Genomic DNA, 71,846 nt, shown 5'->3' on the forward strand with positions numbered 1-71,846 from the left:
ACGAGTAGCACTGCTGTTTCACAGCATCTGGGTGGTGTGAGGGGGCATGGGATTGATACCTGGTCAGTCAGTGTGGCGTTTGCATAGACTCCCTGTGTCTGTGTGTGTTTCCTCTGGGTGATCTGGTTTCCTCCCACAGTCCAAAGACATGCTGGTCAGATTCACCCATAGTGTGTGAGTGACAGAAAGAGTGTGTTCCACTGATGTATGGATGAGTGACCCATTGTAAGTAATGTATCTAGCAGTGTAAGTCACCTTGGTGAATGAGGTATGTGGGCTGATAACACTACACAGAGTTCATTGGAAGTTGCTTTGGAGAAAAGTGTCTGCTAAATAAATAAATGTAAAATAGAACTGCTAAATAACTCAAGTAGACTTCTAAAGAACTGCTAAAAAAATATTAACAGAAATATATTTTCTTCAAAATAAGACTAGTACAGGAGTGATGTCTTTGCACTTATAACTTGGTGAAAGTATTTAATCTTTTGAATATTTACTGAATAATGTGAATATAATGTGGATATTTAAACTTTAATCAGTAAGACTCTCCTACTTTGAAATTTTTCCCCCTATACACCCTCTGTCCTGGATCAGTAGAGAAGAACATGGACTGACATGACTTATTTATGTATGAGCTGATGGGATTTTGTCTCACACCCCTTCCTCAGGTAAGGGAAAAAAACAGACATCCTCAAAGATTAAGACAGAGGATGCAGAGTCTACCTATCAGGTACAGCACACCGACCCGCACATGACCACTCAACTCTGATTGCTCAGTCTACAAGTGTTCATCATCATGTTGTAGGTCTGCCTCTAATTGCACCACAGACAGTGAATCAGTGTCTTTTATCTCTGTTACCACCTACAGTGTGGAACTCAGAAAGACAGAGAGGGGGCAGTGTGATGTGTTTTTAAATCATGAATTTAAACATGCTTTTAAGCCGGCTTCATTTCATGAAGTTGAACAATTCGTTTTCTTATGTTTGTTTTTTTACATATTGTATATTCTTCCTCTTATTGGTGCTCTTCTTGTTATTATTTAGTTAATGTAAAATACATTTCATGTGACAAGATTGGGGAACTCAAGTTCCTGAGTACAGAAGAAAACTTGTACATTGTTCACATTTACAGGTTTCAGTTACATTCTGATAGTTTTCTGCATCACTAGTCTTCCCCTTTTCACTTTCTAAACTCTTCTCTGTCTTTTGTTCTCGTGTGTCCCTGTGTCTGTGTCTCTGTAGGAGCTGCAGGGGGTACAAAGCGACATCTACAATGATCTCACAAATTTCCGGAAATGAGGCCCACGATGTGAAGTTTGTTCTTTATCGAGATGTCTTGGACCCACAATTTATCTGTGTAGGACACATACTCTTTCTCTGCTGGCACCTGACCAGACCAGCAGTACTGACAGACTCAAGGGAAATATGACTGTAGCTGATAGTAGCAGCTGGAATAAGGAGCGTATTAAGCTCTGAAAGAAATAACCGTGACTTTACGCTACATCTTTCATGAAGAAAAAAATCAAACTATTAATTACAAGAACTATTATCTTGACGTATACATGTGTTTGTGATGTTTGCGTGTTTTATTTCTATACGTGTATATTGTGTTTGTGATTGTGCTGTACAGATTTATGTAAATTCATTAATGATTTATTTATTTTTGAATCTGATTTAATTTCTTTTAAGATATTTTCTGAAGCCTATTTGTAATGTTAGCTGTAATTTAAAATAGCTTTCAAGGTCAGAGCTCCTCCAAAAACAGATGTAAATTAATTGTGTATTAATAATGCAGTATTACTGTAATTTTCACTTTGGCCCACAGTGAATAAAAGGTTAATTAAAATGAATTTATGAATATAAATGAAACTGATCAAGTGTATCATTTTAACATAAAGAAATAAATGTTAACAGCTCTCACAGCTAAAGCGATATAAGTCACCTTGGTGAATAAGGTGTGTGGGCTGGTAACACTACATAGTATCCATTGTAAGTTGCTTTGGAGAAAAGCATCTGCTAAGTGAATAAATGTAAATTTAACTAGTTAATTTTTCCTTTAAACTACAAAATGCTTATATATATAGACACACACACACGCATTGAAGAACACATGTCTCATGCACCATTTCAGGACATTTTGGTCTTCAATATCTTGTGAGGGGATGTGAGTCACTGTTTGTCACAGATTGTCTCACTTTTTATGAGATGTTTGTCACTGATTAATATGTCACGTTTTGCACATTTATGCTATAATGTATGAACCAAGTTAAATTTATACTACAGCAGTTTTGGGACAAATCATTGCTTGAATGAACGTATGTATTTCTTTATTCTGAACTTAAAAGTGAATACTCAGCTAGATGCCCACGGAAGTACTAGTGCTCCCTGTTAGGTTTAAAGTAGTGGCATATGCCTACATAACAGCTGTGTGTTCATGTATTATATTGGTGTGCTTCTTTTCTCTTTCCTGTTTCAGCTGCTGAGCATAATAGAATTCCACCAGTGACAAACAACGTCTTCAAAAAAACAGCCAGACTACCTTGAAACCATGATGTTTAAATGACAGCTTCCTGTTTTTGCCGACAGGCTTTCTTTCATCAGTTCTTATACATTAATCCAGCAGTTTAAGTGAGAACTCTACATTGACACAGAGCATCTAAATAGGAGTATCTTAATCCAGCAGCTAAACTAATAATGGTATACAGTAGAAAAAAATGTAATTCATTTGATATGAATATTATAGTGAGCCCTCTTGTCTTTTTGGACTAGATAATATTGTGTGTTTAAAGTGTTTTTTTGTCATCAGTTCAATCAACAATTATTTGTGGTGGTAGAATGAGTCTTTATGTTAAGACAGATGCTTATATGTATTTCTTGTAAATTATTTAACTGAAATTCCTATCAATTCTAAGCAGTTATCCCTTCAATGCAGCTACACCTGTAATGTATGCTGGCAAAAAAACTATGTTATTGGCCTGTGCTTGTCCCCTCCCCCTCCGGCCTTACGCCGTGAGTTGCTGGGTTAGGCTCCGGTTCCCCACGACCCCATATGGGACAAGCGGTTCAAAAAATTTGTGTGTGTGTGTGTGTGTGTGTGTGTGTATTTAACTGAAATATTTGAGATTATATGCATGTTACAGTTCAAGCTTTAAATAAATAAATAAATAAATCACATAAGGTCTTTATGTTTACCAGATATGATTTGTAACTATATGTATTTTCATTGTATGTATTGTTGCTGAAATTAACATAATAACTGATATGTGATAAAATAACAAATGACTAGTGCTGCCACCTGGAGGTTTTACATGTCGATTTATACCACTGGTTATATCTTTATTAAGTGTCAGATAGTGTTTGATTGCCTTTTCATTAATATGATTGACATCATTCATTCATCCATTCACTGAAATGTGGAGCCACATTAATTACTGCTCTGAACAGGTGTTATTTTAATGGTCTGGTAAATTTGGTGGCTGGTTGCTATCAGTGGAAGGCAGCTTGTGCAGTATACACCAATCAGCCAACACATTAAAATCACCTGTCTAATATTATGTTGGTCCCAATCGTGCTGCCAAAACAGCTCTGACCTGTTGAGGCATGAACTCCACAAGACTGCCAAAGATGTCCTGTGGTATCTGGCACCAGGACATTAGCAGCAGATCCTTTAAGTCCTGTAAGTTGCAAGGTGGGGGTTTTGCGGATTGGACATGTTTTTCTAGCACGTCCCACAGATGCTCGATTGGTTTGAGTTTGTGGAACTGGGATGTTTGATGTGGGTGGAGAGCATCCATTATCCAGTTAATTTAGCCAGTTCTCCAAGTTACATTGATATATAAATTCATAGTTTACCCAAACTCTCTGAAACCACTTGTCCCGAGCAGGGCTGCAGTGAGCCAGACCCTAACCCGGCAACAGAGGGCGCAAGGTTGGAGGGGGAGAGGACACACCCAGGACGGGACACTAATCTGTCACAGGGCACCCCAAGCGGGACTTGAACCCCAAACCCACCCAAACCTGCTTCGCCACCATGCCCCGTCATCATAGTTTACCCTTAATGCTTAAATATTAGAAGTTGCTTTGGAAAAATAAAGAAATGAAAAGTAAATGTAGTTGCTTGCTGCTATTAATATTGATCAAATGTTTAAATTAGGGCAAGAGGGTGCGGTGGCGCAGTGGGTTGGACCACAGTCCTGCTCTCTGGCGGGTCTGGGGTTCAAGTCCCGCTTGGGGTGCCTTGCGACGGACTGGCGTCCCGTCCTGGGTGTGTCCCCTCCCCCTCCGGCCTTACGCCCTGTGTTACCGGGTAGGCTCCGGTTCCCCGTGACCCTGTATGGGACAAGCGGTTCTGAAAATGTGTGTGTGTGTGTGTGTGTTTAAATTAGTCATTTAGTACTACACATTGATTAATATGATATATAACGATGATAACAATTTATCAGATTGTGATAAACTTTTTTCTTTTAATGTTTGTTTCAAGGTTGCCCAAAACATTTGTCTAACCACAGACCTGTGGTTAGCCATGGACGCTTATATTTCTCTAAATGGAGAGTCACTGTCCAACGACTTCCTTGATATCCTAAGAAATGGACAATTTACAGATTTCTTGCAGTTACAGTATTACTGCACACTATTGATATGAACAGACCATAATTTCAACATCTAACTTGTACAACATTAGCTTCCATTGTAGGTGTTTAAGTCACCTGGTTTGTTGGCCAAGGTCCTCTTATGGACAGTATGCTGCACATTTCATACATACAGATCAGTTGAAAAATTCTGCATTATCACTTTAAATATTCTTTATTAAACTACACATGTCTACAGTGAAATGATCTAAAGGGTATATGCTTCCAGCAGTTAAAAAAGTTAATTTTATTTATTGAAAGGTGTCAAGATCCCTTGCAATTCACAATAGACTGAACTGCTTGTTTTACAAAATTGCTTTTCCTTTCATTTTTAAGTTTTTGGAATCGACTCCATTGATTCCCAACACTTGGAATCAGAATTGGAGTCGACTCCAAAATTTTTGGAATCAAACAGGGGGTGGAACCCTAGAGACACTGTTCAAAGCACAAAAGAGGATATGCAGCTGTTGGACGTGGTTGGTCACATGCAGAGTGGGAAGCCAGGGTTTTGCTCGGGCCAATTGCGGCAGTTGCGGAGTGTTGGGGAAGGGCCAAGATGGAACTTTAGAAGATGATAATTTGATGATCTGAGAAATTTGGTTTGCTTAACTAAGTTATGTATGTAATTCTTTACTCCTAGAACTTCTATATTGAAATTAAATAACTCCCTATTAGAACTATCACAGGTCAAACTGGAAATTCATATGTTAATTGACACTTATTGAACAAGAGGTTTGAAAAAGAGGTCCTATTGCCATAATTGGGTGGTCTTTAAATTTGAAGTTGGGAAGTTTTTGAGAAAGGTTGGTAGTGATCTCACCAAAAAGAGGCGGGAGAAGGAAGATGAGGTAATCTCCATTGCACTTCTCTTTCCTGCTAAGAAAACCTATCTGACAACCTATCTGGAAAGAAAGAGTACATGGATTTACGGGAATAACTGGGTGATATTCACTGTTCTAAAGCTGAAGGGGATTTTGTTAGGTCATCCAGTTGGATGGAAGAGGGAGAGCAAAATTGAGCTTTACTTCTTCAGGTTAGAAAAATGTAATTCTAGAAGCTCTGCCACTGAACATCTGAACATTGATGGAAAAAAGCTGACAACCCTGCAGAGATATTTTTGTTCTGTGCTGACTTCTGAATTCTACAGTGATCTTTACAGCTCTAGATACTCTGAAGATTCAGCAACTCTATTCTTGTATTCAGTTATTGTCGCAAAGTTATTTTGGAAGATGACAAGAAGGCTTGTGATGATGTTGTTACTCTAGAGGAGGCAACCAAATGTATTATGAGCTTGAAAAACAGAAAGTCTTTTGGTAATGATGGAATTACAGCTGAATGTTCTCTGAATAGGAAGAGGGTGCGGTGGCACAGTGGGTTGGACCACAGTCCTGCTCTCCGGTGGGTCTGGGGTTTGAGCCCTGCTTGGGGTGCCTTGCGACAGACGGACTGGCGTCCTGTCCTGGGTGTGTCCCCTCCCCCTCCGGCCTTACGCCCTGTGTTACCGGGTTGGCTCCGGTTCCCCGCGACCCCGTATGGGACGAGCGGTTCTGAAAATGTGTATGTGTGTGTTCTCTGAATAACTCACACCCTTCTTGGTCAAAATTTTCCTTGAAAGTGTAAATAACAAGGCACTCTCACCAACTATGGCTCAGAGAGTTATTACATTAATCCCTGAAACTAAGAAGGATTTGGATTCATTAGAAAATTGTCACCCAATAAGTTTGCTCAATAATTATTGGGGGAGGATGATGACCAACTGCCATGTTGAACGAGATGTTCCATGCTGAGCTGGGGATCAAGATACCATTTAGCAACAACATTATTATTACTTGTTAAACTGGTTTACAATTGTTACTAAATCTAGAATGCCCAGAAGGGGTGGGCAACCACTGGCCCGTGGACCCCCAGAGGTTTTTCTCCCTTAGCTTTCAGTTGGGAGTTTTTGTTCCTTTCCCCGGTGGCCAGTAGGCATACTTATAGCTCTATAAAAGTACTTTATTATGGTAGCCATTAGTAGACTGTCTTCTTTGTTTGTATCGATTTTTCTTGCGTTATGCCTGTGTTAAAGTGCTCTGTGTCACTGCATGAGAAAAGTGCTCTATAGAAATAAATTGAATTGAATTGAATTGATTATAAAATATTTGCCACCAAAGATCAAAAATGTATTGGATAGTATTATAGACAAAATACACTGAGGCTTAATGAAAAAGCGACATTTGCTACTTATATTCACTTACTATTAGATTTATTTGACTATAATGAATATATGGATACAAAGTCTGGAGATCTGCCTGGGAAGTGGATAAACGACAGTTGGTTGTTGAGCATCTTTGGGAGCAGGAAGAGGAGGCGAGGTGGGGGGGTGGGATGGGGTGGGGTGAGGCAAGACAAGATGAGGCGAGGCGGGGAAAACAGGATCAAGGGCATTATGAGAAGCAGAGACCACGCTGACAACATGTGTGGACTATGGAGGTAAATCAGATTAAATTCTTCACTGGAGCAACATATGACATTCTATTGATACCGCAGAATGTTAAGCAGTGGTGGTGATGGTTGTTGTAAACTGAGTAGCGGTGTGGCAACACTGAGGCACATTTTGTCGGGTTGCAAGGTTAGTTTGGCAGAGAGTGCTATAGTTGTTACATATAAATAGTATATAATATATATACTTGTTATAAATGTTAAGAGTTTTTTTTAGTACCCTACGAGCATCTCTGGTAAATGTTTTCATGCTTGCAATTTTGTCCATGCTATGGGCCTATAGCCACGGGATTATTTCCGATGTGAAATCCAGTTAATATTTCATGGGAAACAGTGAACAATTGGGTCATACCAAAAATGTTCTGTTTTGTTTCAAATAACAGCTGTAATGGAACATAGCTGGGTTGCAGGATGTAGGACTCAATTGCAAGATCATTTATTGAACACTAAAGGGGTGAAGCAGGGCTCGTAGTCGGGGGTAGATGAAGGTCCAAGTAGATCAGCGAACGTCGTAACAAGGAGGACATGGAGATGTGGTCAGAAGGATGAAGCGAAAGGTGGAAGCTATGGGAGACGAAGAATTTGGCAGGGGAATGAGGAGGAAAAAGGCAAGGAACGAACATAGGTAAGGCTGCAAGGAGGATTTGAAAATGCAGAAAGGACGGTTGTCTCTTACTAAATTTCGCAACCTAGGATCATTGGTGAGGTGTTCTTTACACTCCACTGTGCGTATTACTGCCAGGTGCTCACGTCTGGGGTGCAGTCATGGGTGTGACACCAACAGTGCAGCCTGGTTAGCTTGTAAAAGCTTATTCATTGATGTTCTTCCTGAACAAAACAAGACATTTGCCACACCCATGATACAGAGCCAACGTGTAACAGCTGGGGCGCGGCACAGACTGATGCATATAAGGCAGCATCAAGGCATGAACTGACGTGGAACTTTGTTCAGCCTTATGACTTGCGACCTCCTTGCTGTACCTCAACTCCTTCCTGATCCCTTAGTCCTTTCCCGGTCCCTTTACCCTGCTTCCTAGTCTTCGTGCCTCTTTATGATTATCGACTTCTTGCCTGTGTACTTACCGACCTTGCCTTTTGGATTGTCCCTTCAACAACGTTTACACATCGGAGACCTATTGCCTGTTCTGTGACAAAGATTCTCAGATTTCCCTGAATAAAGCTCTCTGCACTTGAGTCCGCCACTTCCTTCCGGAACCAGCCATGACAATATTGTTCACATTAATCTCATTATCAATCTCATTTATCAGAATCAGAACGAGCTTTATTGCCAAGTGTGTTCACACGTACAAGGAATTTGTCTTGGTGACAGAAACTTCCACAGCACAGACAGAATGACAGTGACAAGACACAGATGAGAAGATAGAATATGTGAATAAAGAATAAAAAATATATTTAAAAAAATATAGAAAAATATAAAGTACACAATATACAAAAAAAAAAGTCACTAGACATTGTATGTATGTACAGGTATGTTCTATACAAATGCAAGGGAATGTGAGTAAGACATATGATGTGATAAATAGATATAATTATAAAAATAAATATTGTTGTGTATTGCCCTGGTTTACTCTCTAGGGGGGATTTAGCTGTTCATGAGGTAGATGGCCTGAGGAAAGAAACTTTTCTTGTGCCTGGCTGTCCTGGTGCTCAGTGCTCTGTAGTGCCGGCCAGATGGCAAAGGTTTGAAGAGGAAGTGGCCTGGATGTGAGAGGTCTAGAATGATTTTGCTAGCCCTTTTACTGACTCTGGACGAGTGCAGTTCTTGGAGAGCTGGGGGGGATGTGCCGATGATTCTTCCAGCAGTCCGAACTATCCGCTGCAGTCTTCTGATGTCAGACTTCGTAGCTGAGCCGAACCAGACAGTTATAGAAGTGCAGAGGACAGACTCGATGACTGCAGAGTAGAATTGCATCAGTAGCTTCTGTGGCAGGTTGAACTTCCTCAGCTGGCAAAGGAAGTGCAACATCTGCTGGGCCTTCTTCACAATGGAGTCTATGTGGAACTCCCACTTCAGGTCCTGTGAGATGGTAGTGCCCAGGAACCTGAATGACTCCACTGTTGCCACAGTGCTCTTCATGATGGCGAGTGGGGATAATGCTGAGGTGTTTCTCTTAAAGTCCACAATCATCTCCACTGTTTTGAGCGTGTTCAGCTCCAGGTTGTTATGACTGCACCAGACAGTCAGCTCTTTGACCTCCTGTCTGTAAGCAGACTCGTCACCATCCCGGATGAGGCCGATGAGTGTGGTGTTGTCTGTGAACTTCAGGAGTTTGACAGAGCTTTGTTCAGAAGAAAACCCACAATAGTTATACAGCACAACCTTTTTTTTAATTTTTCAAATAAAATGAAGATGCTGGATAGGGTGCCAGGGGTATTGCATTTTGCATACTTTATTAATAGTTAAGGGCATCAGCTGTGAATATGTTACAATTCATTCATAGTTTTTATTTACATTTTAAGAATTATTGTGCTAAAAAGAAAACTGTTCCAGTTCCTAACTGTAGTTGTTAGAGCTGTGTTTTTCATATGGCACTATATATTAATAAATATTCTTGGTACATTTATCTGCAGTGCTTTACGGTGCAGTCAGTTCCACTAGAATGTGGGTGGGGGGATCCCTGGGTACCCTAATTTTTTTTGCCATGTCACTGGAACCTCAGCATTTATTTTATATAGAGCATTATTACGAATTATTAGAATTGTGATAAACATTTTCCAGGGAATTCAATAACTGCAAAATTAGCTGTTAGTGCTAAAAAACCTGCTGTTACAGGGAACATGAAAGGCATCCCATCATTAAATTAATTACTAATGATATACAGAGAAAATCAAATAAAAATTCCTTGGAGAATTTTAATCTGATGCACTGTAACTAGGCGGACAGGAAAATAAATCTGTGATATGTTCACAGAATAACTTACAAATTAGTTAAGTGCCATGACTCGGATTCGAGTCAATGTTTGGTGCTAGTTTGGCGAGCTCTTCCAGTGTCATCCCCATTGTTGTTGTCAACGTATCGAGCCATCTCATTCTGGGTCTTCCTCTTCTCCTTGTTCCTTCAGCCTTTCCAATCATGAAGTCCACTTGCAAATTTGCAAATTACTCAACTTTAATTCCAATTTCAGCTGTAAATATTCTTTTGTATATATTGTAGTTTTGTTATAATTCTGCAGTACAATAAGAAGTAAAAAATCCAAAATGTGAACAAATTTGATTGACTTTATGACATTCTAAAATCTATGACAAGCCGGTACTATAAGGGTCAGAAGTTGTCATGTTTCCGTCCGGAAAGTGGGTTATCAGACCCAAGGGCAGCGCAGAGGTGCACAAGATGGTGGGAGGATCCGTAGGTCATAGTCAGAAAACAAGCAATGTTCACCGAGGAGCAGACATTGTTACAAGGAGAATCCGAAAACCGTGAAATGAAGATCAGGCAATGGGTCGAAGGAAAACGAGGAAGACGAGGAGAGTCAGGAGGAAGAGGGTCGAGGAACGGGGGCTAGGGGAGGGAAGTCAGGAAAGGTAAACAGGACGATGCGAAAAACGCTGGTCAGTAGTAAGTCTGAATGTGGTTCTGCAACGTTCTGAGCTCCGGGCTGTCTTCTTACGCCTCTGGACCCTGACTTTGTTTTAGTCAAACCAAAAAACTATATGGGAATTCTGAATTTCATCAGCAACAAGTAATGAGTGAAATACATATTTGATTTTTCAGTTACTTTTTTGAAAATTGCATCCAATTTGCAAGTCATTAGCTGAATGTATTTTCAAAAGTATCTGCACTGATGGCCGAAGCTGATGTTCCTTAAAGTACTAATTTGTAACAGTGTTGAGTTCCTCACATTAGTGACCCTGATTATTCAGAATTTCCCAGTTGTACACACATAAATAACAGACCCTTACAAAAAGGGAAGCTGAATGCTTCTTTGTTTCTAAATCAAATCACAAGTGTCAGCATGTTTAATTCCATTGAACAAGTTACAGGGCACAATAATAATAATAATAAAAACATTACTACAGAAAAATGTCTATAGTTTTGAAACAAATCTGTTAAAATATTTACATAGACATGCATGGAAGTGAGCGCTAATGTTGATTAAAATGTTGATTAAATTCATAGAGTGTGAAACACAATCAAAAACAGGATTATAGAAAGCAGATATTCCTTATTTGATCAGAAAAAAATGAGCACTCTTGAGATTCACTTCTTTATTTTCTCAATTTCTGTTGTACAAGCACTTTAGAAAGGGGAAATGGTAGTATTTAATTGATGTGAATGATATGACAGTGTTAAAGTGGTGGTACTGTGACGAAGTGTCATTTAAAAGGGATTCCTTTACACAGTAAGGTGAGCTTGAGGTTCTTACTGGTTTTTATTTTTTCAGAAAAAAGATTTTTATAAAACAAGGTAAAAATATATGTAGTGAAAAGAAGAAGAAGGTATTTTAAAAAATATTGCATGGTCTGTTTTAGCTTTTTATTGTATTTAGTATTTAGCTCATTTTATTATATATTCGGATAAAACAACATTTGTTTATTATTATTATTATTATTATTATTATTATTTTGCTTTCATCTGAGGAACACAATTTCAGACCAAAAAAGCTGTTGTTACATGTGTGCTTTTAAGAACGTGAAAGAGCATAAATATCATATCATGTATTACAATGAATTTCACAAACTTTGTCAGTTTTGCAGCTATGCTCCACAGGACTCCAGGAAACATAGTTCTGGCGATGCTGCTTACAGACCCAGGTAAGTAATACTGCATTTATTCTCACATTCTGAGTTTAAATTAGTTTTTGTCCTCGGGTCAGTCAATGAGATATAGCTAAAGCAAAATTACTGTCACTTACATTTTTGCATAAATGTAAGGGTCCAGTTATTTTGTTGTTTGTTTATGCTAAAACAGAACAAAAGATGTATAAAAAGACTGGTAATTGCTACTTGGAGAATAGTCAGCATTTTAATATTCACACTAATCAGAAGACGAACGAACATAATCAGATGATAAGGAATTCTGTAATCTAGGATCAGTTTGAAAATTAAAACAGATGACAGTTAAAGTAATTGTCAAGGAAACTGAAAAAAAACAATATAATACATTTGAAGAACTATTTCCCTTCTCACTGGTGTCATAGTATTGGAATGAATATAAATATGATTATTCAATTGACCCATTAATTTCCATCTACATTTGTTGCAAAAGAGCCATAAGATGGTAATATTGGATGGTAGATTTTTCTTTGTTCAAAAAAAAAATACAACCAGACATAACATTTGTATTTGTTTGTATATAATGATATTTTCATAATCATGTAGGCCTGTACATGTGTTTCTGATGAAATCTAAATTCAACCCATACCTCTTTTAGGTTTTTTGTTGTTTTGTGAATCTACAATAATCAACAGTAAGTAATTTCAATTGACATGATTCACACTGGCATTAATTAAATACTACAAACGGTGTATTTCTCTAATACAAATTAAATTGTAACAATTTTGTTTTAACATATAAAACTGTACTATTTATGACACATATGGTTACCTTATGCATTAAAAAAGAAATGATTTCACCAGGATTTCAGCAGATTGAAACCTTGATCTCTCACTAAACTTCTGCTAGTATCACTAAAATCCAGACCACATAGTATGTATTCTAGCTGTACTTTATATTTCTTAGGAACTCAATCCCTGAAGCTTTTATTATTATTATCTTTTAAGATGTCACCTCTGGTTTTGCTCTTTACAGATGGAACAGTACGCCTTGTCAATGGCAATGATCGTTGTTCAGGGACAGTGGAAGTTCATCTCTCAGGGCAGTGGGGGACCGTGTGTGATGATGACTGGGACACAAATGATGCCAGTGTTGTGTGCAGGATGTTGGGCTGTGAGGGAGTCAAAGAGGCTCCTGGATCAGCTAGATTTGGGAGCGGTGAAGGAACGATCTGGCTGGATAACATGCAGTGCTCTGGATCAGAAACTTCCCTACTAGACTGTCAACATGGAGGTCTGGGGACGCACAACTGTAACCATGGCGAGGATGCTGGAGTCATATGTTATGGTAGTGCACATACACACACACACACACACACACACACACACTATTCATTAATTAATTTATTGTTCAAGTTAACATTTGTCCAAAACATGTAACATTGTCCAAAACGTTAATATTTGGTTATTATCAATTATAACATTATTAATATCATTATTATTGAATGTCAGTAGTTTTACAAAAAAATAATTGCTTATTTATTTATTTGTTTGATTTCCTTTCATTATTTTTTTCATTTGTTTGATTCATGTGCATTTCTTCTTTAGATATACCAAGCAATGTAACAGTTTCAGTAAATTTGCCTGGTGAAATAATGGAGGGCAGTTCGGTCACTCTGATCTGCATCAGCGAAGCCAATCCACCAGTGTATAACTACACCTGGTTACAGACGAAAGGAGGGATAATCTCTGAGATAGCAACGCAGCAAAATTACACCATGAACCACGTTACTCTTGAAGATAGCGGCCACTACTTCTGTGTGGCACAGAACACACTTGGAAATCGAAATTCTTCAGGATTGTTTGTGGATGTTCAATGTGAGTAAATATTATGTACATATTTCACAATGCTGAAGTAAAATGAGTGTTCGCAGGGACCTGTATGTGGGAAGGAATAATACAGTTAATGTTATTTTATTTGATAGTGTTATTTTGTTTTCTTCTATGATAAAATTAGAAAAATCTTGTTTAGTATATTGTTTATTTTAACAAGCATTGTTTGATCTGTGGGGGCGCGGTGGCGCAGTGGGTTGGACTGGGTCCTGCTCTCTGGTGGGTCTGAGGTTCAAGTCCCGCTTGGGGTGCCTTGCGATGGAGTGGTGTCCTGTCCTGGGTGTGTGTCCCCTCCCCCTCCGGCCTTATGCCCTGAGTTGCTGGGTTAGGCTCCAGCTCCCCGCAACCCCATATGGGATGAGCGGTTCAGAAAATGTGTGTGTTTGATCTGTCACAAATCAGTAAAAGAAAATAGAAACATTTATGGGTATTGTACTGAAACTACCACTGGTTTTATTTACCTAGTTACTCTGGTGTTTCTAACACTTTTTCTAGGGTGATGCGAAAAATACACACAGTGTATTTGGTAATCTTGTAAAACATCATGTGCATTGACCACATAATGTTTTACAAGATTACCAAATACACTGTGTTTGCACCAACTACTCATTTGTTTTTAGTAAAGGAGTCAAACTGGAAGCAGGGGCAGATGATTTTCAGTTCCAGTACATGCAAAGTTCTTGATCCTGCAGTTTTTATTTTAAAAGTTTATGAGAGAAGTACTGTAATTTAACTGTAAGTGGAATACAGGAGGGTGCAGCGGTGCAGCAGGCTTGGCCTGTGCCTGCTCTCTGTTGGGTCTGGGGTTCAAGTCCCACTTGGGATGCCTTGCAATGGACTGGCATCCCATCCTGGGTGTGTCCTCTCCCCCTCCAGCCCTGCGCCTTGTGCTGCCGGGTTGGGCTCCGGCTCGCCGCAACCCCACTCAGGAGGACAAGCAGCTTCAGTCAATGTGTGTGTGTGAAATACAGGAAAATCAAGAGTAGTACATCATCAAGTTAGTCCAATATAAGTACAGACGTACCTATGATATGGTACTATATGCTTACATTTACACAAAAAATTAGCATATATTATGAAAAAAGTTCATTATAGAAAAACCCACTAAACTGTAAAAAAAATAGTTACATTGATATAAACTATGCATGAGAGAACATGCTTGAAGTGAGGAAGAGAGAAATACTGATTTGTTATCGTGGTATCATGAGTCACACATCAGAAGACTGGCGTAGGAACACTGGCGCAGCTGGCATGAAGGGTGTTCACATTATTTACGCTGAGAAATGCAGTCTCAGAAGCCTCGATAATCTGTCAGTATCTTTTGTGCTCATTGCATGTGTTGTTCTCTGTAAACTGGCATGTTCTGCTCATTGTGCTGCTTTCCCCTCATGTACTTGAGACCTAATGAAAGCACCGTAAAATTGTTGTGTTGCAATTTGAGTCCAAATGAGTATCAAAATCTATTGTTGTCTTTCACAGTTATTACAATTAGCTGAAAAATAATAAATTACTATTCCATTTCACTGTTAGTAAGTATGTAAAACTCTTTTACAGATCCTCCAAAGCACACTGTTGTGACAATTAACTCTCCTGGAGCAATAGTGGAGGGAGATTCAGTATCTTTAACCTGCAACAGCAATGCCAACCCCCCGGTTCACAATTACACCTGGTACAAGATCAGCGAAAGTGGTCCCATCCAGATGGAAAGGAGGCTAATGTTTAATTCAGTTGGTTTAAGGGACAGTGGACAGTACTACTGTTTAGTAAGAAATAAACATGGAGAGCATCGATCTTGCCCTGTAGCTCTCATTGTGCTTGGTATGTACTTTCTGTTGTCTGTTTATTTGTCACATTACTCACCTTGTCTGCATTGGTGTATAAAAGGTTGGTACTGGGACTTGACTGTATAAAAGGTTGGTATCATTTTCTGCTTCCAGCGAAATCTAAGATGGCTTTAGCCCTTGGTTTACTGGTGGTAGTGATGGCACTCCAAACTTTTGCACTTGTCTGTTATGTCAAGAGGTGAGTCCTGCTGTTTGTTTCCTTGGTATGCACTTAGTGTAAACTTTTAACAGAGAACTTAAAACTTTTCAAGGAAGGCTGCTAGGATAATAATATCTCATTTACCCCAGTTGCTGCGAAATTATTAATGATCTCCATCAATGTAGGAGAACAATGGGGATCCGTGATAAGATGGGGCTAACGAGAGGAGATAAAAGATACAGCCTCACAGGTAGGTGACAAGTTGCTGGACCATCTTTTGGTTCTCTTTTGGTTGCCCTTACTGGTGCTTCTACATTCCACCAGATGTTTGTCTGTTTTTATAATCAGTCACTGTTTCTCCACAGAGACTCAAGCCACAGACTCACTGTATTACACACCAGGCTCTTAATGTGACACTTTCTGTCCCTCTCTTTTGTCTTTGGTGAGTTTGGCTTAAAAAATACTATACCAAACATAGAATAAACTAATGGATTGAACAAGTGTATTTGTCAAGGCAGTAGGTGGTGTAGTGGTGAAGACCATGGACTTATAGCATGGAGGTTACTTGTTGCATGGGGCTACAGCAGGTGGCATGGAGGTCTCACACTATGTATGTGAGCATGTGAGCAGATGTATCTAATCCCAGTTCAGTCTGTGGGGTGTTTGCATGTTCTCTTGGTATTTCTGTGCCTTTCCTGTAGGTGGTCTAGTTTCCTCCAACAGTTTTAGAAATGGTAAAAAAATCAGCTGAAACACAGGCTCAAAATTGACCGTAGCATGTGAATGTATGTATGATTTTGTGTGTGTAGCTACCTGTCTAGGGTGTACATTGCTTAGCCAAGGAGCCTATGCTTCCAGACTGCCGCAACCCAGCACGACAAGCAGTTGTTCAATAGAATGAGTGAGTGGGTGTGTGTTAATGAGGTTACTAATTCATGCCTTTCTCAACACTACTGCTGTAATACATGTAACCACACTACTGCACCTATAAAAAATTGCAGAAGTATGAATCAAATTTTTTTTTGGAAAAGGTAAACTGTGCAAAAAATAAGAATTTACCAGCAAAATCACGTTTTCTTGTTACATTTCAGACTGTGAAAAAAGCAGACAGAGACCAGCATGAACCCCAAGACATGGATCGTTTTATGGAACATAAACATTTCAACAAAATATATTTTCTTGTCTTTTTAAAATTTTGTTAAAAATTCCTGATACAAATTAATAGCGGGTGTGGTAGCACAGGAGGCTTGCCTGGGTCCTGCTCTCTGGTGGATGTGGAGTTTGAGTCCCACTTGGGGTGCCTTGTGGCGGACTGGTGTCCCGCCCCGGGTGTGTCCCCTCTCCCTCCAGCCTTGAGCTCTGTGTTGCTGGATTAGATTCCAGTTCATTGCGACCCCACTTGAAACAAGTGGTTTCAGTCAATGTGTGTGTGTGTGATACAAATGAATTGCTGATTAAAATAAACTGCACTGTCAAAAATTACTCTACCTAGGCGTACTGCAAATCAATGAAATGACTATTACTTACATTTACATTTATTCATTTAGCAGACGCTTTTGTCCAAAGCAACGTACATCTCAGCAAAAGTACAATTTATGCATTACATTGAGAGAAGGAGACATAGCTGCAGACATGAAAGTCTCAGGCAAACCTAGTTTGTTCCCTACCACTTGCTACACCGAGGTTCATCGTTCAAGTAGGTGCATAAGACACAGAAAAATCCCGATACCCACACCAACTTATTTATGGGGGACACAACCCCGTATGGGACAAGCGGTTCTGAAAATGTGTGTGTGTGTGTGTTTTAGAAAAAATATAAAAACATAAGGTTTTTTTACAGAATGGTATCTGAAAATGATTTTTTTAGATGAGAAGTAAATAAGCAGGGCTCTGAAATCGGTGGGAGCAGAAACGTAAATGCCAGTGACAAAGGGTGTGGAGGACTGGTAAAGGTCCAGATTCAAATAGGACCAGCTATAAGTGAAATGGGAACACTGTCTCTAAATGTGCTTTTACCTTCAATATATATATATATATATATACCCACACCAATTTATTTTTTATTTTTTATTAAATATTATAAGATAGACAAATGAGCAGAACAATACCAGAGTAAAGGCTAAGTGAAGGTTGTATCTGGGGATGCTTCTGGCGTTACGATGTGTGAACACTTACACCATAGATGATCTGAAGAGATCTTGGGCAAAGTGGATCTGGAAAAGGCGGGTTTTCAGACCCTTCTTGAAAACAGACAGAGTTTTCGCAGTTCTGAGTGACAGGGGAAGGTCATTGCACCACAACGGACCCAGAACTGAGAACCTCAGAGCTTTGCCTTTCATGATTTCTGATGTATTCTTTTACTTGTAATGTATTTTGATTGTATTGTAATGTTAATGTTGGCTGAGCAGGTAAAAAAAATTGTTTTTTGTATTTTGCTACGATAAAGACGAAGAAATGCGTATTAGCTTGCTGGGAGCAGTGGGTGCCGTAAGTTTCAGTTGCATGGCTGAATTAATATTTCCAGAATTTACTCTAATCAACACATTCTTACCCACTAAGGCGCCTACACAAACACCAAAATTATTTCTAGTTTTTAGTACAATTCAAACATAACAGTGCCACGTTCCACACCTGAAGGGTTTGCAAATTTTTACTGGTGATTCATTCATGGATTCAACAGCCTCGTGGCACCCCTCACCTTATTACTCAAGGGTAAACAGTCTCAGCTCTCCTGGTCTAAAGAAGCCTGTGAACCTTTCCAGGATCTCAAGTGATGGTTCGCAACCACCCCAATACTTAAGCATCCAGACTCGTCACTGCCGTTTGTAGTAGAGGTAGATGCCTCAACCGTAGGGATCGGAGCGGTTTTGTTGCAGAGGCAGGGAACACCAACAAAACGCTTCCCATTTCCGTACTTCTCCCATAAATTTTCACCTGCCGAATGTAATTATGACATTGTTAACAGGGAACTGTTAGTGATCAAATTGGCACTAGAGGAGTGGAGGCACTGGTTGGAGGGGGCTGCTCACCCATTCTTTGTTTACATTTACATTTATTCATTTAGCAGACGCTTTTGTCCAAAGCAACGTACATCTCAGCAAAAGTACAATTTATGCATTAAATTAAGAGGAGACACAGCTGCAGACATGAAAGTCTCAAGCAAACCTAGTGTGTTCCCTACCACTTGCTGCACTGAGATTCATCGCTCGAGTAGGTGCATAAGACACATTATAGACAATTCCCGAAACCCTCCCACTATTTTTTTTTTTTTAAATATTAATAGTAATAGTTCTTACAGACCACAGAAATTTGGAATACCTTAAGGCTGCACGTAGACTACAACCGCGACAAGCCTGTTGGGCTCTTTTTTAATAGCAGATTCAGGTTCACAGTCTCTTACCGCCCCGGTTCCAAGAACACCAAGGCGGATGCCCTGTCTAGGCTGTATGACAAGGACCTGACTCCAGATGCACCCAAGCCCATCCTGCCCAGCACCTGCTTTGTGGCCCCCATTCGTTGGCAGTTCGCACAGGACCTCCAGCAGGCCCAGACGGAGGAACCCAGTCTGGCTGACACCCCCCTAAGGTAAAGAGTACGTTCCCCCCAGGATGTGGCTCCAGCTACTGCAGTGGGCACACGACACCCCAGCTGCTGGCCATCCAGGGGCTCAACAGACCCTTGCTCTGCTCGAGAAGAAATACAGGTGGCCCTCTCTTTGGGAGGACATACAGGAATCCATAGAGGCGTGCGAGGTATGTGCCCAGTCTAGGACCTCGAACCAGAAACCTGCAGGGCTGTTGAAGCCCCTTTCGGTTCCAGCCAGGTTGTGGTCTCACATAGCAGTGGACTTTCTGACAGACCTACTGCCCTCCAAAGGCAATACAGTAATCCTGGTGGTGTTGGACAGGTTCTCTAAGTCATGTCATCTGCTTCCCATTGCCCTGGCTGAGCTTCTATTCTATTTCAGAATGTCTTTTGGATCTTCGGGTTACCCAAGGACATTGTCTCCGACCGGGGTCCTCAGGTTGTGTCCAGGGTATGGAAGGCGTTCTGGCAGAAGCTTGGCGTATCCGTGAGCCTCACATCAATGTACCATCCTCACACCAACGGACAAGTGGAGTGTCTGAACCAAGACCTTGGCCACTTTCTGAGGAGCTACTGTGGAAAGGACCAAGACCAGTGGTCGTGTTTCCCACCCTGGGCCAAATACGCCCATAATTCCCTGTCTCATTCCTCCACAGGCCTGTCCCCTTTCCAATGTGTCCTAGGTTACCAGCCTACCTTGTTCCCCTGGCACCCTGCTTCCTCAGAGGTCCCTGCTGTGGATTCCTGGTACCTGCAGAGTGAGACGGCCTAGCGAACGGTGAGAGACCACCTCCAACAAAGCATCCACTGGTATAAAGAACATGCGGATCGACACCGCCGCACCTTGTTCTTTCAGTCTGGGCAACAGGTATGACTATCCACTAGGGATATTCGCCTGAAACTACCCTCCAAGAAGTTCAGTCCCCAGTTTATAGGCCCATATAAAATCCTTCAGAGGATCACCCCTGTCACTTACCAGCTACAGCTACCACCGCACTTGCGTATCAACCCCACATTTCACGTCTCCCTTCTCAAGCCCTACAGTACTTCCATGATCCAAGCCGCCCAGAGTGAACCAACACCCCCTCCACCGTACGCGGATGGGGCCGAGGGCTACACCGTTCACGCCCTCCTGGATTCCAAGTGCCGAAATGGGGGGCTGTACTATCTGGTGGCCTGGGAGGGGTATGGTCCTGAGGAATGTAGCTGTGTGCCAGCTCGCAACATCCTCGACCCGTCTCTCATTGCTGATTTCCACCGGAACCATCTGGACAAGCCGGCGCCCCGTCCTAGGGGCCACCCTCCCGCTCGTAGGGAGGGGGTACTGTCATGCCCACACCTCAATCGACAGCAACTGACTCCAATCAAGCACCTGACTGCTCACCCTTTGAAAGACCCTCCTCAGCTCTCATACCTTTGCGGAATCTTGTCTGAGACAACTGTTCTCTTGCGCCATGTCCTGCTCATCTTCATCCCTTGTTTCCTGTCTCCGTTCTCCGGTGTTCGACTCTTTGCTTCATCCCCTTACCACATCCTTGGATCCTTGCTCCCACTCCGACAGCCGATCGACCGACTCTTCGCCTGTCCCCGAAAACGAGAATTTGCCAGACCCCTCAGTTCCAAACGAACGATCCTGCACTTGGGTCCAACCGTCAGTTCCGTGTGACAAACAGCACACTTCTCTGACCGATAATCACATCCCATGTACCTATTAGCCTACTAAATGGACAGCATTAGCTTAAACTAATTTGTAAAACAAATATATCAAAGCAACAATTAACATTTACCCAAAACTTAAAATATGAGCTACAACATTAAATAATTCTCTTCATACCCATTGTACAACATTTATGAGGTTTTAAACCGTTTTACCAACCTGCAAAGTGATAAGGAGACCAGACAAAAATTAGTGTGTAAACGGTTCTGGCAGTGCCTTTTGTTACTTTAATTTTTGACTCTTGGCAGAACCAGGGATTCCTTATCCCTGCCAACATCATCTACAGGACATACGGCGGAACAGCATTCATGCGTTGGTTGATTAGTAACTTTTCTGTAACAACTCACACACACAGTGTCTGAAACTGCTTGTCCTAAAAAATGTTGCGGTGAGCCAGAGCCCAGCCCAGCAACACAGTGTGCAAGGGGACACACCCAGGATGGGATGCCATTCTGTCACAAGGCGACCCAAGGAGGGTTCAAACCCTAGACCCACCAGAGAGCAGGCACAGGACAAACCCACTGCACCATCGCACCCTCTGTAACAACCACCCACACACACACACACGCACACACACACTTTCTGAACCGCTTGTCCCATACGGGGTCACGGGGAACCAGAGCCTACCCGGCAACACAGGGTGTAAGGCCGGAGGGGGAGGGGACACACCCAGGACAGGACGCCAGTCCGTTGCAAGGCACCCCAAGCGGAACTCGAACCCCAGACCCACTGGACAGCAGGACTGTGGTCCAACCCACTGCGCCACCACACCCCCCTTTGTAACAACCAAACAAAACAAAAAATACTTTTGAACGCCCTCTTTTTCTCTCATACATCCAAATTTGAGCCCCTCTGCATAAACAGTGATGACATGCTTTTATGATTCACTTAGACAGAGATGCCACCAGAGGGCTCCAAACCCTCATCCAATGAGAACTGACTATAAGGGGCACCTAAAGGCCAAGTGTCATCTATATTCACCTGAAGCTACACAATATTTAGAGCTGTCAGTTCACTTGAACTGTCTCTCTTTACACTTGTGGTGTTTTACACCAAGAACGAATCCTCGAGAGTTTTGTAAAAGAAAGGTTCCTGCTGGCCTGTAGGGTTTAAGTTGACAAAGGAAAATTGTTATTGGTTAGTTCCTAAAAGAAGCGGGAACCGTTATTGGGGGCACTATATATAACGGGGGCTTTTTCGCGCGAACGCAGACGAGGTTCCGCGGTGTGAAGGGAGTTTGTGACACAAGCCACTGTTCCTAATAAACTCTTTGTTTGCACACTTCAAGTGTTCCAGTGCTTTGTTTCAGGGAAACCTCCAAAGAACGGTGTACCTTCCTTTTCGGACACCACAACACTGTGGGAGGAAAACAGAGTACTAGGAGGAAATGCATGCAGGCTCTACACAGAATGTGTGATAATCATACCCATGTTTCTCTTGCACCACCTAGACACTGTGAGATGGTAGCAGAACTCGCTCTGCACTCCATGAAACTGCACCCCCTTCAAACAACACAAAGGAAAAAAGGATCATCATCTGTTAGTGCTACATTTGTACAGTTTTGTGTGGTGAAAATTAAAATTTGTGCCGCTGTTATTTTTGAGATATTAGCATTTATTTTTTCAGGATGTGATGTCACTCAGCACCCCTACAGTAGCGTAGACACCCGAATTTGGCCTCATTTGTTTGTGCTACTTTTGTGTTGAATGTTTTTGGTAATAAATTTAGATAAAATAAATTATGATAGCATTATAATTCTCTGTCTGTAACATCATGCAGACCACCCCAAAAGATGCCGGGACCCTGTACTTAGTTTTTTCACTTTGGTGTGTTTCATTGCAGCAAAATGTCCACTTTGACTTTCCCCCTTATTTAAAGTATTGTGATCCTTTTAACATTTTGATTAACAATCTCCTACCGTAATTAGTGTTGTCTGGGTATGTAATATTAGCTGAACTGATAACAAGTATATGATGTGTTCTCATAACAAATATTTGTGAAACACAGCAAGTTTTCATATTACTTGGTCAAGAAGTATTTTTAACTGTGAATCTTGTAATTGAAACTTTAAGTTCTTAGCTGGGAAATTAGTTTTCATAAAAAAATTAAGGTTTTCACTTGTTCTACAGAAGTTTCCCCAAGCAGCCACATTTGTTCCAGCAAAGACACAAATTTTACCTCTACAATTCAGAGAATACCGCAGAACTGTAAAGGCAAGAAAGACAAACATGAAATTTCTTTTCTGTAGAAGTTGGTCTCCTTTTGCTAGCTTACTTTCTTATTGACTGAATGTATGTGGGGAATTTTATCTTTCTATATAACTAGGACCGTATAAAAATTTGCCCACACACTTTTCTTTACACAGATTAGCTCTCTTATTGAGCATGTATCATGTCTGCTAAAATTCATTGTACCTTTGAAGCTTCTCAATCATGTAATACCTTGCACTTCCATTTTGTTCTATATCATTCATAAAATGTGTTATTGTTTTGAGCACATTTTGATATATTTATTTTGTCAAGCTGACAGATTTACAAAAATCTTGGAAACATTGTGCAAGTCGGTGAATTGTTATAAAAAAATTGTAATGTAAAGTGTACAGTGTTGGTTTTTTTCACTCATTGTGGTACCCTGGGTGAAGCAATACTGTTCACTGAACTGTTTAACAACAAGATGGACCGGTGAGTGAGTGGGACCTTCAGTTGGGAGTTTTGTTCCTTTCCCCAGTGGCCAGGAGGTATACTTGTAGCTCTATAATAAGTTCTTCATTATGGTAGCCATTAGTTGACTGTCTTCTTTGTTTGTATCAATTTTTCTTGCTGTATGCCTGTGTTAAAGCACAGTGTCACTACGTGAGAAGAGAGCTCTATAAAAAATAAAAATATTATTTTCCCCATAAACTAATGTGTCATTTAACCACTCATATCTAAAAAAGTAAGAGAAGTGGAACTGTTGAAACAACGAGCCCAAGTTTGACTATCTACGGTGTTGTGTGGTGATATCAAGTGCCATGTAAATAACCTTTATTATCTCCAAAACCACAACAGATGGAACAGTGGTTTGAAGGGGACAAACTGGCATAAATGGATCAATAACAAAACATGGGGTTTTTTTTGTGCTGTTTTGTTTGAGAAGGCAGCTTCAGGGAGCAGGGTCACATAACATGTGATGTAATTGTTAATATCTGAAAAAGTAAGAGACGGAACCATGATTTGAATGGCACAAACTGGCACAAGTGTAGCACAAACGAATGAGCCCAAATTCCAGTGTCTATGCTGCTGTAGGGGATCAAAGTGATGTCATACCCTGGAAAAAAGTTTAATATCTCAAAAACAATGGCACAAATTCTAATTTACATGGCACAAATGTAGCAGTAATGAATGTTTTTTCTTAATTTGTGCAGTTTGTAGGGGGGGGTAGCTTCACGGAGCTTAGCACTGTGCTGCCAAGGGAAAAAAAAAAAAAAAAAAAAAAAAAAAAAAAAAACAAATACGGACATCTTGACCAAGCTCTGTTCTGTATTACCCTGGGATTTTTAAACGATTCTTAAATGCCTATGTTGTTTGTAAGGCATAAGGCTACCTTACAAAAGAAATGTACTCAGAAATGAGGATGTAGTTATGTACAGTAACATATTGGTTCAGACCATATTTTTAGTTACTCATAAGAAAGCAGAAAAAACAGACAATGTCTCCCCTGTACAATTTGTGGGAAACTACTGCAAACAGGCTTTTAAGGAGATGTTCATGCCTTTCACTAATCACCAAGCTCTAAAATTATCATCAATGGAAGCAAAGACTTTGATGGAAAAGTCATTTTCTGACATACTGTTCGTGTAGCCCAAAACTATGACCAATTAAACTTTTAATTGTTTGAGGTATACTATCAGATCTGTGGCAGTTTTAATAGGAGCTTTATGATAGCTGCAATTCTGTTTCGGTCAGCGTTTTGTCTGGTTATCACTTTACCTTTGTCAAACTGGACAACTCACTGATTTTTGCCTACCTCCTTGGCTAAGAATCTAGGAGTGATGCTTCACTCAAGTCTGTCTTTCTCTCAGCACATCAAAGCCACAAATCGGATCTGCAGATACATCCTGCTTAACATCTGCAGGATCTGCCCATATCTAACAGACTCTGCCCAACTACTTGTCCACGACATGGTGACATGCTGCCTAGAATACCGCAACTCTCCTGTCTGGCCTTCCAGCTACTGCCATCAAACCTGTACAGCTGATACAGAACACTGCTGCATGAGTTGTGTTTGACTTGCCGAAGTGTTTCTCACATATCTCCTGTCCTTGACTCTCCGCATTTGCTTCTTACAGCTGCCAGGATCAAATTCATGACTATGGTTACAGGCTTAAAAAAAAAAAAAAAAAACCACACACCATCAAGTTCAATTTCAAGTTTTATTTGTCAAATACACAACCATACTTAGTATGACATGCAGTGAAATGCTTTTCTGACTGTCCGTAATACAGACTGGTAGTAGAGATCATATAAATAAGGCAATGAAAAAAAGTAGAAATTAGAAACATACTATAGAAATATGAATAAAAATTAAGATAGGATAAAGCTAAAATGTGGAGTCCAATATTAAAGGTTAAATTAAAAAAGTGCAATGTATGCAATGTTGTGTGGAAAAAAAAAAATCTGAACAATATTTAGCTTAGATAGCACTGGATCAGTAGAACTTCTCCTTGATATCTCGAAGACCTGATCATCCGCTACACCCCAAACAGACTGCCATGCTCCATCTCTGCCTGGTGTTCCCACAAAATGTCCAAAAGCACAAAAGTTATTTTTAAATGACCGAAAATAAATACTACTTTGTCTATACCAAAAAACTCCTTACTCAATGCCAATTATCACACACACACACACACACACACACACACACGCTTTCTGAACCGCTTGTCCCATATGGGGTCACGGGGAGCCAGAGCCTAACCTGGCAACACAGGGCATATGAGGCTGGAGGGGGAGGGGACACACCCAGGATGGGACGCCAGTCCGTCACAAGGCACCCCAAGCGGGACTCGAACCCCAGACCCACTGGAGAGCAGGACCCGGTCCAACCCACTGCGCCACTGCACCCCCCATTGCCAATTATTAATAATCTGATAAAACTGAATTTTGCAGATGTTTGTTATTGATTATCAACACTCTCAAATACCAGACCTGCTGTAAAAGCTGCAGTTACAGGGTGAATTAGACTGTTTCCATGTGTTTCGCTGCAAAGTGATAACTGGTCTTCAAAATACAGATAACTTTTGCTGCCATAGACAAAGTTTCAAAAGTAGACTAATGAAGGAAATACTGATCCAGTGTTACTGGACATAACCTGTTTTGACAGAAATTAAGTGATTTCCACAGAATCAAAGATGTACTCTTTCAGTGAAGCATTGTCCAGTCTTCAGTCTAAGTCTAGTAACACTGAAAACTGAAACACACATTTTCAGAACCGCTTGTCCCATACGGGGTCGCAGGGAACTGAAGCCTAACCCAGAAACACAGGGCTTAAGGCTGGAGGGGGAAGGGACACACCCAGGATGGGACGCCAGTCCATCGCAAGGCACCCCAAGCACGACTCGAACCCCAGACCCGCCGGAGAGCAAGACCCGGTCCAACCCACTGCGCCCCCCATTTATGAATCAGTCAAGTGGAATTAATTTTCTCTACAAAAACGAAAATGTAATTTCCAGATGGTGCAAAAGAGCAAGATAGTGTTCGTACAACCTTGATTTATAAAAGGTCTTGTAAGTGTGTCCCTCCATTTTTTTTCCCCACCTACACACAGCATCCAAACAGGGGAGAAATGGAAGCATTTTTTAATGCATCACAAAAAAGCACATGAGGAAGACAAAAAAAAAAAAAAATGCTCATAGACGGTCATTCACGTTCATCAGATCATTCAAATAGATAGCTTTGTGGTAGGAACGTGAAGTACCCAAAAGAGAAATAAAAGGAAACCATACCCAATTAATAAGTATGCCACATGGCGCGGTTCCGAAAGGAAGTGGTCGGACTCAAGCGCGGAGCAAACGGGACTTCTATTTTGATAATCCAAACTCGTAGTCCAGACAGACGAAGGTCTCCGATGGGCAAACGTCGATAACAAGCACAAGGGAATCCAAAAGATACGGTCAGTAAACAGGCAAGAGGTCGATAAGGAGAGGTGTAAGGGAACGGGGTAAAGGACTGAGAGGCAAGGAGGCGCAAAGTAAGGCATTCGCTAGTACTATATATATATATATATCCCAGGCAGACGCATAAAGGCTGAGTAAAATAACAAGAAGAGCTAGTACTAGTTAGGCTAGTGCGGAACCTTCAGCCTCACCACTATATTGGTGAGGCTGAAGGTTCCGCACTAGCCTAACTAGTACTAGCTCTTCTTGTTATTTTACTCAGCCTTTATGCGTCTGCCTGGGATTAGCTCAGGTGTGCCTCGTCGCTCCGGCGTGCAAAGTAAGTCATAAGCAAATAAATTATGGAAGAAAAACACGGAGACACAGGGCTACAGAGAAAACTTACCTTGCATTCGCGCGGGAATCAGAGGCGTAGCCAGAACTTTTTTTCAAATTTCAGGGGTGGCCAAAAAAAAAAAAAAAAAAAAAAAATCACAACTGACTGTGACAGCATGTCATTGGTGCAAATTGGGTATTGGAAATTATTTTTTTTTATGTTTGCAAAAACTTGTACATACCTGGTGGGCTGTTGTGTTTTTGCTCATCTCTGATTCTGGTCTGATGTGTGTTGTGTCTGTAGCTTTTCCACAACAAGCTTCCTCTGGGACTGTATCTCTGCTGCCTCCTTGTCTCTCGTAGCAGCATTCATCATTCCCTCTGTAGCATTCATTTCCCTGCCTCTTTGTCATTTTCAGTTTTACTGCTACTAGTCTAGTCCTCTTGTAAAAAAGGAAAGTATCTTCCTAGCTTCCCCTATTATTTCCTTTTCATGCCCCTCTACTGTCTACAGTTTAGACAAACACACCTTTCAAGAAACACTTTTTTTATTATTAATTTGAATAGCTACTTACAGAAAACAGTGACAGACTCATAATGTAAGTGTATGTGGTAACGTTTATGTGCGGTAACATGAATGATTATTTTTAAAAATTAGCTAGCTAGCAGTTGCAGTAACTTTAGCTAACAGCTAAGTTATGTGATATTTAATTGTAAGCTAACATTTGTTTCTCATGATGATGAAACACTGCAGTCCCTCAACTTTAACAAACTTTCACAAAATGAAATGCAGATAAACAACACTAATTTTACTCTCCTGAACATGTATCTGTTAGATTAGAAATTATTTTAATTTCTATCTCACCCTTCTGCCACCTCAGAGCAGTCTGGACACCAAAGACCAGTGATCACTGGGAGGAGTAGGACACAAGAACAAGCAGCATGTTTCGTTCCAAATTCTCCAAGTTTATTGCATGTTCACAAAGACTATATAGTATTTTGCAGAACAAAGAAAGAAATAAGTTCTCATTGGGGGTGCGGTGGCGCAGTGGGTTGGACCACAGTCCTGCTTTCCGGTGGGTCTGGGGTTCGAGTCCCGCTTGGGGTGCCCTACGGTGGACTGGCATCCCGTCCTGGGTGTGTCTCCTCCCCCTCCAGCCTTACGCCCTGTGTGCCGGGTAGGCTCCAGTTCCCCGCGACCCCCTATGGGACAAGCGGTTCAGAAAGTGTGTGGTTTAGAAGAAAGTGAGTTGGGATCTAGGGACAAAACTATAAAAGGTAATGTTAAACAACAGAACACTGTGATTGGTCATACATATAGAGAGGATACAGGAGGGATATGTGATTGCAGTCATGTCTGTTTGTCCTTGAACACAGACAAAGAGAGAAAAGTTAAATAGGAACTTCAACTTGCACAGACATTCTTAACACAGGTCTGACACACACAAAAGGACAGGGAGGACAGAGAGATCGAGGTAGAGAAGAGACACAAGAGCCATTTATTTCTTACAGTATCCTCTTGCGTTGATCACTTGCGCTGGACTTGGCTGGAGTAACGCTCCCGAAACTCAGTTTTCTCCTACACACGGAGGTTTGTGCCGTGCGGGCGGTTCACAGCTCTTCAGCCTAATAGCGCCGCACGAACCAGGAGTGGCCAAGCTTCAGTTAGGGTGGCACTGGCCACCCATGGCCACCACGTAGCTACACCCCTGCCGGGAGAGTCTCACATGTGAGAATCTCCCCGAACAAAGCACAGCAGTTACTTACACACTGTTGTGCTGAGTCGATACGCCCCTTCTGTAACTTTCTGCTTTCTCTGGCTCGTTCTTGTGCCTCTTCGTGTCAGGCGCGGCATAGCCGTACCTGGTTTCGGTTGGCACCTGCCTAGGACGGTTTCGGGGTTCCTCTTATCTGGACACAGCAGTGGTCAGCAGACAACTGTACTTGCTTTTCCACAAAGCCTGCAACACTAATTTTCCACACGTTATGGTTACAAAGCAGAGTTACAGATATAAAGCAACATTCTTTTCATCAAAGCTTACATTTTTCTCTCAGAAAGTAATAACCAATAAATATGTTACTTACAGCAGCAGGTAATGTCATGGTTAGAGTTATCTCCTTTCACCTGAAGGACCAATGTTCTATTCCCACCTCCTTCTATAGAACCTTCTATTAAGGTAAAAACCTCAGCTGCCCTGGTAAAAATCTCTCATCTATATAAATAGGGAAATATCAACATTTTAAGTTGTTTTGAAGAAGAGTGTGAGTTAAATAGATTTGGTCACATCGGTTTGGCAAACTAGCTTTTCTCTAAGAACATACCCAAAACATTTTTACTCAGAATGATTGCTTATGTTCCTTCTTTGCATTTCCTTCCTTTTTCAGACTGAATTCCTTTTTCAGTACTTTATGAAGACAGTTGTCTTGCTGGCACCAAGTCAAAACAGACAGGGTTTCCCCAGCATACGGTGAGTTAACTAATTTTTTGCTGTATTTGTAAAGACTGTGAGAGAGTTAAAAAGCTTAACATTAAAACATTTCATTGGAAGGCAACTGAGATAAAGTATTTTTGAAGTTGTTAATTTGATTATAGCACTTGCTCGAATTTAACACTAACTTGTAAATACTAAAATTATGAAAGTCTGTCTGATATTAAATTCTGTAAAAAAAAAATAATGAAAGTAAAATATTGAATGTTTATGTATGGTAAAGGTGGTTGGATATGGCTGGTCATGCTTTTTTGTGGATGTTGTAATAACCAAGACAAGCATTGCTTAAAACCCAAAGGAGCGCTAAATTATAAAATGTTCAAGAGAGTCCTTGTAATGATATTCAGTTTATTTTTGTTTGTTTCATGTATTTCATTTACTTAATTTGTACAACAAAATGATGCTTTTAACTTTCTTTTCAAACAGGATGTCAGAAATGTTCTACTGGTCCCTAGGCAGCATAGTGCTTTCACTACTGCTCACAGAATCAGGTACTATGTGAAAATTTTTAATGTTATGTACCAAATAAGGTTGTTTTAAAATTTTAAGGTGGCATAGATGATTGCACTCTCACGCTTCTAGTGTAACTGGAAGAATACTGCAGAATGAATTAACTGTTTTGTGTTGTTTTAATGGGTAAATTATATGCTACATTTACTTATGCCTGAGTTTTCACTGATTAATTTGGGATGGCACTCACTCGCTCACTCACTCACTTCATAATTCATAAGAATGTCAACTGTTTCTCATACCTTCGACAAGCAGACTTGAACTTTAAACGCCTCGTAAGCTGTTATGTTTCCACTCTGAAGGCATTTGCTGCCAACTATTGTGTGAATTCAGACATGGAAGTAATTTTTGCTCTTCAACAGGCAGATTTATAAATTAAAACAGGGAAGGAAATATTTAAAATGAATAACCTAGAAAACTTAACTCAAACTCAAACACCAAAGACAAGTTGTGGTCAAGCGTCCGTATGCCTTAGAAAAGCTTAAAAACCAAGATACCGCCAAAGGGTTTGCACTTGACCTCCGAAATCGGTTCGAGACCCTTGCTGATATAGCCGACATCGAAGACAGTAAGACAATGATGAAAACCATCATCTGGAGTTATGCAGACGAGAAGATTGGGCGCTGACGGGGAAAGATTAAAGAACGATGGATCCAAGACAGGACATGGCAACTGATCGATGAAAGATGAAGAGCGAAACAGCGTAGGGATCTGGCTGATGTTGGGAATGAACGAGTACTCGCGACTACACTATACGCCGACCTCGACCGTCGAGTTAAACAATCATGTTGTCGAGACAAGAAAGACACGATGGTGATGCCGAGACCGATGTCCAGTGCTGGATCGGGAAAGCTTTGGCTGTGTTCCGTCGCCTCCAGCACATCTGGACATCAGCTTCAATCTCCCTTAAGATTAATTTACGACTATACGCCTCCAGTGTCATCCCGACCGCAATCTTCGCATGTGAAACGTGGAAGCTAATGGGGAACACTGTTCTCAGGATAAACGCATTCCACCAACGATGTCTCTGGCGGATTTTTAAGATCTGGTACATCGACCGCATCACCAACGAAGAAGTCTTGCGCTGGGGAAATTCCAGCAGCCTTCAAGTTACAATCACGCAACGACAACTCAGGCTAGCCGGGCATATTCTACGAATGCAACGACATCGCATTCCCCGGGTAGCAATGCACTGGTGCCCCCCGGGGGCCAGGCGTGGCTGGGGCCATCTCTGCACCACCTGGCATCGAACCTTCATCAATGATTTTAAGTTCGCTGGCGTATCCTGGAACAAAGCTGAAGTGCTGGCAGAGGACCGGCAGCGGTGGAGAGACCTCGTCGCCCGATGTGCCCAGCAGCAAGGGAGAATCTAAGACTAACCTAGAAAATGTTTGTATCTTAAAAAAACTGTGAGTCAGATGTTTGTAACATTAGAAGCAGAGTATTAAATTTCATCCATGGTTTATATCATGCCAGGCTCACCATTCATTGCAAAAAATAAACACATTTAAAATGACCCAAATGCTGACTGCACAGTCAAGCTTTCACAAGAAGCATGCCTGCAATGCAGTTATAAAATTTTAATACCGATGAAGAGTTAATAGTTTAGTCCTTGAAGTTTAGTCCTGGTTAATCTGTGCCCTGGAAGGTCAATTAGTTAGAAATACTGTTGGTGGAGAGATTTTGAAAAATTCTGGAAGTGAAACTACAAGTCAACCCTGGTAATTAACTGTCACACATGGTAACTGATATGGCTGAAAAAGTGTTCCCATGAACCCTGTTCAGCGTAAACAGTAATCTGATTTTTCTGTATTTTCTTGCTTGGATGTATGCATAAGCCTCTGATAGGAACGTTTTTCCTCTTCTTCCAGGTTGTCTTGATCCTGCAGGAGCAAACGGTGAGTTACCTCAGTATACTTCCCATTAATGACAAGTCATGTGAAAAGAAGGGTCATTACCTCTTGTAGCAGGAAATTTACCACACTAATAAACGTTCTTGTAAGAAATAGCTCTGTTCATTTAGTTTATTAAACAAATTTCATAATGTTCTTACCTCTCTTAACAGAAAGTGTGTTTCGACTTGTCAATGGCTCTGACCAGTGCTCTGGTAGGGTGGAGCTGAAACTCTTTGGGCAGTGGGGGACAGTGTGTGATGATAACTGGGACAGACAAGATGCAGCTGTCGTATGCAAAATGTTCAATTGTGGAGGATTTCACGGCGCAGTTGCCTTAGCTCACTTTGGAATGGGCGAAGGTCCAGTGTGGCTTGATAATCTGCAGTGCTCAGGATCAGAGGCATCCCTACTGGAATGTCCCCGTGCAAATCTTGGAAAACACAACTGTAACCATAGTGAAGATGCTGGTGTCATATGTTCAGGTAAGATATGCAGTACACATGAGAGTGTAAGTGAAAAAGACAATCCTGAAAGAGTCTGTGATTCATAATGACTACAGTTAAATTAAACAACTGCACCGAAAAAATACAGAAACTTGAAATGTAAATTTTATTAATTCAATAGGGGGAGGCACAGCGAGTAGCGCTGCTGTCTCACAGCGCCTGGGTGGTGCGAGCGGATGAGGGTTCGATCCCCCGCTCAGTCTGTGTGGCGTTTGCATGTTCTCCCTGTGTCTGCGGGGGTTTCCTCCGGGTGCTCCGGGTTCCTCACACAGTCCAAAGACATGCTGTTCAGGTTCCCCCATAAGGTGTGAGTGATACAGCAAGAGTGTGTTTCACTGATGTACGGATGAGTGACCTATTCTAAGCAATGTACCTAGCAGTGTAAGTCACCTTGGTGAATAAAGTGTGTGGGCTGATAATACATGGTATGCATTGGAAGATGCTTTGGAGAAAAGCATCTGCTAAATAAGTAAATGTAAAACTTTGAGAAAATAGCAGTAAGCATGTGAAATTGAAGTGGTAATTATTTTACTGTCAGCACTGAGGCACAACTAGACAGCACTAACAGTAGTCAAAGTACATGCACAATACACTCAAAGCAGACAATATTTCTATTTCTCTTTAACTATACCATAACATTTACAGGACCTCATAAGATGGGTTCTGACCTCCAATTACATGGTGGTCATGTTTGCAGACCAGCGCAGTTACCAGTAGCACTATAGTTCCTAATTATAATTATATTAATTATGGTTCCTAATTGTATTATATTATTGTTATAATTAGTTGTAAACTGACTTAGAAGTCTTATTTAATCTAGAATGTCCAGGAGGGGAGGGGAGGCGACGGGAGGGGTGTAGCCGCTGGCACTTGGACCCCCAGAGGTTTTTTTTCCTTTGACCTTCAGTTGGGAGTTTTTATTCCTTTCCTCCGTGGCCTGTAGACATAATTATAGTTTTATATAAGCATTGGTAATGTATTAAACTAGTCAGCTGTCTTATTTGTTTCTTTGCCTGATGTATTTGTTTTTCTTGCCTTATGCCTGTGTTCAAGCGCTGTGTCACTGTGTGAGAAGGCGCGCGCGCGCACACACGCACGCACACACACACACACACACACACACACACACACACACACACACACACACACACAGTGGCTGAAGCTGCTTGTCCCAAGCAGGGTCACAGTGAGCCAGAGCCTAACCCAGCAACACAGGGCGCAAAGCCAGGCGGGGGCAGGGGACACACCCAGGAATGGACGCCAGTCTGTCACAAGGTACTCGGGACTCGAACCCCAGACCCACCAGAGAGCAGGACCCAGCCAAACCGCTGTGCCATCATGCCCCCCTGCGTGAGAAAAATTAATGTAAAAATAAATTGAATTGAATTGAATAACCCTGATGTTAACCAGGCAATAACTGGCAATGAAATGTGTTGTATTGCCTTTTAAGCTTTCTGCCAGTACTTTTCAAATCTATTTGGCACTGGATAAGCATGTTTTTTGAGGCCATTAGATTTCCTTCGCAGGGTGTAAATGTTCCTGTGTCAGTAACCTTCAGTTTCATAAGTTATAGGGTAATTTTCTGTTAGTAAAGATTATTGATTTGAAATATAATGAAGCTTGCTTTTAGTGCTGCTGGAACTGAGATTAAATGTGGGTAGCTCTCTCAAACCTAGTAGATAATAAAGATTAGTCTGCACAGCACAACGACATGTTTACGCTAAATGCCTTTGTCAGAATGCTTGTATGCAACATCAAGAGACACATTTATACAACGTACCGAACATCTTCCATCATAATTAATCGAGAACTAACTGACTGAAAAGAATTAATTGTGGACATAATATTATACCAATGGGCACTGATGGGGACAATGAAGACACTAAGGTGTGTACCATAATGCAGACATTGATACTGATAAAGCAGCAAGACAAGACAGCTGATGAAGCTGAATTCCTTCTGTAGGACTGACACCCCAAGCCAACCTGGCTAGCACAAGGGTGGTGCTCACCCCGTTATTACCTTGGACCTTCCTTCTAAGTACTGGCAATCCCCAATCTCTAAACCAAATGCAATGTCTCTCCTAACATAAAAGAACGGATAGTAAACAATAAAACCTCACAAACAAGAACTCCCATAAACTCTTATTTACATAACTAATTCACCAATAATCAAGATAAAGATATTCCCTCTCAAATTGGGAAATTACTCAATCTAGCTATTTACACTTCAGCATGAGGAAGCCCTAGTGTAGCAGATGCTGCAGTATGAAAAATCAGAGAAAGACAAAATGTGTTAGAATATTCTAATACAGTAGTGGTATTAATGGTGACAATATATGAAAAAAATGATTTAAAAAAAAAAAAAAAAACTCGCACACACTGTCTGCAACTGCTTGTCCCAAGGAGGGTTGCAGGGAGCTGGAGCCTAACCCAGCAATAGAGGGCGCAAGGCTGGAGGGAGGGGACACACCCAGGACAGGATGCCAGTCCATTGCAAGGCACCCCAAGCAGGAATCGTACCCCAGACCCACTAGAGAGTGGAACCCAGCCAAACCCACTGCGCCACCTTGCCCCCCTAAAAATACTGAATAACAAAAAATTAAAGATATGTTTTTATTCATATGAGTGGGTAATATGGTGTTTAGAAAGTGTAAGTACTAAGCCTCCCTTTGTAGGAAATGTGTCAGTTTTATCACCCCTGCTTCAAAACTGGACTATTTCAAAGTCAGTAAAACTGAAAGCTCTTACCTTAAGCCCACCGTGTTAAAATGCCTGAGGACTGGATTTTTCATTGATGTTCCTGACAGATAGCTTGTTATCCAAATTTTTGGGTACAGATGGCATTTGCTTGTAACTCGGAATTCCTAGTTAAATGAGGGAAACCTATATTACACATCCACGTACTGTGCAACTGAAATTTATTATGTACTAAATTTGAGAGCGCTAGCCCACTTTTATCCTAAAGAATGCAGTTGAGATTCTGATGCTCAAGTCTAATGGTTAACATTGTCATTTAAGTTGAGCACATAGTCTTGATACTATCCTTATTTTCATGTACATTTACATATACATTTATTAATTTAGCAGATGTTTTTCTCCAAAGTGACTTACGTCTCATAGAAAGCACAGTGTACATTACGTTAGAAGAAAGAGAAACATAGTTTCAGATGTGTGACTCCCAAGTACAGTCAGTTTGTTTCTTTCCACCACATGCACCAATGTTCATCACATGAGTAGTTGCATAAAACTTGATCAGAATATTAATGATGATGATGATATTGACATGATGAAAATAAGGTATCTGTAAAAAATATAGCTGTGCTCTTGCGGTGTACTGTAGCCTCAGCAACACTCATACTCTATTCTGCCACACCAACTCAGAGCTCACTGTCTTATTGTTAACGACATAAACGTGGATAAGAATGCCCTACGATGGACTGGCATCTCATCCAGAGGTGTACCTAGCTTTGTGCCCATTTGTGTCTGGCATAGGTTCTGGACTTCTGTAACCTTGCATTGAATAAATACATTGTAAGTAGTGTACAGTACTAGCATTGTAAGTCACCTTGGTGAATAAGGTATGGGCTACATAACAACACTGGATAGAGTTTGTTGGAAGTCGCTTTGGAGAAAACACACGCGCACACACACACACACACATACTCACTGGCTGAAGCCGCTGGTCCCATGCAGGGTTGCGGCGAGCCGGAGGCTAAGCTGGCAACATGGAGCACAAGGCTGGAGGGGGAGGGGACACACCCAGGATGGGACGCCAGTCCGTCACAAGGCCCAGACCCATCAGAGAGCAGGGCTTTGGAAAAAAGCATCTGCTTAGTAATATGGAAATGAAATGGAAATGGTTAATGATAATGCAAGTATGACTATAAATTAGTAATAAAAAGTACAAATGACTCTATGGGGTGTCACAGGCAACTTTTGGACTCTAAGTACTTAGATTTTTTTTAGGTTGCAGTTTGACTATCAGTGGTCTTCCCACATCCCACGATGAATTTAGGTAGGGTAATGATCATGTCATATTAATATAATAATTATAATCTTAAACGAGCAACATGGTGGTGCAACAGGTAGTACTGCCAGCCTCACAGTGCCTGTGCTATTTGGGTGTAGGTCCAGACTAGGAGTTTGAATATTCTTCCTAGGTGTGTGTGAGTTTTCTCTGGGTACCTGGGTTTTGCCTCACAGTCCAAAGGCATGCATTTCAGGTGAATTGGTGACTCTTAATTGCCCATTGTGAGTGTGTGTGGCTAAGCTGTGATGGCCTGAAGTCCAGTCCAGGGTCTACTCCTGTCCTGGCATAATGCCCCCTCATTCCATCATAGGACAGGCAGCTAACAGAAGTTTGTGTATGAACTTAAGTAAAATGCACAAAAAAACCTAGTTTCCATGTCAAAAGGCTGCAGCAGTGTAACTCTGTGCTTTTTACAGATGTTGATGTGCGCCTTGTTAATGGTCCTGACCGCTGCTCCGGGAGAGTAGAGATACAACTTTCTGGAATATGGGGGACGGTGTGTGGAGACTCCTGGGATATGATGACAGCCAATGTAGTGTGCAGGATGTTGGGATGCGGGGGAGTTAAAGATGCTTCTGGATCAGCTCACTTTGGGAGAGGCCAAGACCCTATCTGGCTGGAGGACCTGTGGTGCTCTGGATCAGAGGCCTCCCTTCTGGACTGTCGCTACAGTGGCCTGTTGTCACACAACTGTAATCATGATAGAGATGCTGGAGTCATATGTTCTGGTAAGATATGCAGTAAATAATGATATCATGTTGCTTTGGATTTTTTTCTATTCTAGCTGGCCTGAAACAGGGAAGGTAAGACATGCGAAAAGACACACATCAAATACATATTTTGTATAGCTGTATCCAAGTAGTGGGTAGCACTATCACCACTTGGTGCCAGGGCCATTTGGTTGTAGGTTTGAAGATCAGTCTGTGTGAAATTTGTATGTTCTACCCATGTCTGCCTGTTCTTCCTTTGGGTGTTCCCATTTGCTTCCACATTCCAAAGACATGTGGTTCGGCGAATTGGCAACACTAAAATGCCCGTAGTGTACGACGCTCTGTTTATAAAGCTTTTATTGACTGTGCGGTTGATAAAGCTGAAAGTAGCTTGACACTGGCAAACACTGGACATGCTGAGCTAGTTAAGAGGAATACTGTTGGTACTGAACAGTAACTCCCAGCTCAGTGGGTAATACCAGTGGGCATAGGCTGTCCATTTTATACACAGATACTCATTTTCTATGGTGCTGTAGCATTGGTCTCATAAAGAGAACTTACAGCTAATACACAGTACAGGTCCTCCCAAACTCCTGGGAGAGTTCAGCTCTCAGACTCCTTTCTGAAGCATTCATGTGCATCACAAAAATTAGAGAAAATTCAAGAAAAGTTAAAGCAGGAACCCCAAAGTATACTTCCTTAACTGCTCAAAAGGCAATCTGTTCACTGGACCAGGTCTGGATGCTTTTTTGTTTGAGGTCTGTGAAAGGGCTATTAGCAGTACAAAATCAGAGATAAATTGATTAAATTCATTAGCCAACCTCAAGAAGGACCTCAGTTTATTTATTTATTTGTTTATTTTCTGGAGTGTGGGCCTGGTCAACATAGCCACAGTATTGCCTATCTGTTGTCCAAGGGGAACCCTAGACCCTGTTCCTCATTTCTCCCAATTGCACACTTTTTTTAGGGTCATTGTGACACACTGGTGGTATCGAGGAAAAACCCTTCACTCTGTTTAGATGCCAATAGAATCAGTCTTTATTATGTTGAAGCAGCAGGAACACAGACAGTAAGGCAATATTCTCTTGGCTGACATCACCCAATATAGCATATAATAGAAGACAGAATGAGTGGTGTGAGAAATAGGGAAGTTGCACAGACAGTTATTTCATAGTTCCTTGTTTGGTGTCTTATCGTCCCGGGTTAGCATGCTCCTGTACATTGCATTTTTGCTTCTTCAGTAGATCACGCAGAGGTTTACAGGAACAATTTAAGGCCATGTACATTTATTTTTAGTGATGGCATCCAACAGTGAAAGCTAATGAAAAAAGCAGTATTCTAATGTCAGACAGACAAGACACAGCACTCTTACTTCCTTTTTATTTATTTTTTTTTAACCGCAACAACAGTAACACTGAGTCAAAGTGATATATTGAATATGGTAACAACGCAGTCATATTAGAACTGCAACTGCAAGCATAAATCAAGGAAAACAAATGACAATGTTTCTCAGAAGCAATCAACTGCCATTACCGAAAGAAATCAACTGGTCAAAGAAGTATGAACCCATGAGCTGTCAATCAGATCAAATTTTATCAGACAGAAGAAAATTCATTAGTAACTGTGATGATTCCATCCAGGAAGTAGCCGTCCGACCCAAGTGCGGAGTGGATGGTGTTAATCAAGGGAAATCCAAAGTACGTGGTCACAAGACAAGTGAAGGGTCACCGATGAACAAACATTGCTGAAGGGAAAATCCGAAAGCCGTAAACCAAAAGAGACAAGTGAGAGGTTGAGGAGTACCGAAAACGGAATCGTAGGGATTCAGGAGAAGGGGCTGAGGAACAAGGGCGAGGAGGGGTAGGACAGGGGCAGGTAGGAGGCAGATTCACAGGAGATACGCGAGTAACAAGGCTGAACAAGGTTCCGCGTCTGACTGCGCTCCGAGTTTTCCTTTTCTGCGCCCGTCCCCTGATCCGCTGCAGGTGTTCCTCGTTGTGCCACGGTGGAGGGCGTGATAGTAACATCTTCCCTGTATAAATAAATATTTAAGTATATACGGCAACTACAAAATACAACTCACAAGACTTTTCACTCACAAGAATTTCAGTAAAATTATGAAAAAACTGAATTTTCATGTAATTCATTTGAGCGTTTTGAAAACCTCCAACCTGTATATACATTAACAACCCAAGTGTTAATTTTAACCAGAAATTCAGTTTTACTTTGAAATAGTTACCCAAGAATTATACTCTGTCTTGTCAGACTAGAGCAGGTGACCCAATGAGGAAGAAAACAGAGTAAAAGATAGAAGTGAAAGAAGAGGAAAAGAAAAAAATCAAAAGAAAGAAAGACAGACAGAGAGCAAGAAATAAAGAAGAAGATTTCAAAAGACGAGAACCAGAAACAACATCCCCCTCATAAGGGGTGAATCAGCCAGCAGTCCCACTAAGGAGCGTAATTCGTTTTGCACAACTGTTTAAGAGGAATGTTTCCTTCAGCATTCTCTGGCAGTCCCATGAGCTTCACATTAATACAAATATTTTTATGCTCCAGTTCATCCAGTTTCGTTTGTTATAGCTCAGCTCTCTGCTCCAGGGTGTCTACTCATTTAACTTGTGATTCCACTGACTCCTCCAGTTCAGCAATCATGTAACCAGCCTGGTCAAGTCAAAATCAGTGAATTGTGGCAACTTCAATTCACCACAGAGGAAAGAGAGTTTGTAAGTTCTGGGTTTCTGGAGTGGAGATGAAATTTTATGCAGCCATCTTGCGAAACAGCCATGTGACCTCCCCCAGCACTTCCACAGCAGTACTGTTGGCATAGGGCTGAAGGACTTTATTCATCAGCCTCTGAAAGTTTTGGGGCTACGTGAAGGCTAAAAAGAGTCAAGCAAGTCAAGATTTTGGAGTTTAAATTAAATTTGTCATTAGGTCTTTGTCATACCAGTTTCAAGTAAAAGTGAGTGCTACACAAATGGTCCAGCACCTTGTCCACCCTGGGATGAGCATCAAAATTAGTGACTGCATTCACCTTCAAAAGCTGTTTGTAAAGAGGAAGGTCATTAAAGTAACTGCAAAAAAATACCTTGCAGGAACTAAATGTTGTGCTGTTCCAGGTAGGCTTAGCCACAGAGAGGGTAGAACACTTACGCACATTCTGTCTACAGTCAGGACTCCTCCTCCTGCTGTGCTACCAAGAAGCAGTTAGCAGTGGTGACTGGAGAAGTTTCGACTGGTTTTTTAATCACTGGTGTAAGACCCATGAAAGTTACTACTTTATACTGTATTAATATTGATAGCAGATTATATTCAACGATCCTGACATGTAAACTCTGGATATTAATTATACAATTAATTTCTCTATTTATTTATTTATTTATTTTTTATAGATTTATGACTTTTTACTGTAAATTCACAGGGCAGCAGGCAGCATAGTGGTTAGAACTATCACGTACAGTCTTAAATGATACATTTTCAAATACCACCTCCTGTCATAGAAACCTTGAAAAAGGCACCTTAAATTTCTTTAATAAAAACTGCCTAGTTGTATTAATAGGAAAGTCACTGTAAACAGCATTCTTGCACCCCCTTTGTTCTGGGCTGCACTGGGTTTCTTCTGTTTCCTTTTCTCATGAACCTTTGGAATTGCTGTAGTTACTGATGACACAGCTAGCATCATTGCAACTGAACCACTGCCTTCTCATTCCAGTCCAAACCTGGTTTTCCACATCCTACTCCTTGCAGGTCATCTCGTCCTATCCCTCTATGGGCTCTGCTGCCTCTTTGTGCCTCCCACCACACTGGCTGCTCCTTCACATATAGCAGCCATGGTATCCTTTCCTCCCCTACTCCTTGATTAACTCAAAACCTCGATTCTTTTACCTCTCTCCAAAGGGGGCTGTATGTAAGGCTGAATGGTGTCACCTGCAAGTGGAACTCTTTCAAAGGCTGAGAATAATACATGTCCTTTGGAATATTATTAAGTCACAATAGTAAAAAAAAACTTGCAACATAATACCTGAAAATGTGAATGGACCTACAAATGAGGTTGTAAGAGGCAGTAGAGTTGGTGGCATATGTCAGTGCCAGCAGCATGTAGCAGAGCTACCAGTGGGAAAAAAAAAAGACAGGAGGCTTGCTGTGGCAGGTCCCCTCAGTAATAGTTGCTAAGATTATGGTGCAAAGACATGGAAAAGAGGGGATGAGTAATAATGAATTGAATAATCAGTTAGAGGTACTCTGGTACAAGTGAGATGCAAGAGAAAGTGAGCCCCTTGCTGGGACCCCATATGTTAGAAGAATGGAGGCTATGGGAAACTGGGGTTTTTTGAGCAGTGTATGTGGGACCCTGTGTGCCTTTAAATGCTTTATTTGTGATTGAGAAGTCAATACTGAAGTTAAAAGGCTGTCCATCATATATGATAAGGATGATATTTTAAAACAATTTTTCTTGCACAACTCAGAAGAGATTTTACAGGTATTTGAAATTTAAATGAAAAAGTTCTAAACTTCAAAGAAAAACTCACGGAAGTGTTTGAAATTCTGTTTACTTACAAAACCCTTTTCTGTTCTGTTTCATCCTAGTAATATCATTTTGTTTGCACTTAATGTGATTTTATTTACAAAAATTAATAACAGAATATGCTAACTTTCTCAGATGCCATAAAGAATACCTCATTGTATGTGAATTCCTCTGGAGAAATACTGGAGGGCAGTTCAGTGACTCTGACCTGCAGCAGTGAAGCCAAACCACCAGTGAACAGATACACCTGGTTTAAGAAGAAAGGAGATGAAATTTTAAAAAGAGGATCAGGGCAAAATTACACTATTTCTAACATGAGATATGAAGACAGTGCACAATACTTCTGTCAAGGGCAGAATGATATCGGGAGAGATGCATCTCCCCTGATGCATTTCAATGTACTGTGTAAGTAAATGTTTCTTTTTATTACTGATGTTCCAAATGAGATATTGTGAAACATATTATTTCCATCTGCAATGAACAGTGCTGTGTCTGTGAATATTCTCTTCATTCAGTATAGTCAAAAAATTGCAGTAAAATTATATTAATAGTAAATTACATTCTACACATTTCTGGAATAGATTAAAATAATTTCTTAATTTTCTCTCCTAGATGCTCCAAAAGATACCTTCATATCAATCAGTCCATCTAGTGTTGCACTTGAGGGCAGTTCAGTGACTCTGACCTGCAGCAGCAAAGCCAACCCACCAGTGGACACATATACCTGGTTTAAGAAGAATGGAAATAAACACTCAGAGAGGGGATCAGGACAGAATTACATCATCACAAACATCAGGTCTGAAGATAGCGGAGTATACTACTGTGTGGCGAAAAATAAACATGGAGTTGCAAAGTCTTCGCCCGTGTCTTTAAATGTTCTGTGTAAGTAAATTATTTATTACATTAATGGCCATGGTACTGTTTTACTTTTCAGACTGTCTGGTATAACACTACAGTAAAATAGTGTATACGATCAAACTTGTGATGGTAAAAGGAACCTTTTCTTTGCCATTCAGCCAGTGGCTGAAACCTCTTGTCCCGAGTGGAGAGGGGCACACGCCAGTTCATTGCAAGGCACCCCAAGCAGGACTTGAGCCCCAGATCCACCACAAATCAGGACCTGGCCAAACCCACTGTGCCAGTGCCCCCCCCTCCGCCCACCATTATCTGCTTTTGACTTCTAATTCTGACCATTAAGTGCACATGGGGCTGACTGGTTTAGTTGCAAACATTTTAGCACCACATGAGAGACCATGTGAAAGTGAGAAAAGGTGTAGTTCTTGTACGTTTTCTGAAATTTGAGGATCATCCTAAGCTTGGGGCTGTTATGCACTTTGTTTTGACAACATATATCACGCATGTATAACTTGCATAAAGAACTGTAAGCACAGCCTATAGTTACTCTGTGCTCTTTACAGGTGTCGATGTGCGTCTTGTCAATGGCTCAAACTACTGTTCTGGGAGGTTGGAGGTACAGCTTTCTGGACAGTGGGGGACGGTGTGTGACAACTCCTGGGACATGAGTGATGCCAATGTGGTATGCAGGATGCTAGGATGTGGTGAAGCTAAAAAGACTTCTGGGTCAACTCACTTTGGCAACAGTAAAGGTCCAGTTTGGCTGGATGAAGTGCAGTGTTTTGGATCAGAGACCTCTCTGCAGGAATGTCACCATGGAGTCTTGTTGCCAATTAACTGTAACCCTGGAAAACTAGTTAGTGTTGCATGTAATGGTAAGATATTCTGTCCATTTTAGGGCAATAACAATAGATTATATAAAAATATGTTGTCTCATGAAGCTCCTATTCAGTATAGATTGTCGGCTGATTCTTTCCAGGAAGATGTGCACAGACACATGTTGTAGATGCTGTGGAAGCGAGGTGAATTAAGACATTCTGAGTGCATTTATTGGCTCATAAATAGGGGTCATTCTGACATTGCTACAAAGGAATATGTCATGAAATTGGTAATTGAGGAAAGCGTAATTAAAAGTGAAGTGGAAATGTTAGTATTTTTGATAATATGTAAACACTTGTAACACAAGGAGCTAGAGTTGTCATAAAACAGTCCTTGAGGGTATACTTAACACACACTGCACCTAAATGCAATATGATAAGTACTATTTTTCGAAAGCAGACACTTAAGATTTAGACATTTAAGTTTCACCTGTGTAATGGTTTATCCTTTAATAAACAGTTTCTAATCACAGAATTGAAACAAACATTTACATCACATGAGTGGCAGACTTTTGAAAGCAGAAATTTAAAATTCAGTAATTTCTTTTGATTTTTACACAAATGGCCCTCGAACCAGTTCACAGTAATGAGTGTGGACCTTGGCCAGAAAAGGCTGGACATCATTGAAGAAAACCATGTCACTCAATAGCCTGATGTCCTTTTTTATCCTAGGGAAATCGAAAACACCCGTGGCTCTCATTGTGATGGGTGTTGTGATGGGCGTCCAAACTCTGGCATTTGTTATTTACCTCATGAGGTAAGAGCTCTAGAATTGCTTATACGCAGCAGGTTAAAACAAAGAGGCCTTCTAAGTATATTTACTGTCTCACTTCAGGAAAAAGACAGAAGCTAGAATTGAAGGTTTACAGGTGAGTCATAAGCACAAGTTTCTTCTTTTCTCCTTGGGCTTCATATGCTGTGAAACTTTTGTGATTTTTGGAGGCATTTCATTTAAAATATGACTAGTTTGCTCTACTGGTTTTTCACAGACTGCCAACCCACAGACCTGTGAGAGCACTTATGAAACTCTTAATGTAAAAGACAAGTCTTGTGATTATGACACTTTGGTGAGTTTTACAATGAAAGTCATTCCTGTATTACATGTGCATGTGTACAAATATAATTATATAATGAGCAACAAATGCAAATTTTATTTATCAAAATCACATGCAGTACAGCTCAGATCTGCTGCAACCCTGACCAGCACAAGTAGATAGAAAAAGTGAGTGAGTTGCAGGTACATCTGATTTTTACTTTCTCCTTTTCAGAATGTAAAGAATGCAGATAAAGGCACAGAGGCTACAAAAACAAGCCCCCGGAAAAACAATTCAGCATAAGGATTATTCAGCTGAGTATTCTGAGAACCTACCAGAAAGTAACATTTAAAATTTGTGTCAAATGACTGTTAAAAAATATGGCTACAATTCCTGCATAGTTCATATACCTCACATATAAATAACTTCTTAGATGTTACTCCACTTTAGCTTTACCTTCTACTACTGTCATGCCACCAGTGGCGCAGTGGGTTGGGCCACAGTCCTGCTCTCCAGTGGGTCTGGGGTTCGAGTCCCCCTTGGGGTGCCTTGCGACGGCCTGGCATCCCGTCCTGGGTGTGTCCCCTTCCCCCTCCGGCCTTATGCCCTGTGTTACCAGGTAGGCTCCGGTTCCCCGTGACCCTGTATGGGACAAGCAGTTCTGAAAATGTGTGTGTGTGTACTATCATGCCTGCTGGTTCATCAGTGCCACCTGCAGCTCGTCAGGGGATCACAGGATAAAAGGGCACCCCAGAAGCCCTTCGATGCGGAACCTCTTCACAGTGCAACTCAGTGTTTTGTCTTTCCAGTTTCCTGATCCCTTGCCTGGCTTCCCGGACTACGATACTGACTACTCCCTTTGATTGCGTTCATCCCTCACCTGACCTTTATCTGCCTACTGACTACTTTCTTGCCTGTCCCTTACAGTGCTGCATTTGAGTCCATCGCTTTTTCCCGTCCGACGACATGACAACTACTACTACTACTTCTACTACTACTACTACTAATAATAATAATTTCCAGTAACATAAATGTCACGTGGAAAGTAGACTCAAGGAAAGCTCAGCAAAATCAAAAATGAAATTCATAACTGAATTAAAAGACATCAAACATGTCCAGTCAGAAGAATATATAATTTTGTACTCTGGACACATCCAAAAAAATATAAATAGAGATTGGAAACAATGGAATGAGTAACCGATTGACATTCATTACACTTCTTGGACATTCAGCACTTTTTGAGAGCATTGTAGGTCTCTTTAGAACACTCAGTACGAACGCTCAACCAAGGAAACACAAGAAATGGACTGGTGGATATTTGAGATGGGGTCCATTTCTCTGTTTATCCCCCCATTTACTCCTGAGGTGATTAAGGAAACTCCATAACCAACAGTTACATTAAAAGTGTCAGGGCCTGATGGCTGAATAAGAAATTCTGGCCCAAATGATACCTTGTACTATGCTAATGAATCCTAATACATTTAACAACATCTTTAAAGATGACTATCCCTCAGACATGGAGTATAGCCAGTAAAACTTATTTTAATGAAATACCAAAATACTTTACAATGCTCTTCCTTTTGACTTATTACTTTGCTTAATGTGGACTTTAAAATGGTGAACTAAACTGTGGCATGTGGCCTGAAATGCTCCAAAAAACATTAAATCTCATGAAACTGGATTTTTCAAGGGGGGGTTTGACACTGGTGACATAATATGTGTTAAAAATAATGAACGTAATTATTGGGAAGCAGGAATCTCTGTTGGTTGGTTTCTATGGCTTCCTGACCCCATATTCCTCATTCCCATGCTCTGTTGAGGAATTTTTCCTCAGCATGGAGGTAGAAGGTTTATTATAGAAATCTCTCCAAGAGAGTAAACCTTCTACTGGCACAGACCTGTGGGGATATGCCTGAAAAGCCATTCCGGGGATGGATATGGCACATGCACAAGGCCACTGTCTGTGGAAGTAAAACTTTGCATGTGATGTTGATGAAAATTTGTGTCAGGATTCAAGCATGATGTGAATGAATAAGAAAATCACTGCCTGTAAATTTTATGAATAATATTCCACCCATCCTTAATAACTTCTTGGGAGGAAACTGGAGGGCACCAGTCTAGACATGGCAACAACATACAAACCATGAGCTGTTGTTGCATTTTGTTACACGCACACTTTCTGAACCGCTTGTCCCATATGGGGTCGCGGGGAACCGGAGCCTAACCCGGCAACTCAGGGCGTAAGGCTGGAGGGGACACACCCAGGATGGGACGCCAGTCCATCGCAAGGCACTCCAAGCGGGACTCGAACCCCAGACCCACCGGAGAGCAGGACCCAGTCCAACCCACCGCACCTCCCGCTGCATTTTCTTACATTTATGAAAATTTTAAGCAGCTTAAGACATATCTATTGATCACACCGGTGCCTATTATGTGCTCTGTAGTGTATTTGAAAAATTAGACTTCTGTTACATTTAGCTGATAGATGATATAATTTTTTACTGAAGTGTGGTTTTAAATGTCAGTGCTTTTCCCAATTGTTTGTGGGTTTTGATTTTTCTGTGTACAATTTTGTAAACATGAAGTTTGAATTAGAGAAGTGTGTGTAAATGGTTGTGAAAAAAACTGTAAACACACAAAAGAAATGGTTCAATAGTTAATAAAGCAGGATCTTTTGGCGGCGAGCTCATCTTCACCTGTGCCAGCTTTGCAATGTAATGATTCCTGTCCACCCTGTCCAATATTTACGGTTGCACTTGTTTCATTTTGCAACTGTGTGCTTATTTTTAATGTATGCTTTGTTTTTTAAAAAATGTCCAGTTAAATAACTATTTTGCCATTTTGCAACTGTTCAAGTAAACTGTGTCAGTTATAGGACCTCAGAGAAGATGGCGTTTAGCCTAGTCACACGGTTAGCAGACTATTGCAGTTACCAGCAGTGCTTTGGTTCCTTAACCTGATATTAACTGGGCAATGACTGTACATGTAAATTTCATAATGAATTTAAAAAAATAAATAAATGAAAATATAATGATAACATTATACACAAGTATGCAAGTAATTCCATACACAAGCAGCAGATTTAAAAAACAGTGGGTAATGAATAACAGGTTACCACCTCTGACTTACTGAGCTGCCAAATCGGACTGGAGTTTATAGACTCGGGTTTCACTTCTGCACAGGAAGCACAGGCATACTGACGACAGTACATCTGTGGGGTGCCTAACAAGCTTCCTAGTTCTCTTTCTTTCTCAGCTTGACCAAGAGCTCAGCTGCCTCTTGTCTCTATAAGTAGAAACTGCCTCAAGGAGGTGTGAGAAGCCTGCTGCCCATGGCTGAATTTAACTGATCTAGAGTTGATTGCCTGCTGATTTCATTGTTTTTATTTCTTTTGCTGCCTTCTTAGTTTAACTTTGCTGGATTATCTGTCATCTGAATTTAATGTTCCAGGACTGGATGCAGGATGGTGGAAGCTGTGCTATTGTTTGCATTTATCTGCGTGGCTTTATCAGGTATGGGTCTCCTGTGGTCTCATTATTATTAGTAAGATTTTTTAACATAAAGCAAGATTTTTCTAGTCCTTCATATACCCCATCACTCATGTAACATACCGTTATGTCGTATATATTTAGTTTCTAACATCTGTTTTCACAGCCGACTGCTTTTCTTTATTGAAAAAAAAGATCCACATGTCAGATGACACCACCCTGCTTGGTGCCTGCTTTTTCCTGTGTTTGCAGGTATTGAGGCTAATAAGTGGACGGTGTCCTTGCCCACTGATAGACTGTGTGTGTGGTCAGGCACCTCTGCCATACTGTCTTGCAAGTATGACTATCCCTATGGATATGGTATCAGGAGGGTGATGTGGTTCCGACACACTGCAGAGGGCAAGCGGGAATACGTCTTTCACACAGACCTGAGTGTAGTGAGCCCATCCTTCATGGGTCGCACTAGGTACTCGGGCACGTACAAGACATGCACTTTGCAAATCTCCTCTGTCAGGAGCACAGATGGAGGGGAATACTACTTTAGATTTGAGACTGACCGCCTGGGAGGCCAGTGGACCTCCACTGATGCCATCACTCTTTCTGTAACAGGTAAGTCCTGATTAATGATTTGATTTAAATAGGACCTGCAAAGTTGTACTAGATAATGTGTTTTTGATTTTCTTATGGTTTATGAGTAGGATTCTAAAAGTAACTGGTGGTAGAAAAATTCCTAACACGCTTTAAGCAAAATTCATGGTACTAGCATTAATAATATGAATAATAATTAATTTAATAATACAAATGTTATAAAGTATATTGTTGTTATCATTGTCCTGCATAAAATACCTTTTTAATTTTTCAAAATTTGTAATCCTTATGTGACTTTTTTAACCAATTATAATTTTTCCCTAATGAATAATGATAATTTAATCCCCACAATAGGAATCAATTTAACATGATGATCACATGGAACAAACTAACCCTATTAGAATTGGAATGGGTCAATAGAATTCAAAAAGTGTAATTTTAGATAAACTGTATTTCTATAAAATTTTATGTTCAAATTAATTTGAGTGACTGAACCAAGGAATATTTTCTTCTTCTTCTTTTTATAATAATAATAATAATAATATATTACCAAATTAGCAATGTAAAAATATAATCTACACTGGAAAACTGTAATGCTCTTCACTTGACAGTTCTGCAGGTGCAGGTTCACCCTGCAAGACAGGGCAATCTCTTTGCCTCTGGAGAGACCGTGTACCTGGGCTGTGAGGCCAGAGGGTGTGCAGCCACAGGGAATCAGTTCATCCTCTACAGGAACACAGTGAAACTGGGGTCAGTTGAGTCTGTTACCATTCACAACTTTGACACTGGGCACAGTGGTACCTACAAATGTCACCTGGCATCCCTACCCCAAGTTCACTCCCCAGGTGTTGTTCTGGCAGTTGGATGTAAGTATAATGACCCAACCCTGCAAACTTATTAAAACAGGGAAAGCCAGCAGAGCTACTTCACAGAATTAAGACTGAAAACATTCTTAGAGTAAAGTATGATACTGTGAACTCATAAAGAAATTTTCTATTTTTCATGTGCTGTCTGGATAAGATCAAATTTATCATCTATATTTCCACTCTATAGTCTATGCTCAGGATTCATCTGGGTAATTCTGATGAAATAGACACACCAGTGTCTTAACAAAACTAGCTATAGAAATGTTTTGTTCTAATTTAAATTCATTTCAGGATTAATTTATGTATTTTAAATCTATATAATTAATTTATATATTAATTTTTTTATTGAAAAGGTGTTTAGCTTTTATTCTTGGCTTATTATCATCACATAGCATGAATAAAAGTATAGATTTCTAACTATGTCACATCCCATTTCACTTGCATATTACATCAATGACCCAAAATGAGCATTGGTCCCAACTCAAACTGCAAGCCCTCTGTACTTCCTCTCCTTAGATGCCCCCCGTCAAACAACTGTTGTGATCAGCCCTCAAGGCGCTATTATGGAGGGAAGTTCAGTGACACTGACCTGCAGCAGCAATGCTGATCCAGCTGTTGAAAGCTATTCCTGGTTTAAGGACCAGGCTGGCTGGAGCCTTCCAGACAGCTTCAAACCCCAGCTACAACTGTGGAGCACCAGGCCATCGGACCGGGGGGAGTACTATTGTGTGGCACGGAACTCCTTGGGCAGTCAGAAATCCCCACCCGTCTTGCTGAACATCACGCGTGTGTATCAGGGTTATACTATATTTTATGTGACCATATTGTATATGCAAATTTATTTAAACATTTACATTTATTCATTTAGCTGACACTTTTCTCCAAAGCGACTTACCGAGTTAGTCTACCTACAATTATTTACCCATTTATAGAGCTGGGTAATTTTTACCGGAGCAATTTAGGGTAAGTACCTTGCTCAAGGGTACTACAGCCGGAGGTGGGAATTTAATTTTCGACCCTTGGCTACAAAGCCGGCAGCTATAACCACTATACTACCAGCTGTCCCAATTCCCATTCCATTTATGAAAATGGGATGAAATTCCCACAACAATTCTCATACAAGTTTTTGCAAAATACGCTGACAGCATGTTTGAGACATTTTTTTTGGAAATTTGAGGTGAAATACATTTTGAAATCACTCCACGTTAAATTAATTTTATAAAAGCGCTCCGGAAATCAGTTGGTACAAAAAATATCTTAGCATCTATCTAACAACTGCAACAGGGAAAATACTTAAAAAGAAAAAAAAAAAAAACAACTGCATGCAGCACAACTTTTAATCTCCACTTCTGTTTTCTCTTTTTGAACTTTATAATAAAAACCACATAAAAGGCCACACAACTTAATACAGTAGCTCCACTGTTTGTGATTGTGAATGTTTGTATGACCTCTGCACTTAAGATGCACCGAGGAACACGGCTGTGTTAATCGACCCCCCTGGTGATGTAATGGAGGGCAGTTCAGCGACTCTGATCTGCAGCAGCAGTGCCAACCCACCGGTGATGAAATACACCTGGTTTGTGATCGCTGCAACACAGTCCTTGGAGAGAGGGTCCACACAGAACCTGACATTCCTCAATGTCCGTGCCCATCATGGTGGCCAGTACTACTGCAGAGTGTGGAACAAGTATGGTCATGAGACCTCTGCTGCTCTCACTTTGGCAGTACTGTGTGAGTTAAACCTTCCAGATGTCTCCCAGCAAGAAGCTTGCTCAAGGAAAAAAAAAAAAAAAAACTTTCAGATTTAATATCCAAAGCACAGGGACTAGGAACAATGTTTGTATAAGAAACTACTCTGCTTACAGTTGGATAAAGAACATGGTCTGAGAACATACTCACGTTTCATGAAAGTCTTGTGAAAAAATAAATTCTGGCATTTTTACATTTTTTTAGCTGAACAATGGAAATAAATTGTACAATTTCTTACTTGATCAAATTTTCTTTGCCAGCAGGTGACTGCTAACATTTGTTAAAATGGAACATTCAACCTTGGCTCACATGAGGTTTTTTCTCTGTACAAAAAACCCACTAAGAGTGCTGTTCTGTGCAAAACATCCATATCTCCTTCAGACGCCCCCAGGAACACCTCTGTGTCCGCTTGGCCTTCCAGTGAAATCGAAGCTGGAAGCTCGGTGACCCTGATCTGCAACAGCAGCGCCAACCCGGCTGTGGAGAACTATACCTGGTTCAGGATCAATGATGCTGACTCAAGGGAAACCCGATCAGGCCCGAGTTACACCATCATTGGGATCACCCACCGGGAAGGTGGACAGTACTACTGCGAGGCACGGAACAAGCTTGGGGCCCACAGCTCTCCTGTTCTCACCGTCAGAGTGAGGGGTAGGTGAGGAAACCACATTGGGTTGGGAACAGGAGATGGGAGATATCGTGAGTGTGCTCCTTTACGGCCAGAGAAGCTGTACAATATTGTAGCATTCGAAAACAAAAGTATTTAACCTTCTTGTAGAAAAATGAGAAACAGTCAGATTTTAATGTGATTGGTGCTACTTGTTGGATTGCTCGTCATTAATCCAGTTTCCATTGCCTGTGGCAAATTTCTCAAAACTTGCACCATAAGCAGCCATCTCCATTTTTCCATTATGTTCAGTGTAATGACTGCCTTTTCTTTCCATTTGTTCTTTTGCAACTGTGCCTGTTGCAGCCTCCTGGCTTGATGCCATTATGTGGGGGTCAGAGGAAGCTCAGCCTCACAAAGAAACACACAGGAGGAATCAAATAATACCGACTAGTAGCTCTGCTTTTCTATTCTAAAATTAATATTAAAAAATTACTGCAAAACAAATTCATTGTCAGAAGGAAGAGGGGGAACTGTAACGCTTCAAGGATGACCATGCAATAGGACATTAACAGGGACAAAATGATAATCTAACATACACTCCCTAAAAGGATACTGATCATCCCTCTACGTCGGAATTAGACACAGAAATGAACGAGGAAATGGAACGAGAGCTGATAAAGTTTCTGAAATAAATCATTGCACAGAAGGAGTAAAAATTACTTTTCACACCTGACAGGCAGGCTCAAGGTGATTGCACTTGCATCTGCTGTAGCTGTTTCTGCTGCGCTCGTCACATTGACCGTGGCAATTATGATCAGGTAGGGTGACATTTTTCACCTTTTCAAATGGTTGCTATTGTAATACACTTTTCAAAATCCTTTAGCTGCACTTTAAAAAATTTGGATATAAGGTGAGTCACATGCGGTTATTGCGCAAGCATCTTTTTAGATTTCAGTGGGCTGTATTAGTGTTTTCACTGTACACAGCTTGGTAGCTGCATGAGTGTTTCATTGAAAATAAAAAGCATAGATGAGAGAGGAATTTAGTTCTTTCTGACTTCATAACTCAAAAGTTACTTTCACTATAGAAATACAAGTTAAATATTATTATACATTGCATTATCTGTTACACGTGAACAGGACTTGACTTGATCATTTTTATTCCCAGTAAGAATATGCATATTGTTGAAACAGAACCTGCCAAGGAAGAACAAAAGGTGATGTCTGGTCTTCCTTCTTTATTGAATTAATTCTCTTCTCATTCTATATAATATAAATGATATTGCGCAGCACATCACATTTTACACCAAAAGTAAACGCCATTTTTTTCTTTATAACAACTAATCTGAAAATTCTATTAACCTATACAGACATCATCAGAGCAAGGTGACGCTTTGCTTCAAGGGAAACACCAAGAGACTTTTCAACTGAGTACTACAAGAATGACAGACATACCAGTAAGTGAACAAAGAGGCACCTGGGGCCTGGATATGCTTTTTAAAAATGACAGTGATGACTTGCAGTTCCAAGGCTGTGGGTTTGGATGTAGGTTTGAATCTGGCTCAGTTTGTATGGTGTTTGCATGTTCCCTCTGTTTTTGTGTGGGTTTCCTCTGGGTGCCCCAGTTTCCTCTTACAGTAGAAAGAAATATACAAATTGGCGACTTTAAATTGCTCTTAGTATATGCATGCAAAGAAATGTGTGCATATGTCATCCAGGGGGTATCCTGCCCCATGTCTTATGCTTCTAGGACAGGTTCTGGACCTCTGTGACTAGAAGCAGTTCTATTGATAATTGATGGATGAAATCATTGTGTGCTGCTTTCTATCTTGACCACAAAGCCAAGTGAAAGCTAAATAAAACAGGCTAAATGACCTTTGAACATTGTGGAAGTAATCTGATCTGTTCTTTAACACTTAAAATTTAAGCAAATTGTTTTCATTGCAAACTAAGAGTGGTCTTATTTGTATTGTTATATTATGCAATACAGGAATTTGTAAAACTTTCTTTATACAGGAGGAGCCAGAAAATGTGTATGAGAACATGCATCCCTGCATTGTACCGATGAAGGAGGTTACACAAAATTCGGAGGATGAAAGCACCCTCAGCTATGTCACTGTTCATTTCTCTAGGTACATCTATCTAAATTTACTGTGGGCATTTGTGAGTCCTTTAAGTTTAACTGTGCACCCTTTAGTTAGCAATGGTTTAGACAAAAAATTCTTGCATTCTTTATCTTAAAGGTGGAAATGTAATACACCCTCCCCGTACAAACGCGGGGTCGGCTAATGAAAATGAACTATATCATATGAAAATACAGATTTCAGGTAGGGCTAATTATTCAATACAACAACATTTTTAAATTTTATATCTACGAAAGTAATTTATTCACTGCCTACTATGTTGCACTGAAAATAAGAAATATTATCGTTGTTTTTTGCATATTTTTCTACAACAAACCTAATACTGCCCTCACAAAAACAAAACTACCGTCCGTACTTCCTACTTCCTGCTTCACTTCCTGTCACGGTGACAGTCTCAACCAATCACAGTATCGATATGGACAATTTCACAATTGAAAATCAGAGGCAATACCAAATTTTCAAGAATAAACTGTATAAGCATGTAAATATAAACTTTATTGTTTGAATAATATAAACAGTTTTTATATTAGGCATAACAATAAAATGTTTTCGTGTTGGTTTAAGAGTCGGAGCCTAAAAGTTTTACAAATGGTGCAAACATTAGCCACGTTCTCGCAAAATTCATGATATTTTAGTAATTTGGATAAAAAATGATGAAATGACACAAGGAAGTTAAATACACTTGTATAAATAGACACGCCACTGTAAACAGCTTCACACTGGAAGTCGCTACGGAGAAAAGCGTCAGCTAAGTGAACAAATAAATGAAGCGAGGTGAAGATGATGGTTTTTTTTTTTTTTAAAAAAAACTACTGTTCCCTTGCAGACAGGAACAGGATCATTTGGCAAAGCCGCCACTAGAGGGAGCTACGAAGCCAAAAGGCGCCCAGAGTGACATCTACAGCGTGCTGTCAAGACCCAAATATGAATGGAGGTGAACATGTCATCACTGATGAGGGTTTTTATTGTATATATCTGTGTTTGCAAAATGCATACCTTCATCATAGACATACTTTGAGCAATAATCATGAATTACTTTACATTTCTGTCTCAAGTGTTCATTTAGTCTGAGAACTCTGAGTACTGTACGTACCACCATTCATCAGAAATTCCAATGAGCATCTTTGCTTCTGTTTTTATTCCACTGATGCGATTTCTACAGCTGATTCCATAGCTTTTAATTTCGGTGATGAAATACATGTACGTTGGCGCTGATTTCTTGATCAGAAGCCGAATTTCTAGACGCACATATTTACAGCAAAGCGGGAAGCGACAGGTTGTGTCTTTAACAAGTTCTGTTTTATTTATACGTTTTACCGATGTGCATGATGAAGTTATATCACAACTGGGAGGAATAGCAGTGTATTCTTTCAGTTGTAACGGGCTGAGCAGTTATAAGAGGTTTTTTGTAGGATCCCTGAGACGCAAACCCGCTTTGCAAACGCTCGCGCTCAGTCCGCGCGCCGAGGCCCGAGGGAGAAGTAAGCGCTCGCGCCGCTGCCCGACAGAGCGACGCAAACAAAGGACGGAAACGTGCGAAATGTGAAGGATGCAGCATTTGTACACATTCAGTATATGTATAGACACATATATATTCTGAACAAATTAAATGTGGATTGTGGTTTTGTAATGTTTTTGTCGAGCTGAATTTCTTGGCTTGTTTTTTTAATTATTGTACTTTTCATATTTGCACGCAATATATTTATGTGCGCTGTCTACCCTAAAAAACTCTGTTGATATTCCCCCCCCCGATTCTGATATGTTGCGGAAACAAGTAATTAATTGTTGGATTATTTCTGAGGAGACGTAGCATGCGCAGCCACCAGCGCTTGTTAATAGTCACTCATTTAAAAATAATGTGAGACATTTTCTTAACGCTTGTATGTACCAGTCGCATGTTATGAAAGCGATGCTTGTGTCTGATTATCCGCTGTGCAGACGAAGCCTGTGTGTAAACAGTATTTTCCCTTGTTCCAGTAAACTGCTAACTGGACTCATATTTTTGTAACTTTGTTATCGCCACTACGCTCATAAACTGTAACTACCACTACGCGCATAAACTAAAATACTAGCTAGAACCCAATTTCTCAGTAGATGTTGTTGAAGAAGGAAGGTATACACACAGACACACTTTAGGAACCGCTTGTCCCATACGGGGTCACGGGGAATTGGAGCCTACCCGACAACACAGGGCGTAAGGCCGGAGGGGACACACCCAGGACGGGACGCCAGTCTGCCACAAGATACCCCAAGCGGGACTTGAACCCCAGACCCCCCCAAAGAGCAAGACCCGGGCCAACCCACTGCGCCACCGCAAGGAAGGTACTTACTGTCAAATTGCTCCAGTAAAAAAAAAAAAAAAAAAATTGCAGCCGTGCAAATGGATAAAAATGGGTCGCTGAGAAAAGCGTCTACTAACTTAATAGATGCAAATATAAAAGTAAGAAAGTACTGGCATTCAAAATTTCATTTCTGATCAGATTTATAATCTTTCTTTTTAATTCGTCAGTGTTTATTGTCATTTGAAAACAAGATTTATGCGAATTCCAGTACTATCATATTTGCCAAAACGTCAATGTGGCACAATCCTCATTTCTGACTTGACTATCATCTATTACATCATCCTGCACTAATTTTGCTGACTGGAAACGAACACTTGTTTTCTCCTAACTCTGGGGTGCTGAATCCAAAAATAATAGCCATTTTAATGATTTTTGTCTAGCACATAAAGTTTTTGTTTTACCAACAATAACCACTGTGAGAGCAACAACCAGAAGTTTGTCTCGTTTTCTTCTGAGTTTTTGCCACAAATGAGTGACTGTGACCTTCCAGTGAGCCAGGTAATATTAGCAGAGGAATGTCTTGGGTTGAATTTTACAAGGTCAGCAATAATAGTGGATCACATCTTCCTTCTACTGTCTGTGCATGGAAGAACATGGCTAGTGCCAGAAAAAAGTGGATGCATGATCCAGAAAAGAAATATTTAATACATGTCTTGAGATCATTTATTTATGTTTACAAGTGTCATACCAATACAGAAAAATATATAACATAACCAACCAAAATCAACAACCGCTTGTTCCGAGCAGGGTCATGGCGAGCCAGATCCTACCCGGCAACACAGGGTGCAAGGCTGAAGGGAGAAGGGAAACGCCCTGGGTGGGAAGCCAGTCCATCGTAGGGCACCTCAAGCACTACTCGAACCCCATACCCACAACACAGCAGGCAATGTATAACATAACATATATGGTAACATGAGAAACCTATTTTGTACAAAAATTTGCTATTATGTGCTGACACCATTGCCTCTTATGGTGCTGGCAGCAGAGTGGATAGCACAGCTGCCTTTGGACCCAAAAGTTACAGGTTTGAATCCCACCTCCAGTTGTTGTAACCTGGAGCAGTGTATTTACCATAAAATCACTCAGGTGAAATTACCCAGCTGTATAAGTAGACAAGCAGTTTTGGTGTATTAACATCCTAAGTTGCTTCAGAGAAAAAGCATCAGCTGAGTGAATAGGAATGTTGTGCTTCAGGAGATCTCAGTGAGGCCCTTCCAGTCACATTGAAGTACATAGGTACTTCAGCTCATAAATGTTCAACATGTCTAAAAGGATCTGGTGTAATTTAAGGCCAAGTACTGTTGGTTTCTGTTCTCAGAATGCACCAGTTAATATTTGGCATCATACACTCTGTTACATTTTTGTAGGACTGAGTTGTGGGAAAAAAACCTCAGAAATGAGGATGTGGATTTGGTATGTTAAACATTGCTATAAAAAGTGTTTGTGTCACATTAAGTTACTCATGAAAGGAAGTATCCCCACCCCTGTGTTTTTTTCCATCAAATCTACAGCTCTTGGGAGCCTGATGAATGCAAATGCCCGTAAAGCAACACTTCAGGCTTTGTGGTGATGTCCACACCTTTCAAACCACGAACAAACTTTAGTTCTGTGGGTCAGAGCTAATGGAAAGAGATTCTGATGCAACCAAACACCGTCTGAGATACCATACTGTATATACTGAAAATACTGAGGACTCTTGATGACACACTTTACTCAGAAGTTACCATAGTTGAATTTCAGAAAATTATATTGTTTGAACATAACTTTTACATTTATTTAGTAGACATAATTGATAGCAGAGTGTTTTTTTTTTTGCATTTGGGGGGGAGGCAGGCTGGTGAGTGCAGTGCAGCATTGTCGGAATTATTAGCATTTCTCTGCTTACTTCCCTAACAGCCACATTATAAATAAACAACTTCTTCCCTTTTCTGTATGTTTGTTCCCTCACTTCTGATAGTAATAAATACTCTTATAGATCGTGAATACATCTACATTTATGCTTTAATACAGAGTGCTTCACCCTGAATGTCACTGTCACACTGAATGAACACTGGTGCACGAGGTAGTGGCCAGTTCAGTCTGTTTGGAGTCTCCCCTATTTTGTGTGGGTTTCCTTGTGCTCAAGTTTCCTCTTGGGATCCAAAGATCCTGTAATGGTGCAGAAGGAGGGACTATTTTGTGTGGGAGGGACAGAGTAACACAGTGAAGAGTGTACATGAGACAAGTGAATGGAGGAAAATGATGGATTGGAGAAGTGTGTGAGTTGGCTGTTGCCTGGGTGTGTCTGAATTCCCTCGTTAAAGTTCTTGCTTCCCCAAAAATCCAAAGGCATTGCCTTCTATCTGCTTAGCAATGGGGAGAAACATACTGTAGATGGATTAGATGAAAAGCGGTGAATGAGAAGAGGTAAGGCAGTGTCCTGACCAACCTGCAACACGCAGCTTTGTCACAGTGCATTATGTGTGAACTGGTGAGTGATTTGCCTTTTGGATGCTTGTGTTGTGTATAAGAGTGAGTGTGTGTGCTCTGTGTTAGAGTGGCATCTCATGTAGGGTATACCCACTCTTACTCCTTACTCTACTCAGGATAGGCTCTGGACCATAGCAAATATGAAGAGCTTAATTGGTTCCTGAAAATGGAGAGACTTGTAGCCTGTCTGTCAGTAAAGATAACCGGGAGACTGTATGTGTGTGTGCAGCAGTCTTCAGTAACCATGAAGAACCTGTGTAACCACACCACAACATTGATCTGCCCTGATAGACCTTAACAGTACCCAATGTCAGCATGGCTGCTTAAGAAAAGGAGGGTGTGTGCATGGAAAATCATTTTTAACAGACTGGTTGTCCTAGTGGTCTTCAACAATTTGTAGGTCAATCAAGCAGAATGGGTCATTATTTAAAAAAAAAGAAAAGTGCAGAGATGGTACCCAAGGAGTTAACAGAAGGCTTTAGGATCTTACTGCTGAAAGGTACAGAGCAGGAAAGGGATATAAAAGGATTGGAGCCCATCATTAAGGAGTGAAGGGAATATGGTGTTACAAAGACATTGTGACAGTCAGGATGTCCCTCCAAAGTGATGAGTCAGTGTTACGTTAGAAAATGTGTTAATGATCTGATGAGACTAAGCTCAGGTTTTGACCTTGATTCTAAAACATATGTCTGGCACAAAACCGGGACAGCTCATCACCAAAAAAATGCACAAATTGAGTGACCTTGAATTCTTTCACAAGCAAGAGCTGGGTAAAACTTCAAAATGCAAATGTGCTAGACAGGGGCATAGCCAGAACTTTTTTTCAGGGGTGGCCCGGTAAGACGCAGTGATTTCATTGGGGTGGCCAAAAAAAAAAAAAAAAATTATTATTTATTATTATTTTATTTTTTTATAGAGCGCTCTTCTCACGCGTCGACACAGAGCGCTTTAACACAGACATAAGGCAAGAAAAACAGATACAAACAAAGAAGACGGTCAACTAATGGCTACCATAATGAAGAACTTATTATAGAGCTATAAGTATACTTAACTGGCCACTGGGGAAAGGAACAAAAACTCCCAACTGAAAGTTGAGGGAGAAAAAAACCTCTGGGGGTCCACGGGCCAGTGGTTGCCCACCCCTCCTGGGCATTCTAGAAAATAACAATTTGTAAGCCAGTGTTTAACAAGTAATTATAATGTTGGTGAATGGCATCTTGGATCCCTGACTCGGCATGGAACATCTAGATCATCACAGCAGATGGATATCATCCTCTGTCAGCATGGGATTCGTCTGTCACCACTGTCCATCTTCCTCAGGTCTTATGTAGCGAGGTAGTGCTCAACGAGAAGATAGGACAGAGTTAGTAATTTGTTACTTAAGTAAATTTAAAATGCATTTTTGTAAAGGTGATAAAATAAATTACCAAGGCAGGTTGAATTACATTACGAGGTGGAATGCCTGAGTGAACATATAAGTCTTAAGTCGGGATTTGAAAACAGAAATAGACGGGGCATTTCTGACAGTAACTGGTAGACTATTCCACAGTTTAGGTGCTCTATAACTAAAGGTCTTATTGATCACAGGTACTTTAAGGTAACCTGCATGTAATGAACAGAGAAAATGAATAATTCACTGTGACATGCTGTACCAAAAGCAAATTCTACAGACAGAAATTCTATAAATTCTACAGAATTTATTTATTACAAATGTACACCAGAAACTACAGAGGCAATACTTAGAAATGTCTGTAAAAACATTATATCATTTAAAATGATCCTGGGGGGGTGCAGTGGGCTGGACCGGGTCTTGCTCTCCAGTGGGTCTGGGGTTCGAGTCCCGCTTGGGGTGCCTTGCAATGGACTGACGTCCCATCCTGGGTATGTCCCCTCCCCTCCAGCCTTGCGCCCTGTGTTACCGGGTTAGGCTCCAGCTCCCTGTGACCCCATATGGAACAAATGGTTTGGAGGATGTGTGAGTGTGTGTGTGTTAAAATGATCCTTATTCTACATTATTTATATATTTAGATGCTAATGATGCAAACTGGGTATTGGAAATTATTTTTTTATGTTTGCAGATACAACTGATGTAACCTACATACCTGGTGGTCAACGACTGACTACATGAGTGTTTTTGCTCATTTCTGATTCTGGTCTGATGTGTGTTGCCTCTGCAGAGCTTCTCCACATGCTCCCTCTCGGACTGTATCTCTGCTGCCTTGTCGTCTATCTTCCCCTGCTTTCCTTTTCATGCTCTCTACAGTTTAGACAAACACACCTATCAAGAAACACTTTTATTATTATTAAATTTAATAGCTAGCTAGAAGTTGCAGTAACTTTAGCTAACATTTGCCAAGTTATGTGATATTTTGGTTAATGGTAAGCTAACATTTGTTTCTCATGACGAAACATCGCAGTACCTCAACTTTTAACCAATTTTCAAAAAATGGTAGTGAAATGTAGGTAAACAACACCGATTTTTACTCTTATGATCACCGTATCCCCTTGCGTTGCTCAATTGGGCTGCACTTGGCTAGAGTAACGGTACCGAAATTCAGTTTTACCGCTCCTACTCCTCTCTCCTACACAGAGGTTTATGCCATGTGGGCAGTTCACAGCTCTTCAGCCTAATAACACCGCATGGAACACTATGTGCATCAGACAAGTTTGAGTGGCGAAAAAAGTCACCTGTCAGTCTGGTCATAATGCTTTGCACAACAGGGGTGGCCAGGGGGGTGGCCAAGCTTCAGTTAGGGGTGGCACTGGCCACCCATGGCCACCACGTAGCTACGCCCCTGGTGTTAGAGAAGAATCCTTAAAGGCTTGCTATAATGAAAAAGTGCAACAGGAAGCATCTTTTGCAAATGGCAGCAAAAAGGGTTAGCATAAACTATTTAAAGGATGTATGAAGTTATGCAAACACAACATTAACAGTTTGTTTTAAAATTCCAGTTATGCACTTGCTTTTTGTATGCATAATGTTGATTAAAGGTCATATTAAAGGTGAAACAAGGTCTGATGTGATTTGTCAATTTCAGTTCTTTACATCCATAAAAGCTGAAATTTCAACTTCTTGTTATTCTGGTAACAGTAAAGTCCAATGAGTATAAATACTGAAATTACCAAAGCTTCCAAATAAATGATCTGTCTTCATTCCTAAAATGTTCACTGCTTCATATTTCACTGATTGTAAAGGTGGTTGGTCAAAATGTTAATTGAAAGCCATGGCAGAAAATGTTCACAAAACTGCTTCTTTTACTATTCAGTGTAATTTTTGTGCTTCATATTTCATTTATTTGATATTAAAACCATTGAAATTACGCTTTGTTTTCCTTTTCAAACAGTATGACAGAAATGTTCAACTGGACCCTAGGCAACATACTGCTGTCAGTCACATTCACAGAAGCAGGTAGTATCTGAATACTTTTACTGTTCCATTCAGAATTAGATTGTATTTCAGGTTTTAAGCTGGCATCTTGGGTTGTGCTGCTGTCTGACAGTTCCAGGGTCGACAGTGCTGCCCTTTGTCCTCTGGCTTCCTCTGATTATGTCCACAGAGGACAGCGTTGGCATGAATAGAGGAGTGAGGGGATTCGAGGTCTGGGTTATCCACAGGCTCAGGATACTCAGGGCCAGAGTCATGGTATTCAGGAGGGTGTGGACATTCAAGCACAACATGCTCAAGGGATTCAGAGACAGTGTTGTGGTAGGTAGCAGTGTCATGGTTGAGGAGGGCACTCGCAGGGATGATGTCACACAGAAGCCTTAGTCTAAACAGTCACTCTTTGGGGCTGGCACAGCTTTTGGTTCCCCCCTTGTTTCTCTGTATGGGATTGAGATCTGCCCTGGCATCCTTTTCTGTTACGGGACCTATATATACTTAAGCTTGGGTGCGCTATTTTCTATCAGTAGGGTGTACAGTTGTTCCCAGAGCACCCAGTTCTGGATTTCCCAGAATCCCCTCTCCCCTGCTGCTTCATTTACTGAGTCCCAGGTTGGGAAGAAATGGGTTTTGGTCTGCTGCTCTATGCTGACGAGTTAAGAGCAAGTGCTGCTGGATCACGCTGATCAGTTGTCACAACTGCCTCCCATATAGAGTACCTGGGCAAGTTCCTATCCTGAAACTGAACTCATAGGCACTAAAGGTATATTGCTTAATGCAGGCAAGGTCCTGCTGCCACCTTGCTCTGCATGCAAGGAGATCTGCCTCTTCATACTACCACTGCCTGACCGTCTTGGGCAGTAGCTGAGGTTCCCTACCTTGTTTGTGGCCACTCGCTAGTTTTGACACCACATGTAGCTATCATGCCCTACACCGCTCCCCTAAGGATGGGACCTGAGGCTAATCACTCCCCTAATGAGGACACTTGTGACTACTCAAGACCAGCAAACATAAGGCAATGAACAATCGCATTCCAGTCATGGAATCTCACTCACCCTGAGACAACCAGACCTGCTGTGCTCTCAAGTCATTCCTTGTTGTTCCTGCTCCAAAGCCTTTTGCCTCCTTTCCCCCTTGTCCCATTCCATGTTCCCCTGGATATGACCATGACCAACAGCCACGTCTTTTGATCCTCGCTTCAACCCAGTTCGCCCATCGATCGTCCTTACGCCCATCCTCAGCCCTGAGAACCTGCCTAGCTCGCCTGAATCTAATGAAAGATCCTGCATTTGGGTCCAGCATCCCCTGTGCCATCTTTCTGCCGTGACAGAAGATTCCGTGTGGTAGAGCGAGGCAAAGCGTCCAGAGCGAGGCAGAGCGTCAAGTCACACACCGGTTGCTGAGACGGCGTCTTTTGAAAGAATGTTCCTGTTCGACATAAGTTCTTTCCTGAATGTATCGTCTGAGGGCATTCCTGTGTGTTGTGTATCATGTAACATGTTTTGTTTGGTTGCACCTGCTGACATTGTAGAACATTTCATTTGCTCAAAATGTGTAACAAATAATGACTTGGTGCGGAAGGTCCGCGATTTAGAAGAGCGCATTAAGAATTTGATTTCTATACGAGAAATGGAGAGTTGGTTGGACTCGGTGTGTCCCTATGTCTCCGTAGTGTCGAACTCGGCGTCGACACTTACAGGCCCCAGTACACCTAACGAGAAGCCGGGTACACCGGAGCGCTCTCACGGCGACTGGGTTACGGTTCGGAGTAAGAAGTCGAATAAAGCGAAGCCTAAGCTATGGGTTCCTGGTTCGGGTTCTCCCTTCCAAACCCAAAATAGATTTTCGGCTCTAAGCAGTTCACCTTATAATAATAATAATAATAATAATAATAATAATAATAATAATAATAATAAAAATGTGCTCATTTTGGGGGATTTGGCTGTCCAAAACGTTAAGATTCGGGGACCTGGGAATCAAAATGTAAAGGTTAAGTGTTTCCCACGCATGCGTGTGTCCGACATGGCGGCTCGTGTCAGTTCTCTGGCCGATAATGCCGTGTCGACTATGATGGTGCATGTTGGTGGTAATGATATTCGTTATCAACAGTCCGAGGTGTTAAAGAGCCAATTTATTTCTATGTGTTACAAGGCCAGAAGGAAATGTCGTAATCTAATAGTGTCTGGTCCTTTACCTAGACTCTTCATGGGGGACATAGTGTACAGTAGATTGGTGTCTTTTAACAGGTGGTTGGAGACGTGGTGCCGCTCTAATCGTATATCATTTGTTAATAACTGGGATGATTTCTGGGAAAGGCCCAGGTTTTTCACGCGTGATGGTGTACACCTCAACTGGAGGGGTTAGTTTGTTTTGTCCCAGAACTTGGCCTGCAAGTTGCAGGACTGACTCATGGTCCATGAATCATCTCTTTTAGCAGCTTTGTGTATTGATGGGTCTGTTGCTTGTTCTGATATCAGTAGTCATTTCTCATGTGATGGAGTTTCTTGTGCCTTGTCCAGTGTGGGCCTAAAAGCTTTAAATGAAAGCGTTAAGTGCAGTCAAAACATTCAAACTATTATAAGGCCACGGCATTTAACTAAACTTAGTGATAGGATCGTATGCACCAGAAACCTAAAATACATTAAAACAAACATTCTCAACTTACCACCGAGGCCAAAGTGTAATACAAAATGCTGTCTGTTAAATATTCGTTCACTAACGAGTAAAGCTGTCCTAGTAAACGACTTAATATTAAGTTATAAGTCTGATCTATTCTTTCTTACCGAAACCTGGCTCGGTGAGTCCGATACTATTCCGCCAATCGAAACCGCTCCGGACGGATATGATTATTTCCATAAATCTCGTTCTGTGCGTCGTGGAGGTGGAGGCCGCGTTCTTTTTAATAACAGATTACAAATAACACAGAGAAATCGTGATAATTTTGCGTCGTTTGAAGTTCTACAGCTAGATTTCACGTCAAACCCCAATATAATTATATTCCTTATCTACCGTCCTCCTGGACCGTACTCCTCTTTTCTCAAGGAATTTAGCAACTTCATAACCGATTTAGTCATTAACCATGATAAAATAATCCTGATGGGTGATTTCAATATTCATGTAGACGTGTCGTCGGATACTCTCGCTAATAGTTTTCTGTCTCTCTTAAACTCCGTCGGTTTTATCCAAGTTATTACCGGTCCTACTCATTCCCGTAACCATACACTCGATCTCGTCATAACCTACGGCGTTGATGTTCATCATGTAAACATTATTCCTTTAAACAAGGCTGTTTCTGATCATCATTTAGTAACCTTCGATCTATATATACTATACCTGCCCGTGCCGTCGGACAATAGTAAGACCAAAATCGTGCGGCATATTGATGACACACTACTACTGCTAAAATTATTAATCATATTAGAAGCTCAGATTTTGGAACGAGTGTAGGTATTGATCAGATGGCTCTAGATTATAATTCGGTGGTAAAATTCGCCCTTGATTCTGCTGCTCCACCAAAAACTAAACTTATTCGAAATGTAAGAAACTCGCCATGGTTCAACAAATCAGCTCGTGCAATAAAGTTAGAATGTCGTAAATTAGAGCGTAAATGGCATTCAACTAAACTAAACGTTTATTATGTAGCCTGGTCCGATTGTCTAAAAAAATATAAAAAGGCACTTTTTCATGCCAGATCCGAATACTACACAAAGTTAATTGATGAAAATCACAAGAACCCTCGCTTCCTGTTTAATACCATCGCTTACTTAACTGGTAAACACAATGATAAACAATATATTTCTACTACCATTACTAATGATGAATTTATGTCGTTTTTCAATAGTAAATTAGTGAATATCCGCAAATCCATAGTGCCTTCTAGCTCGGTTTTAGCAAACATAAGCGCTTCTGACAATGATATTAGTTGTCCGCGCTATCTCCGTAACTTCGATGTAGTAACTGTAGAAGAAATTACCATGCTAATTCGCTCTATGAAAAGTACTACCTGTCCTTTAGACCCAATTCCCACTAAATTACTGAAAGCTGCAGTTTCCGTGCTTACAGAACCTATTGTTAATATTTTTAATACGTCGTTACTAAATGGATGTGTTTCAAAAGTCCTTAAAATCGCCGTTATTAGACCCCTACTAAGAAATCGGATCTGGACTGTAATAATCCATGTAATTATAGACCGATCTCCAATTTACCGTTTTTATCCAAAATTCTAGAAAAAATCGTAACGTCCCAAATTGTAAAATATCTTAATCACCATAATATATTTGAAAAATTTCAGTCTGGTTTCCACACTGGTCACAGCACTGAAACGGCACTTACACGTGTTGTTAATTATATTCTCATTTCTGGTCAGATCTCTATTCTTATGTTACTTGACTTGAGTGCTGCGTTTGATACTGTTGACCATAGTATTTTACGGAGTAGACTTGGAAACCTGGTTGGACTAAGAGGTGCTGTTCTGAAGTGGTTTGAATCGTATTTAGCAAAGCATGAACAATTCGTATTGAAATCCGACGACAGCACCCCGTCCATCTCTACTACGGTTCAGTATGTTGTGCCGCAGGGCTCAGTGTTGGGTCCATTACTTTTCTCACTTTATATGTTACCACTGGGTGATATTATTCGCAAGCACAATGTTAATTTCCATTCGTATGCTGATGACACACAGCTTTATGTATCGTTCAAGCCTGATGATCCATCACATGTGGTGTCGTTAACAAATTGTTTTACCAGTATAAAATTATGGATGAGTAATAATTTTTTTTATCTCTAAATGCCAGTAAAACAGAGGTACTTGTGGTGGGTGGTGATGCTAAAACTCTCGACTCAATCACATCAATCTTTACAACAAATGGTATTACCTTCAAGCGTACCGATTGTGTCAAGGATTTGGGTGTCCTATTGGATGGAAAGCTGTCATTTGTATCGCATGTAAATGCTTTGACTAAGTCGTGCTTCCTTCAATTAAGAAGCATAGCTAAAATGCGGCGATTCCTTTGCAGACGGGATTCTGAGAAACTGGTTCATGCTTTTGTTTCTAGCAGGCTGGATTACTGTAATGCTTTATTGTCGGGTTGTCCGTACCAGACTGTATCCAGGCTACAGTTGGTACAAAATGCTGCTGCAAGAATTGTTACTAGAACTAGGAAGTATGACCATATAACACTGGTACTTAAATCCTTGCATTGGCTCCCGGTCTCTTATAGAGTTGATTATAAAATCCTACTTTTGACCTATAAGGCAATGCATGGCATTGCTCCAGCTTACCTTTGTGAGATCATTAATTTTTATATCCCAGGATGATATCTCTGTTCATTAGATGCAGGTTACCTTAAAGTACCTGTGATCAATAAGACCTCAGTAGGAGGTCACGCCTTTAGTTATAGAGCACCTAAACTGTGGAATAGTCTACCAGTTACTGTCAAAAATGCCCCTTCTGTTTTCAAATCCCAACTTAAGACTTATATGTTCACTCAGGCATTCCACTTCATAATGGAATTCAACTTGCCTTGGTTATTTATTTTATTACCTTTACAAAAATGCATTTTAAATTTACCTAAGTAACAAATTACTAACTCTGTCCAGCTTCTCATTGAGCACTACCTTGCTACATAAGACCTGAGGAGGCTGGCCAGTGGTGACAGACAAATCCCATGCTGACAGAGGATGATGTCCATCTGCCGTGACGATCGAGATGTTCCATGCCGAGTCGAGGATCCAAGATGCCATTTACCAACATTATAATTACTTGTTAAACACTGGCTTACAAATTGTTATTTTCTAGAATGCCCAGGAGGGGTGGGCTACCACTGGCTCATGGACCCCCAGAGGTTTTTTTCTCCCTCAGCTTTCAGTTGGGAGTTTTTGTTCCTTTCCCCGGTGGCCAGTAGGTATACTTATAGCTCTATAATAAGTTCTTCATTATGGTAGCCATTAGTTGACCGTCTTCTTTGTTTGTATCTGTTTTTCTTGCCTTATGTCTGTGTTAAACCGCTCTGTGTCACTGCGTGCTCTATAAAAAATTAAATAAAAAAATAAAAAAAAAATTCCGCGTACAAAATAGACCCAGCAGAAATCGAGCACCTGTGACAGGCTATCTCCGCCCAGGGAATGCTTCTGGGCTCACATGAGCAAGCACTGCAACAGTTCACTGAATCCATACAGGAGGTCCTGAGTTTGCTCCGGCATAAGCGAAATGCGTAGACTGGAGGAGCGATCGCTGCCACTCCCGCACCAACTCCTGTTTCATGACCAAGTGCTGCCACATTCCCCGTGACAGACCCCCATCTTGCCACGCTCAGGCGATATGACAGCAACCTGGAGAAATGCCAGGGTTTCTTGCTGCAGTGTGAGCTTGCTTTCTCCAGTTTACCACATGTTTATTTCACAGATTCCAGGCGCATCACGTACCTCCTGTCACTGCTCACCCGCCCCGCTCTGGACTAGGTTACAGCACTTTGGAAACATCGCATGCCTACGTCTTATGGACAATTCAAAAAACACTTTGAGGCGGACTTTGATCACCCCGTCACCTGGAAGAACGGCCGGCAGTTGTCTGCTGGTGCTACAACAGGGCAACCAGTCTGGCGGTGCAGCTGGCGTGTTTTTAGCAAGGTCTGAACCCTTGAATTGAAGCCGAGGCCTGCCGAGAAGACGACTGGACCTTGAACCGGTTCATAGAGAATTTCATTACCCTAGAAAACTTAGCCAGAGAACACCTATGATGCCCTTATTATTACCCCGACAGACCTTGGACCTGACTTCGACCCCCAGGAGTCAATGCAGAACAGCCAACGACAACAGACCCCTGCTGAGCTATCCTGAGGATGGCTTTGGGATGGCCTTTCCCTCGACTGCGGCTGTCCCAGCCACTTCTGGGTGGGATGCCCTGAGTGACCCCCTACAGGATCCCCACAAACAGAGCAAGTTCCAGGTAACCCTTCTGTCTGGCCTCACAGTGCCAATTGTACTTTTGTGAGAGGATGATTGGATAACCACTCAAACGTTTGTGGATTCAGAAGCGGCCAGTTGCTTTATGCACACAGCTTTTGCCAACTCGCATGGCATTCCCATTCGCGAATGTAATGTCACGTTATGGGTTAGTGCAGTTGATGGGCAGCTGCTTGGTACAGTGGTAGAGTCCCACACCGAGTCCCTGAGACTCTAGGTAGGGGCTTGACAAGACAAGCTTTATTGTCATTTCAGCTATATACAGCTGGTACAGTACAAAGTGGGAATGAAACAATGTTCCTCCAGGACCATGGTGCTGCATAAAACAGCAGTTACCTATACAGATCTACCTTGGCATTACCCCGACAGACCCTGGACCTGTCTTCCACTCCAAGGAGCCAATGCAGAACAGCTAAGAACAACTGATCCCTGCTGAATGACAGCGGCAGCTTCGGGAGGGCCTTTCCCTCTACTGTGGCTGTTCCGGCCACTTCTGGGTGGCATTGGCATTTCTTGTCACCAAGAGAGCTTCACCTTTTTTGTCATTACATCCTCTGACAACCTGATCACTCTGGGGTATACCTCAACCCAATATTTTCCTGGAGCACTGTGGAACTTGTCTCCAATCAACATTACCTCTAGTAGTTGCCAGCTTGTTATATCTATAAACTTTTTTTCGAAATAGCTCTAAACACCGATCAACCTCTTGCTTCCTAACAGAAAATGTCTTTCAACTTGTCAATAGCTCTGACCAGTGCTCTAGCAGGGTGGAGCTGAAATTCTTTCGGCAGTGGGGGACAGTGTGTGTTAACTGGGACACACAAGATGCAGCTGTCATATGCAAAATGTTTGGTTGTGGAGGATTTCACGGTGCAGTTGGTTCAGCTCACTTTTGGATGGGCAAAGGTCCAGTCTGGCTTGATAGTCTACAGTGTTCAGGATCAGAGGCATCCGTCCTGGAATGCCCCCGTGAAAATCTTAGAAAGCACAACTGTGACAATAATGAAGATGCTGGCATCATATGTTCTGGTAAGACATACAAGACACATGAGAGGTGAACATTAAAAAAAAAATCAGAAAAAGTCTGGGATTGAGATAAATTGAACACCTGCACTGAAAAGTAAATAATCATTTAAAATAAAAAAGCTATTTATTTAAAATTCAGATAAAATTCCAGCAAATCTAAGTAAAATTATGATCAGTACAGTTCTGCAGTAGGTAGTGCTGCCACCTCACAGCACCTGGGCTATTAGGGCATACACTTGAATCTGGCTCAGTGGGAGCTTTCACGTTCTCCTGTGTCTGTGTAGGTTTCTTCCAGATGCACTGGTTTCTTCCAACATTCCAAAGACATTGTTAAATTGCCTGTAAGGCACGCTTGTGTGTGCTCTCACATTTTTAACTAATAACAAAATATCTATTGTAAACATGGACAAAACTGAATGGACGAAAAAATCTAGTGTCCATGTCAAAAGGCTGCAGCAGTGTTACTGTGTGCTTTTTCCAGATGTTGATGTGCACCTTATTAATGGTCCTGACTGCTGCTCTGATAGGGTGGAGATACATCTTTCTGGAATATGGGGGATGGTGTGTGGGGACTCCTGGGATATGAGGGCTGCCAATGTAGTCTGCAGGATGTTGGGGTGTGGGGGAGTTAAAGATACTCGTGAATCAGCTCACTTTGGGAGAGGCTAAGATCCTATCTAGCTGGAGGACCTGTAGTGCTCTGGATCAGAGGCCTCCCTTCTGGACTGTTACTACAGTGGCCTGTTGTCACACAGCTGTAACCACAATAAAGATGTTGCAGTCGTATGCTCTTGTAAGATATTCAGTGCATGTAAGTATGATTTTGTGCCTTTCTCCCTGTTGTAAAACTATGCAGAGCAATTCAGGGACTGGCTTGCAAATACATAGAGGAGGCACCAGAGCAGACACACATCTGATGGAGAATGATGATGCTGAATTAAACAATTGTTATTGTCAGATCTGACAGTCTGCACCCATGCAAATAATTTTCTGTCTGAATTTTTTCTTAAAACATTAACTTATAACCACATTAATTTACTTTCCACTTTCAACTCACCGAAAAAGATTTCAGGAACGTTGCTATCACTAAGTCTAGTTAAACGCTGTGGTCTTTTAATAGTTTGTATGTTTTGGCTGCAATTAAAGCTTTTATTTAAAGGTTTGAGACCCACACTGGACAAGGCACAAGTAACCCCATCACATGAGAAATGACCACCCATCAATATACACAGCTGCTAAAGGAGTTGACCCATGGCTGAGTCAGTCCTGCAACTTACAGGCCAAGTTCTGGGACAGACGATATT

The 71,846-nt window shown here is 41.1% G+C and overlaps 4 protein-coding genes across 5 annotated transcripts in view; all 4 read left to right on the top strand.

Moving 5' to 3' along the window:
• tyrobp (transmembrane immune signaling adaptor TYROBP) overlaps window positions 1-1,491 on the top strand; it is a 3,701-nt gene extending 2,210 nt beyond the window's left edge. The window contains exons 4-5 of the mRNA XM_018745518.2: window positions 669-730; window positions 1,242-1,491. Of these exons, the coding sequence (XP_018601034.1) occupies window positions 669-730; window positions 1,242-1,298 (119 nt within the window). The 3' untranslated portion in view covers window positions 1,299-1,491. The remainder of the gene's footprint in view (window positions 1-668; window positions 731-1,241) is intronic.
• Window positions 1,492-11,465: 9,974 nt separating this feature from the next.
• LOC108930313 (B-cell receptor CD22-like) lies at window positions 11,466-16,872 on the top strand. The gene is made up of 10 exons (XM_018745508.2): window positions 11,466-11,474; window positions 11,817-11,881; window positions 12,501-12,536; window positions 12,878-13,189; window positions 13,450-13,719; window positions 15,289-15,552; window positions 15,672-15,756; window positions 15,903-15,967; window positions 16,083-16,159; window positions 16,809-16,872. The coding sequence occupies exons 2-9, from the start codon at window positions 11,827-11,829 to the stop codon at window positions 16,124-16,126; spliced, it is 1,131 nt and encodes a 376-aa protein (XP_018601024.1). The 5' UTR covers window positions 11,466-11,474; window positions 11,817-11,826; the 3' UTR covers window positions 16,127-16,159; window positions 16,809-16,872.
• A 1,299-nt stretch (window positions 16,873-18,171) lies between these two features.
• On the top strand, window positions 18,172-45,421 carry LOC108930296 (scavenger receptor cysteine-rich type 1 protein M130-like). Its single transcript, XM_018745487.2, has 16 exons — window positions 18,172-18,204; window positions 19,133-19,302; window positions 19,959-20,060; window positions 20,188-20,953; window positions 29,871-29,953; window positions 30,401-30,465; window positions 32,356-32,382; window positions 32,550-32,861; window positions 37,331-37,642; window positions 42,285-42,554; window positions 42,762-43,031; window positions 43,568-43,879; window positions 44,555-44,639; window positions 44,718-44,751; window positions 44,872-44,949; window positions 45,151-45,421. The coding sequence occupies exons 1-16, from the start codon at window positions 18,172-18,174 to the stop codon at window positions 45,217-45,219; spliced, it is 2,988 nt and encodes a 995-aa protein (XP_018601003.2). The 3' UTR covers window positions 45,220-45,421.
• Window positions 45,422-48,096: 2,675 nt separating this feature from the next.
• Window positions 48,097-56,104, top strand: LOC108930295 (sialoadhesin-like). Of its 2 annotated transcripts, XM_018745484.2 has the most exons (12): window positions 48,097-48,428; window positions 48,657-49,013; window positions 49,604-49,858; window positions 50,375-50,644; window positions 51,320-51,589; window positions 51,989-52,258; window positions 52,954-53,035; window positions 53,385-53,433; window positions 53,587-53,673; window positions 54,233-54,348; window positions 55,187-55,294; window positions 55,773-56,104. In XM_018745484.2, the coding sequence occupies exons 1-12, from the start codon at window positions 48,380-48,382 to the stop codon at window positions 55,843-55,845; spliced, it is 1,986 nt and encodes a 661-aa protein (XP_018601000.2). In that variant the 5' UTR covers window positions 48,097-48,379; the 3' UTR covers window positions 55,846-56,104. The 2 variants fall into 2 exon arrangements, with proteins under 2 accessions (XP_018601000.2, XP_018601001.2); XM_018745485.2 differs by lacking the exon at window positions 54,233-54,348 and having other exon boundaries at window positions 55,773-55,835.
• Window positions 56,105-71,846: the final 15,742 nt, after the last annotated feature.

The sequence above is a fragment of the Scleropages formosus genome, chromosome 18, assembly GCF_900964775.1.
Source record: "Scleropages formosus chromosome 18, fSclFor1.1, whole genome shotgun sequence".
Taxonomy (NCBI): domain Eukaryota; kingdom Metazoa; phylum Chordata; class Actinopteri; order Osteoglossiformes; family Osteoglossidae; genus Scleropages; species Scleropages formosus.

Bases quoted from the DNA above. Each gene is read 5' to 3' on its own strand.
- LOC108930313 (XM_018745508.2), top strand. From the start codon at position 11,827: ATGCTCCACAGGACTCCAGGAAACATAGTTCTGGCGATGCTGCTTACA. The intron at 11,882-12,500 runs GTAAGTAATACT...TACCTCTTTTAG, and splicing joins GATGCTGCTTACAGACCCAG to GTTTTTTGTTGTTTTGTGAA. The intron at 15,553-15,671 runs GTATGTACTTTC...TTCTGCTTCCAG, and splicing joins TGTAGCTCTCATTGTGCTTG to CGAAATCTAAGATGGCTTTA.
- LOC108930296 (XM_018745487.2), top strand. From the start codon at position 18,172: ATGCGTATTAGCTTGCTGGGAGCAGTGGGTGCC. The intron at 18,205-19,132 runs GTAAGTTTCAGT...CCCGGTTCCAAG, and splicing joins TGCTGGGAGCAGTGGGTGCC to AACACCAAGGCGGATGCCCT. The intron at 44,752-44,871 runs GTGAGTCATAAG...GGTTTTTCACAG, and splicing joins CTAGAATTGAAGGTTTACAG to ACTGCCAACCCACAGACCTG.
- LOC108930295 (XM_018745484.2), top strand. From the start codon at position 48,380: ATGGTGGAAGCTGTGCTATTGTTTGCATTTATCTGCGTGGCTTTATCA. The intron at 53,674-54,232 runs GTAAGTGAACAA...TTCTTTATACAG, and splicing joins CAAGAATGACAGACATACCA to GAGGAGCCAGAAAATGTGTA. The intron at 54,349-55,186 runs GTACATCTATCT...GTTCCCTTGCAG, and splicing joins GTCACTGTTCATTTCTCTAG to ACAGGAACAGGATCATTTGG.